General features: G+C 38.4%; 1 protein-coding gene across 2 annotated transcripts; it reads right to left on the bottom strand.

Moving 5' to 3' along the window:
• Positions 1-1238: 1238 nt before the first annotated feature.
• Positions 1239-50642, bottom strand: LOC145983939 (low density lipoprotein receptor adapter protein 1-B-like). Of its 2 annotated transcripts, XM_083117119.1 has the most exons (9): positions 50537-50642; positions 18766-18902; positions 16680-16772; positions 15240-15352; positions 11372-11483; positions 8272-8410; positions 7308-7426; positions 3905-3954; positions 1239-1627 (listed from the first exon to the last, which is right to left on the bottom strand). In XM_083117119.1, the coding sequence occupies exons 1-9, from the start codon at positions 50583-50585 to the stop codon at positions 1504-1506; spliced, it is 936 nt and encodes a 311-aa protein (XP_082973245.1). In that variant the 5' UTR covers positions 50586-50642; the 3' UTR covers positions 1239-1503. The 2 variants fall into 2 exon arrangements, with proteins under 2 accessions (XP_082973245.1, XP_082973255.1); XM_083117129.1 differs by lacking the exon at positions 16680-16772.
• Positions 50643-51001: the final 359 nt, after the last annotated feature.

Genomic DNA, 51001 nt, shown 5'->3' with positions numbered 1-51001 from the left:
AGTGGGGATTCCCCATTTCCTTTGGGGATTCCCCTTGCACATTACGAAAAGCGCCGCAATTTCAACGCCCTGATATTGTTTGGATACGACTTCCTCCACTTCCGCCAGAGCCGATCTTCGTATCTTTCGTGGTTCAGACGTTATTGCTCTTTGAAAGAGGTGTGAACCGATTTTCTCACGGCTCTGGCAGCCACACGGTGCCGTTTTCGTAATTTTGCCACATGGCACTTTCGGCTTGTTTTTCCTTCTAGATTCACCCCCCTAAGTTTGTAATGGGAGTTCGAAATCACCCTGTATATGCCTTACTTCTCTCCCCTTCTCCTCGCCAGAGGAAGAAAGTGATCATATCTCTCTCTCCTATTCCGAGAAGGAAAGAGGAAAAGAGGACTTTGCTTCTTTATCCTTCCATTCTTTCCTCCCCCCTCTTCCCTCTCCTTGGAGTGCCTTTTCAATGCTGAGGCAGATAACGGGAAAGTAGAGGAACAAGAGAAGCCGCTTGTAGAAGTTTCTCGCATGGTTGACAATGGCGCAGGCGCAGTAACTCAAAACAAAACCGGATTCGATTCCAGCTGACTTCCGGAATTGGAACGATTCATTCACTTGCTTGTTTTTCTTTCCTTTGGAACGATTCATTCCGGAATGACCCATCACTATTAGCCACATATCAAGAAAGACCAAAAAAGCAGAGCAGCTTTTATAATCAACACAAAAATTCATCTAGGTCTTTTGAGGGGCCACCCTTATGACGTAGTGGTAACATTGTTGCCTTGTAATCAAAGGGTCCTGGGTTCGATACCCAGTGGTTCGGATTCCACTTGAAACTCTATGTCCAGTATCACTTAGCCTATCTGTGCATAAAGTGGACTTAACAATTCAAGCAAATTCATCAATGTCTTTCAAATTTGCAATAGGTCAATTTTTTTAAATATTATTTTTCAGTAAGTACAACTCTGCCGTAGTCTCATTTTCAGTGAAAGGGACATCATAACCAGATTGGCAGCTGATTGGAAAAACTTATTAAAGCAATGCCAGTTGTAATGACTATTCTGCATGCAGCCTTTATCTTACAAGAACTATTTGGAATTAGACATATATATCGTGATGAATAGCTAATTGTCTTGAAAATACCTTAGAAATCTGTAGCCACAGTTCCAACTTGTGATGATATATGGATGATTTGAATAATAGAATACACTGCATTCAACATCCTCCACCAGATGAAGAAATAATACAAATAATAATAATTAACACACATATCATTTATTTATCTTATATAATTAAACATTTATATTTACAATAATTTATAGTGGTTTGTAACAGCTCTATCTTTTAAATATTTTTTTATGTAACCCACATATCTGTATAAAAAACACTTCTTATATTGACAATATAACAGGAAAAATTGTCATGTATTCTGCATCCAAAAAACTGTACACAGTCAAATTGCTCTCTTCTCTTGAGATTTCCTATCCAGATATAGGAAGGGCTCCCCTAAAGCGAGAGTCATGAACAGAGGAGATCGATTTTATGTGAGTCGCTCCACGAACAGTTAGCGGGCAACATGTTGAATCCCATGTGATGTTGAGATGTGCTGTTGGTTGGGTTTTGTTGTTGGGTTGCTGTCAACCTAATAAAACAAGAAATATGAAACATTTCTCATCAATAATCAACAACAAAACCATATATGCATTTGTGTCTTCTGGTTTTATTTTCAATTGGCATCCCACTTGGATGCTAGACTTAGGCATGATGTCCCATCCCTTACAAGACAGTCCCTTTTTTTGAGGCTCTCTTCTGATTTTTTAAACTTAAAATGGATACCTATATGACAATGGCATAGAATTACTGCAACAATACACCTTCTCTACTATTACTGTGAACTATGACATTGGGTAGAAATTATTTCACATTCCAGTGCCAACAATGTGCCATATTCCAATTTTCTTGAAATATTGGAGTTTCCTCTCTGTTTACCTGAAACTAATGCCCCACCGTACGTGTGTTTTCGTACATGAATGATTTGTGGACAAGTGAGAACACTCTTTCAGTACAAACTTTGAAGCTATGTTGATTAATAACATGAACTTGAATCACATGTGTGTAAACTTTAACAAAATGTTATTTGAAAAGGACGTACTGAAGAAGATTCATGACTTCTAATACTAAAGAACTGCTTCATTGCGGAGTACAGCGCATATCACCATGTTATGTGGTATTTATGCAGTATTTATATATTTATTTAATTAGTTTTCAAGCACAAGTAAGTGTTCATGAAGAAACAGTTTTTATATTAAAATGTGAACATTGTGCCTTCCTTTTTTGCCCGTTTTTCCTTCAGGATAATATTAGAAATGTCCCTTTTTGTTGTTTTCAAAACCTAGTCACCTTATGCTCGACATCACCTCATGTATCACTTGTTGCACCTCCCTGACAGTGTAATGGTAAAGCTGTCACCTTGTAATCAAGGAGTCCCAGGTTCGAGACCTAGAATAGGCACATAGTGGTTTGGATCCCACTTTAAAACTATTAGTCCAGTCCCAACAAAAGTGCATAAAAGTGGACTTAATACAACAACTCAAACAAACTCATGTCCCTTGTCTCTTTGATGTCAAATTTCCCAAATGTTTGATTAAGCAGTTGATTACTAAACAGTTTCAATTCTACAAGCTACTAGTTAACAATACTAAATGGCCAGAAAAACTTATTACAGTGTCACACTTGAATTTATCTTTATTCAGATACTGTCACACTACACATACACTGAAAGACAGTGTTTTCACACTTTTGAGAGAAAAGATAGTTGCTATGGCTTATGAAATAGGTCATAGCAACTGTAAGTTGACGCACAATTTCCAGTTGTCGAGTACTTTTATCCTTAACTTTTAATCTTGTTTTTAGTCGTGTGCATTTAATCCTCTTCCCTAATAAAGGATCAAGGTGTGTTCAAAAATTTAACCAATTCAAAGGTACATGTCTAGACAATAGTTCTTTTTAATATTTTTATGAAATACATCAAGTCAAACGTTGAGTTTTCAATAGTGTAATAATAATATTGAATTCATATTACTATGGTATAAAGTGGAACCTCAATTTTACGTTTTTCAGAGGTCCAAGCTGAAAAAAACTGAAAATGTAATATCGAGGAAAGTTTGGGACCATCACGATTGAATGTATAATGCGTGGAAAATGTAAAACTGGGGAATGTAATTCCACTATATTATTAGGCCCTTGAAAACTAAAGCCCTACTTTTTGTGGGATGTGGTTAGGAAATGTCTTACAAATATTGGCTTTAAGAATATTTAACTATTCATCTTTAATATCGGAATAAACTGAACTTCATCAGTATTTCTTTTCCTATCATTTTTTTTTCTTTCAATTTTTGAAACTTCGTAATTTTAATTGTGTTCCAATCAATCTACCCATTCGCTTCCTCCTGTTCAGGATCTAGCTTTTTAAATATCATCTAGATATTCTTTAAATCTCTTCCTAATAATCCTATTATTGTTTGTTCTAATGTGAATGTGATTGCATGGACATCTCCAGAGATGTGATTTCTCATGTCATGTATTTAATGTAAAATCAAATCATAAGTTAAAGTGGCATCTTGCATACCATTCTGCAGCATATGTAATCAATCATACTTTTTACTACCTCCCTGTTCTAGGCCCTAGAGTCTAGTCAGAAGCTGCCTAGATCAATCTTCCATCCAGAATCCTCCCTTATGATTACTGTACCGGTAGACAACACAAAGAAATATTTGATTGAACTACCCCAATGAACATATAGATATCAGTTTCTGGAGAAAGTTTAACAGGCTGCCATGATGTAAATAAAACTGTAATTATGTGGCAATAATTATAAAAGTTGTGAAATATATAATTCAAAATTGATAATTATACATACCTTGCAAATCCTGTGTTCAAATTATCTAATTCTTCATCATCAAAACACACCTTAAAAAAAAAAGAAATTATTTTAGACTGTCTTCATATTTATTTAATTCTATATATATTTTCTGATATTTCTGGCACATGCCTATTTTTTTACACTATATATCAACCACATCAGTACATCAACCAAAGAATACAAAAAAATAAGATGTAATTTCTCAGGCTATAACCTTTGACAAGTTAAAAGTTAATGTATTCTTTATTTGGACCTGACAGTCCATGATGTACATTTTTTCCTTTTCTATTGGGGTTTACGAACTTTAGTATTTTTCCCCCCCATAACATTTTTTGTATGTAATATGATCTATGTCTTCCATATTGTTACACATACAATTAGGATTTTATGTAAATGACTATTTGTAGTTGTATGTCCTGACCAGATGCGATAATGCTACCACATTCTTTCTACTTTTCACTTTTGTAAATCAGGGTCTGATTCTATTAAAATTAGTTATGCTCTTAGTAGCAGCAGTGGTCTAGTCGGTAGGGCATGTGACTGCCACATGGGAGACAGGTTTGATTCCTGGGGTGGGTGATTTAAGATCGGAATTTTTCTGGCCTTGTACCCACATAAAGTGTCTCTGGGGCTTGCCCAACCTCAAATCAATGTGTACTTTGGGTCAACCCTGGGGATAAAAGGTGGCCCGAGTGTGGTGCTGATCATTCACCTCCAAAATGGCCAAGATCGAGAATGTGTGGTGCCCTACCCCCACATCCCCTAAATGTGCATTCATGGCACAGTGTTATATGCATGTGGAACTTTAATTTACCTTACCTTATGTTCTTACAAAATCCACCAACATTTTGAAATTCGTTTTTACACCATTCCTTCCAACTGCCCTTCAATATAAAAGTGCAGGTTGTAAATGGACATGCACCGGACACACATGGCGCATTAAAAAGGTAAGGACACACTTTTTTGGAGAGAGTTGAAAATGCCCTCTCTTCTTACAAAGCTAAAAACATTAGTTAAAAATCTCCCAGCATGGATGCAGGCCCGTAGCCGGGCAGGGTCCAGGGAGGCTTAGTCCCCCCTGGCTTTGTCGTCAGCTCCCCTTTCATTGTTGTTAGCACCCGGTCATTAGATAAAACTATTGTATAATTTGTTTGTAGTGACAAGTGAAAATGTAGAACGCGGATATTATGTGCTCATAATTTGATGAAAGGACAAATTCACAGAACGAAGATCAGCTATCACATTTCTTCATCTTGTTTATGAACTGAAGTCTTAAGTAGCGGAAAGCACAGGTTGTCTACAAATGTTTGAAAGCTGTTTCATGATGTTACTGTACATGTATCATTGAACGTATCACGAAGTAACTTTGCAGTTTTGTAGAGAAACTCAACAAGTTTTGTGACACGTTACAAGTCATGGGAGTTTTCTGTTCACCATGGCACCGTTAAGCATATTCGTGACTTTCCGGAACTTGATGCTTTTTGTGCACTCTCAAAATTTAGAGTTTACGGCCACTTCATCTCCAGCGAACAACCATTACAGAATACGGGTATCTTGACATGTTAGAAAATTGGCTCATGCCACAGTTCGAGACAGACAGTGAGAACTTTATCCACCAGTTGGATGGTGCTCCGCCCCAGTTCCATCACGATGTCCAAAAATTCTTAACCACCAGAGTGTCAAACCGATGGGTCGGTCATTGTGGAAATGATCAACAACTGATGTCATTGCCTCACGGTGATTTTTTTGTGTGGGGGGTTATGTGAAGGATCTAGTGTTTGTGCCTCCATTACCGAGTGATCTAGGCAGAACTGCGGGCTCGTATCATCAGTGCTTTTGATCAAATTGATAGGTACATGATTCATCGCATTTGGGAATAATTTTATAAAGATTATGTCTGCAGAATCACGAAGAGGGGGGCATATCGACCACTTGTAATGTGTCACAAAAATTGTTGAGTTTCTCTATAAAACTGTAAAGTTACTTCACAATATGTTCAATAATACACGTACAGTAACATCGTGAAACAGCTTCAATCATTTGTAGACACCCTGTATTTAGTAGGTTGTATAGAGTTTAGAAAGTTCTTACATAGCAGGGCCGTAGCCAGGCTGACCTCCCCCTTGACATTAGATAAAACTATTTTGTATAATTTGCAGTGAAGAGTGAAAATAAAGACAGCAGATGTTATTTTGCTCATAGCTTGGTGAAGGATAAATTCACAGAACATAAACTTCATCTTGTTTATGAGCTGAAGTCGAAGTAGCGGCAAGTATTTAGAAGATTTTCTAGACTATAGAATGTTATTTCACAGAGGAGCTTATTTATTCCAAAAGGATGTGCCGAACATTTAAAATGACATTACAGGCACGGCACAGCAAAGGGTCCAGCCCTTGCAGCAAATGATGATGTGTGAGATGACTGTGTCCAATCTGAAGCGGAGTTAAAATGACCTCTTCTCAACATGAGGGGATGGTGCCAATGTGCCAGAGTTGCTCCGTACAGTCTCCCGTTTAGACAGAAATCTGTGCTGTGACTTTGACGTCATCATCCACATTCCTTCCATATCTGCATCAAAGGTCAACACTTCCTAAGGTTTGGGAACGAAGGGAAGTTTTGTTCCTTCAGCTGGGGGTGGAATGTATGGTAGGAACTATGATTGAATATTGTGCATTTTTTTGTATGATATAAATATCTGCATCATCAAAAGTAGTGTGTAGTATGTAATAAGGGATGATGTCAATAGCAATTAACACTTCAATGTATATTTTAGAAGATACCTATATAAAAATGTACTATTTGTGTGATATTTCTAAAACTTAATGACCTCATCCCCCCCCCACACACACACACACAAATAATTTACCTTAATTTAATACTGTAAAATTTTTGAAAAATGGACTTGGTTTACAAAGCCCCCCTGATAACCTGTGAGCCCCCCCCCCCCCCCTCTGGAGATCAATTCTAGCTACGGGCCTGCATGGATGATAAATCACTGGATAGGTTGAAACTGTTCCTGAGAAAATTAAAATTTGCACATTCAAAAAGGATGTGCCGAACATTTAAAATGACATTACAGGCACGGCACAGCAAAGGGTCCAACGCTTGCAGCAAATGATGATATGTGAGATAGCTGTGTCCAATCTGAAGTGGAGTTAAAATGACCTCTTCTCAATATGAGGGGATGGTACTAATGTGCCAGAGTTGCTCCATGCAGGGATGTCCACCTGAATTCACCCACTCTGAGAATTAAACCTGGGTCTCCTTTATGGCAGTCAGATCCTCTACTGATTGGACCACTATAGTTCAATAACCTTCCTTTAAAAATGCTATGATGCCGTATATGCATTTGGTAAGGTTGTGGAATGCAGTCGAGACAGCAAAGATAAAGGACACTCACCCATGGCTTGACATTGTCCGTGATGACATCTTTGTCTTGAGAGAGATCTATGAGCAAACTCCTACTGCTTCCTTTCAAGTTCCTTTTACTACTTGGCTCATTCACGTTGTTGTGATAAGCTACAAATAGAGCCAGAGGAAAGAATATTAGCAACAAATGAAATTATTTCAATACATGCAAATGTAATGAGCCTCATGTGTATTATATCCCACAAAGAGTTCATAAATTCTTCAGGGAGCTGGATTACTATCCTTTGTTGATCCTGACTCAGGATCTTGATGTTCTACTACGGACATACCGTACATATTTTGTTTTAGTGGAAGAAAGAAACTCAAGTTTCATAGTAATATGTTTATTTTATCCCAGGTTTGAAAACTGGTTAAATCATGGTTATTGTGTTTGTCCCATTTCCCATATCATCAGTTGATCATTTATCCTCATCGTAAAGTAACCAGAAGAGATAGAGAAAGACATAGGTATAACTTGGCGTGGGCACTTGCCCCCTCAAAATTTTCAGGTTTATTAAGATTTACAAGTTAGCAGTACATTTGTTAACCTCGTGGGACCTGCGGAACAAAGTAATAATTTACAAAATGAATTCACAAAGGTCACGATCATCTATTTATCATACAATTCGTGCAAGGAGAGGGAAGCAGTATGGATAACATCATCATGGCAGACTTGAATTTATTGTGTTGTCTTTATATTTATATATAACACATTATTTTATTAGTCGCATAGCTGTCAGTTTTCTTAAATTCGAAAGTAAGATGAGCTTCAACACATTCCTGTGAGAAATTTCCAACCTAAACAGCTCAAGTTGAGAATTTTTAGAAGTTCATTTAATTTCTAGGTTTTGTTGTCTTTTGAAGTGGTCTCCCTCCTGATAATTAGTTTACTTACATAAAAAATAGAACATCACATGACATTTTAGAAGCTAGTGTAAATATACAAGCATACTTACTGGAACTATTTCTCTCAATTTCATTTTTTGTGTCTGCGTCGTTTGACGTTATCCTTGCTATCTCATTTTCATGAGACATTTGCCAGACTTCATAAGCTGTATTGAAGGACTCTGCAATAGTGAGCGTTACTGCCTGTGCCTGCAAGAGAATTTAAATAATACAACATAAATACAGGGCTACCCTAAGTGATGTTTCCGATTTGAAACATAATATTATTCATGTTTAATGGAATTGATATGGATGGATGTAGGTAGGGATACATTATTACCCAGTGAGCTTTTTGAGAATCAGAGCTTTTAAGCGAATAAACTGTCCAGGTATCAAAACATAATTATCCTACCTATTGTTCAGCTCAACTTCATTCTCTTAGAATTCAATATATTTCTGAATTATGACATTTTTATATATTCCTTTCTTTTCATCTTTCATGCTTTCTTTCTAATTTATTCATAATTTGGTTAAAGAGAGACGCGGTAGTATATAAATACGGAGAAACTAGTACTCACTTTTATCCGCGAGGCTGTTTTTTCTTCTTTTTTGATTAATTTCAGTGGCCACTACCACCATCCTCGTTGGAACTTGCTGTGCTGTTGCTTGGCGTGCATCTTTTGTTTGTAGTTTTCTGGCTGCCGCTAGGTGCACTGTTGTTAACTGTGCATCTGGGTTAGTGTCGTCTGCTATTTCCGGGCGATAACTGTTTTAGTAGGGGAAGCCAAGTGTGGTGTGCTTGCCTGCTATCGATGTTTAGTTCGTGCGGGAAGTGCATTATGGCATGCGTTTCCTTGATTTTGGTGTCTACAAGCGTGTGGGCAGTGTGTTTGACTTGAACCTTTTGTATTTTATGGCTATTGTATTTGATATGTTTAGCCAGACCAGTGGTGGGTTGGGCTTTTTTCGCATCTGCTAGGTGCTGTTGGATTATTTCATTGACAGATCTGATGGACCTGCCGATGTAATGAGCCTTGCATTCACACTCTGCATGGTATACACCTGGGTTATCAAGGGGGGAGAGGAAGTACAGTTTGTGTTTGTTCAGTTTATCAGCTATTTTGGAATTGTTGCAGAACACATATGTCTAAAAGCTGACAAAACTAACCAGTTTGTAATCATGCACAAGGGCGATTACTCTACAAAATTAATAGACAAACTAAACAGTGACTCATACAGTGTCATCAAAAAGGACCCCACAGACAGGTACAATAGAATTGTGAAAAATGCAGTGAAATCTAGTGCCATACTTAGTGAAGAAGACCACAAATTCCTTCTCAACCCCCACCCTTCACCTGCCATTGACTATGGCATTCCTAAAACTCATAAACCTGGAATCCCCATGCACCTTATAATAGCTGGCTTCAATTACCCCACGGTCCACCTAACGAACTGGCTAATAAACAAAATATCTCAATTCAACCACAAACTAACATATGTGTTCCGCAACAGTGCCGATGCTAAAAATCTGATGACTTCAATAGTGCAAGCTGACAGTGCAAAATTAGCCAGCACTGACATAGTAGATATGTACAGTTCAATCCCCATAGACCTAGCGCTGTGTTCAGTTGAAAGACGGCTGATAACAAACAGAATCCCTGCTCTAGAGGTACAAGAGATAACCAGGCTATTGGAAGTTTGTCTAAAACACAATTACTTTCAGTTTGAGGATAAATTCTACAATCAATCCGAGGGCCTTGCGATGGGCAATCCGCTATCAGCTCCTTTAGCTAACATTGTCACGCACCTGGCTGAAAAAGAGATACTCCACACTCCAAAATTACAATACATCCGATATGGAAGGTACGCGGACGACACTATAGTCGTGAACAAGAATACAGAAGAACTCAACCTTCTAGTGAACAAGCTAAATAGCATCCACCCCAGGCTCAACTTCACCGTAGAACAAGAAAAACATGGTAAAATCAACTTCCTGGACATCACCATCAGCCATGCACTTAACAAATTCACAACCACTGTCTACAGAAAACCAGATGCATGCAACCAGTACATACATGCTCTCTTTAGCCATCCCACCAAACAAAAAGCTAATGTGTGGCTGAACTTTTTATCGAAGAGCCTTCTCCTACTGTTGCAGAGAAGAGGATCTACGAGAGGAGATAGCCACCATCACTGAAATAGCCCTGAAACATGGCTACACTGAAGCACAACTTTCCACTTGGTGCAGTAAAGTGAAAATACAGGTCAGACACCCTAACCAACCACAATCAACCCATCCACAAGCAACTCAGCCACAATCAACCCCCAGCGGCCAATATAAATGGTTTGCCTTCCCCTACCATCCCACCACTTCCAACCGCATATCGGCCAATATAAATGGTTTGCCTTCCCCTAACATCCCACCACTTCCAACCGCATATCCAAAGCCCTTCTCCCATATGGCATCAAAGTAGCGCACAAACCCAATTCCAAAATAGCTGATAAACTGAACGAACAAACGGTACTTCCTCTCCCCTCTTGATAACCCAGGTGTATACGATGCAGAGTGTGAGTGCAAGGCTCATTACATCGGCAGGTCCATCAGATCTGACAATGAAAGAATCCAACAGCACCTAGCAGATGCGAAAAAAGCCCAACCCACCACTGGTCTTGCTAAACATATCAAATACAATAGCCATAAAATTCAAAAGGTTCAAGTCAAACACACTGCCCACATGCTCATAGACACCAAAATCAAGGAAACGCACGCCATAATGCACTTCCCGCACGAACTAAACATCGATAGCGAGCAAGCGCACCATACTTGGATAACTACAACAGTTATCGCCCGGAAATAGCAGACGACACAAACCCAGATGCACAGTTAACAACAGCGCACCTAGCGGCAGCGAGAGAACTACAAACAAAAGATGCACGCCAAGCAACAGCACAGCAAGTTCCAACGAGGATGGTGGCAGTGGTCACTGAAATTAATCGAAAAAGAAGAAAAAACAGCTTTGCAGATAAAAGTGAGTATTAGTTTCTCCGTATTTCTAATTTACATTGGCATGTACATCATGTGCATTGGTTGCATGTACTACTACTGTAATACACTTGACTATTTAAGATAAGTTTGCCCCAAAATAAATTGAAACACAGTCTATAACTTACCATTTTCCTCTTTGGACAGAGAAATACATGGCACTCCATTGTTTCATTGGTGTTTGTTGCAATGAAAGCAAAAACATGGTCATGGGTGGAGTCGGTTGAGCAGTATGAGATTCTGTGGAAGAGAATGATTCATGGGAATAATTTTGAGCTAAAACATGGGCTGTTAAAAATTAAGATGTATCAACAATATCAAAATTAACTCTTTAGTGAATAACAGATTTTTGTTAATGACAGCTCAAGGCAAAATTCAACTACACTTTACAAGCTTTTGAACAGAAAAAAACACTCCTTGTTTTTAGCCAATTCATTACAAGTGTGCTCGATTTTTATTTCAGCAAAGTTCCAACGCTGAAAACCAAAGTTTAAGTCTATCTTGTCATAAATCTTTAAAATTATTCTTATACAGTGACAAATAATGAATACAATTTTCAGTTTTAAATCCAATGTGATAATTATGTATGTGTTACATCTGTCATTAAGAGTTCCTTACAATTTGGAATAATATATTATTATTATTATAAATACAATTAATAATTCCCTTTATTTTCTATAATTGTAAATTATTCCATCCTAACAATTACATTTCAGATAAGAACTTTCAAACCAGAGAATAGTTTTGTTTGCTGTAGGGAGGAGAATTTCTTGTTAACCAATGTTAAGCAGTGTGAATATTTAGTTCAAGCTCTTTTGATGACTTCAAGGTATCATGAATTTTCATGCTTGTAAACAGCGGCGGCTCTAAGGGGAGAGGCGCCGTGCTGTGGCTCTACCCTCAGAAAAAGAAAAGGCACTTGCTTTGCCAAAATATAGTTAAATTAATACATTTACGAACGAGGAGATTTGAATCTCGTAAGCGTTCGAGCTTACGGCCGCCTCAATTCCTGAGCCGCATCCCCAGCTGTTCTCTCACTTGCTCTGGGCCAGCATAGTCTGGCCTGTGCGCAGAGGCATGCACGAAGGCATGAAAAAGTCTCCGCAGTTTTAACGAGCGAGGAGGTGGTAGCCCAGTGGTAGCCATAAGACAACCAGCTGTGCCCCTTTTCATCTGGCACGACGTGAGAGTTTTTGCATTGTGTTGACATAGTTGCAAACTTTACAGAGAAGTGACTAATCCTGACCGATTTGTAATACTCGTTGGAGAAGTAATTCGCGAGAAAGATACTTTCCTGCATACTTGGCAAGAACGAACATAATATCTTCCCCAAATTTATATAACCATTTAGATAGATGCGTCTAAAGAGCCATCCAGACTTTTTTGTTATCGATTTCTTCCTTAAGAAAAGATATATCCCTTGCTCTCACGCACACAGACACTCACGAGTTGCAACTGACGTTGACAACATTGAAGACATTTTCTGTACAAAAGAATTGCCTAAATATCAAAGGGAATTCACATCACCAGGAGATTTTTTACTTTAATATTTGTAAAAAATCACACGGAAAAACTATCAGCATAAGAATTTCACTTGGAGATATAATTCAATTTCTTGCATTGAATTGTAAAAATTGTAGATCTACAGTTCATTTAGCAGATAATCATATTTCAGTTGTTAGTAACACCGATTGTTGATGTAACGTCTGCTGTGCTGGGGTTGCAAATTATAAACAAAGCAAGGCGAGCGTGATCGACTCGGTGTCTCTAATTGTTCAGTGTTTTTCTTTTTAGTGAAGTGAAAGTGTCCGATGGTGTGTGAAAGGAAGGGTAGTTAGTAAAGATGAATCAGGTTAGAGCATTATTACATACACCGTTTTCCAAGGTACTATACAATATTAAATTAAAAGTTAAACAACTTGGTTGTCCCACGCCAGATTTAAACATCAATTCTATTTAAAAATATAAAAAAAATGGTAAAGGTGACAGGCGTCGAAATTTTAATAGTCACATTTATTTCCTAGAAACTCTGGCCGACCTCCGCACAGCAGAATCTCGGCCTGGGCATCGGTGTTCTTTGTGAGTGTTCACTCATCTTTGTCTTCGCGATTAGCCAAAAGTAGTACAAATGTGAAGTAAAATAAACCAATCTTAGGAACTCTGAATTTTTGTCTGCAATTTTAGTAAATGAAGTTCCATTAAAATTACCTCTTTCATTAGATTTCTATGACATATGATAGCGAAAATTTTTCGATTTCTTGATCACGTTGGCACTACCCAACGTACTAGCTGCCAGCCACCACTGCTTGTAAATAATATTCTCCAAAAAGTAGTGGGGACTACCTACTGTAATTCAATTAGTCAATTAATGCCAAAATATTATTTGTATTTATATTTTGATTATTATATTCAATATTCGATGTAAGAATTACAAATAACCCACCAAAAGTATTATTTGTCAAAATAATTATTGTAGTATCTGACTTTGGGACTGACATAACCAATCAAAATGCATTGAAGCCAAGACAATATTGTAAGTATTTATGAAGAGCTCGGGTAAAAAAAATTTTAGGTTTATGCCAGTATTAATGGGCAAAGCTTGTGATTAGAATGGATATAGGAAGGTGGGGCAAGCCGGGGTATTGAGGTAAGATGGGGTACAGGGTGTTTTTGCCAAATAAATGGCACCATTCATCTGATGTTATTGGAACTTCATCAACACATAGTACTCTTTGTCTGGACAGCCACTGGTCTCAGTTTGAGATGACGTTCCAGGAAGAACAGTATGTACATACATTTTCCACCCTCCGTTGCAATAATTCGGCAAACTATATGCTGCTGTAAGTTACAATGGGGTTATTATTCTGAAGGCATGCTTATATTATCTGTCCAGCATGCTTGTCGGATATCATAAAACAGATTATGTAGTTATTTTCGATTCACACATTTTGTGTTAAGATCGTGCAACCTGATAATGTCATGTTGGGGCATGATGGGGTGGGGCATAACGGGGTACTACCCCAGTTGACAGTAATGTGTTTAGTGAAGCAGACTTTTTGCCTTCTGCAACAACCAACAATCAGCATTCAGCTCCCTCCCGGTGCTGCCACAACAGAAACAGCTTCAACCCTTTATGCTGAGTCTTCGACATTGTTGCTGAGGAACCAATGTCATCCTCCTTTAAAGTTGCCGGTCCTCTATTAATTGTGCCTATTCCAAATGCAGATCAATAGAACAAAAGAGGATCTTCAAATCGACGTGGAAAGACGGCTCTCTTAACAGAATCACCGTACAGAGCAGAACAAACTCATCAAATAATGAAAGCAGCACCCAAGCGCAAGTTGGTCTTTCCAAAGCCAAGAAACACCAACAAGGCTCTACTGTCAGGATTTTTCTGATGAATGTTGGACCAGGTGTCGTGTTTGTGCACGATGCGATTTGCTTTGCGCATAATTCTTGTACAGGTGTGTCAAACTAAGACGAAAACACTGTTCATGTTTGTGGTTTGTGTGAAACTTAATTGTTTGAGTAAGTTTACACAATTTAAACGTCCACTATGTTTCTATGATTATTCTAACTTAATAATGTTACAATTATGTCGTACGTAGAGCAAACAGTTAAGGTGAGGCAAGACTGGGCAAAAGTTATTTTTTTCTAAATCACAATATATTCCAAATATTAGGCATGTCTTTTCAGTTTTCACATTTTTATAATATTAACAAAGAACCAATAAAACTATTTGTGGCAATAAAATTCATATCTGATTTCATTTTGTACTTCAAATAGTGGTCAAACATTAGTCAACCCGTCTTGCCCCACCTTCCCCTACATGTTGCTGAGTTGATAACTTTATTTGAATTGCAAATATACTTACACATATTTTCTCATATACTATTTATACGAAACTTTGTTTTTGGTGTAAGAGTGAGTAGGTATGAACACAGAAAAAGGACTATTTATAATATGAATTCGTTATTGATATTGAAAGTCCCTCACCTGTAAATGGACACTTCCAGATGGATCTCCTCTGTCGCCATGTCCACCATTTTGATGCCTTCCAGGCTGACTGTTAGTTCCACTTGTTGAACCTTCTTTCCACTGGCTTTTGCCTGCATTCGCCATAGAAGAAAACAAAGAATTAACTCTCAGTGCATCTCTAAACTATGCACTCAGTGTATGCAATTGTTTATTTCACACAATGGACTCATTACAGTATATTAGAATGACTATATAACAAATGGATGACAGAGAATAAAGGGGTGTGCAATATCTAGTTGTTTTTTTTTATTATTTTTTTTTTGCTTATACTAGCACTACGTTTCGTGAGAGTTCCTCTTCTGTTGTCTTCAGGTTGACACTTTTTTTTTATGGGGATTCAACTCACAGTGGACCTATTATTTACTACAGATCTGTTGCGCTCACCAATTTAGACACCAAAGGAGGGTGATAGCTTCTTTGGACGTTTAGGGGGTGCTAACTGACGATTTAAGACAATTAATTCTAGGCATATTGGGGCGATCTCTTAATTTTAGATGTCAAGGTTGAGATTGCCATTTTAAAATGTAAAATGAGATATGATCGTCATTCATTCTTCCCGGATTTTATTTCTGGGCAGGGGACCGCATGTTAGCCCACATCTCATTTTAATTTAAAGGTCCAGTCCTGATTAGTCTAACTGCAAATAAAGCGGACTTTAAAAACTTTACCAAGCTTTTATCGTTGTTTTTTTTTTTTTTTAGAGACTTCGGGGGAGCAATCTCTTCCCTCCCATTACTCGGCCCAGGAATGGACATTTCCACTAAAATTTATATGCAGCAATTTTAAAAATTACAACATAGAAAAATGACGACACACGTCCGTTCGGACGTTTTTTGGTTGTTGGACGCCTCGTTTCGACACTACGAACTCTGAAAAACGTGTTGTTATCCTGATTATATATACCAACCATGCAGCAGATTCACAATTACCACGAATGGACTGACTGCAATTATTATAGACCAAAAACATGACTTATCTATTAAATCAGATATCTGGAATGCCTGAAGAAGTTAAATTCTGTTTATACGAATATTTTCAATATCGTATCAAAGTCTCGAACGAGATCGAGAGTCTCGGACATTAAGTTTCGGTCTCGACTCGATTTTCCAGAGGCCTGTTTCGATGAATCTGTTGTCTTGTAGGGTTGGATTCTTGAAGCCTGGGATCCTAAGTTCGAATTATCGGTAAGACATGACTTTCCATTATTTTTCCTCGCCAGTTCTGGATATGTCCAGCTGTACGGGATCGAACAGCATCGCAAGAACGTATCTACTGTATAACTATACACGTGTGTGTTTATGAGCATGGAAATTTATCAATTTCCTGATTATAACTGTTAGTTGAGGTTTTGTTTGTCAGATGGTTAGTTTTTTCTCACATATCATAACAGTATCTCACTTTTCTTATATTGCCGCCTTTTTCAAAGCCTTTCTTCTTCCCAGTGGAGGCTCCTTTGTAGATGGAGGCCCGGGAATGGTCCTCGCGATTAACCTAGAGAGGTAGAAAAGCGACGTAAAATAACCAATATATGCTATATTTAGATTGCAAACATAAAATTATAATTTGCCTTAAATCGTATACATTTCAAACTTAACATTATTATTATTTACTTTTTATAACATCTTGTATAATTTTATATCTCAAGTATCCCTCGAACCTTATTTGGATCGGGGTCTGACGTTGGGAACCACTGGCTTGAATCCTAGTTTCAAATGACCGTTGGATTTGTGGAAAGCAGAAAATATATACCACTGATAAACCATAATATACGTATGTATGTATGTATATATATACACACACACACGGTGTGTGTAATACATCAGTAAATTTGCCCCCTACCTGCAGAAACACCTTCTGCCGCCTCTGCTCTTGCGTTAATTAATGTTTATTTTTTAAATGTACAAGTCCCAGCCCTTACCTTTAATACGCGCTTTAATTGATTTGCTTTATTTTACTTCGCTTTTCTGCCACTTTCAACTAGTCGCGACGATGAGGATGCGTGATATGATGCTATTGATGAAGAGACACTCCCAAAGAACACCCATGTCCAGGCCACGATCCGCACTCGGGGACCTCTGGCGTCGTAGCGCTGTGATAACCCGCCACGGAGGTCGGCCTTAATCCGCGCGTTTTCTGTTAAAAGTACTGTACTGTAGGTCAGTCTCTCTGCAAGTGCATATTTTGCAGATTTATTGGACATCGCAGACTTGGCTCAGGAAGTATTCATTTCCTTTCGCTGGAGGGAGTTGTTATTTTTTGCACTACCAGATTTCTGAGGTCGGTACGATCCAACTGGCAACGAAATCTGAGAATATAAATGTATCTGCTTGTACAAAGGAAGTTTTTGTGATTGTGCAACGTAATGAGCTTCATCATGACAAGCGAAACAAGGCCGGATACACTCATTTAAATCTTGAGAGCTGACTGGAACAGAGTTTTTTTAAGCAGATCTCTTGTACTTTTACAGTGCATGATCTGCTCATGCTGGTTAAATATGCGACACCTTGCGGTAAAGAAGCTATAAATCGTTTAAACCAGATTCTGATCTACGTAACGTAAGGAACACTGCTTTTTTTGTTTTTGACATAACTCTTCTTACATCTCGTATTGTTTTAAAACCAGTTTATTAGCGCAGTTGTTCATTATGTATTCCTTTCGAGTACTTTCTTGGAATGGCGTTTTGGTACAAATGCTGGTGCCTTAGTTTCAACATGGTGAAGAAGATTAAGAACCAATGCATGTTAGTGTTTCTATGAGGACAGCTTATTTTTAGACATTTATTTCTAGAAAAGGGATGTGTAAACGGGAACAGGAGGCAGGAACCAAAGGTATGTAATTAACAAATATTTACTGATTTTTATTGTTACAATCTCGATTGTCTATATTTTCACACACACACAAATGCTTATAGGTGCTTTAGCAGCAGTTGATGTATAGGCCATACATAGTGACGGCAATTAGAGAGGCAGTTGCCCCCCGCTTTTTGCCAGTTTCCCCCCCCGCACTATGCTAAACTTTATCTACCAAGGGGAAAGTAAACTCCTTGCCCACCAGTTTTGGCACCTTACCCCCTCTCAGTTTTGAAACCCAATCGCCGCCACTGGCCATATATATTGTAATAACAATTACTTTCAAAATGCATTTGCCTTAATAGAAAAATAACTAGTGTGGTTCCCTAAAAATATATTAATTTTCCAATAGGAAAGAAACGAAACGTTCATTGTTACAACCCAATAAAAAAAACGTAACACACTACATGAATAAAGCACTTCAACGATTTATACAATTGCAAACGTTTTAAAAGTGCATTGTATCATAAAAGTATATCGCCATTTGTCTTGAACTTTCATCAACTTCATCACTCTAGTGGCAGTTAACTTAGTAAAATATGTGACGTAAGATTAACAGAACGAAATCTATATCTCTTGCTGCAGGATTATTGATTTTGATTATAAAATGAGAGAAAATTATTTAATGCACATACCATTGATATTACCGTCTTGATGGCCTCCGACGTCGCTTCCTCGCCGCTAGGCGTCTCCACCAGGCTGCTCCCCAAGTACTTGACATGAAATGTGACACCATCAACTACAGGATCTTTCACCCAGTCTTCTGATAGTTCTGTAATGAAGGAGGAAATTGACATGTAGAATGTGTGTTATTGACATGTGCAGATGAAGTTAAGGACCAGCAAATTATATAGTTTTTCAAGTTAATCAATAAAACACTAAATAAATGTTTATATAGTCAGTGAATTTGCAATGTTGGGTTGCGTACTTGCAGGATTCAAATATTATTTTCCTTTCTGTAAGAGAGAAACTTGTAACACCATAATGAGTAGTATAAAAGGCCATATTATAAACCCAAGAAAGTATGAACCCCCCTCAAGCAGATTTGGCTACACTTAAAACAGGCTCAACATGCCTACATGAGCTTTTTGCTCAAGTGTGGAACCCTGTCTAATCCAAGATTTTTGTAAAAAATGCCCTCGGGAATTTCTCGGAAAGTATGAACCCCCTCAGATTGATTTGCCTATACTTATAAAAGGCACTTCTGTGAGATTGTTGTCCATACATTTGTTAAAAATATGCCCCTCTTGTTGCCCACACTTAAAACTAGGCCACCCACACCCATACACACCCACCCACACCCACCCACACCCACCTATATACACCCACACCCACCCACACATTTACTTCCGGTCCACTTCCGGTCTACTTCCGGTCCACTTCCGGTCCACTTCCGGTTTGCCTACTTCAGGTCCCCATGTGGCCAAGTTGTGGCCTATTTCTGTTTTTTTTTTATCCAGCATAGAGTTTTGATTTGAATCCCAAGAAATTGTATATAAATACCAAAGCCAAAAATATTAAGTGTATACACACATACACACATACACACACACACAAAGCACAGTGTTGAACCCAGCTGATATTTTTTATCCAGCATAGAGTTTTGATTTGAATCCCAAGAAATTGTATATAAATACCAAAGCCAAAAATATTAAGTGTATACACACATACACACATACACACACACAAAGCACAGTGTTGAACCCAGCTGATATTTTTTATCCAGCATAGAGTTTTGATTTGAATCCCAAGAAATTGTATATAAATACCAAAGCCAAAAATATTAAGTGTATACACACATACACACATACACACACATACAAAGCACAGTGCTGAACCCAGCTGATATTTTTTATCCAGCATAGAGTTTTGATTTGAATCCCAAGAAATTGTCTATAAATACCAAAGCCAAAAATATTAAGTGTATACACACATACACACATACACACACATACAAAGCACAGTGCTGAACCCAGCTGATATTTTTATCCAGCATAGAGTTTTGATTTGAATCCCAAGAAATTGTATATAATAAACAACAACAAAAATGCCGAATCAAAAACATTGTAATCAATGCAATAAGAATATATCCAGCCCCAATTGGGCTAAGCACCAAAAGATTTGTGACCCAGACAAATACAGAACTCCCACAAAAATTTGCCCCAAATGCAATAGAAAATACAGCATGCAATACTTCACATATACACATAAAGATACTTGCTCTGCACAGTCATCAACATTGCCCTCACAACCATCTACATCTGGTCTGAAAAGAAAGCACGAAGCACCTGTTAATGCTGGACCTGCAAAGCAGCCACGCCATGCACCCATCCATAGCAGTTTTAATGCCCAACTTAGGGATTACCGGTTTGTATCAGAGCCAAGATGTGATATTAAGAATTTTTTGAACAGTATAAATTCTGATCTGCAGGCAATTCTTAATGCACAAAATGGCTCTTATAAACTGTCTCTTAAATTGTTTGCACAATATAAGAAACCAAATAGCACAAAATTTACACAGCCCCACATAACAGAAACTGTACCGGTATATTCAAACGCAAATTCAGACACAATAATAAGCAGTTTGATAGAACAATTGAATATTAAACACTCTGAATTTGCAGCAAAAGAGTCTGGATGGAGCCTATGCGGCTCTCCACACAAGTTATATGTTAATATTTCTGAATTCAGCCCATTACAAGGATCTACATATTTGCCATTACCTGCCAATATTAAAAACAAAAGAGCCGTGGTCAATATTGAAAATACCGACCAGAAATGCTTTTTGTGGTGTATTTTAGCTGCTTTGTTTCCAGTTTCAAGGCATCCTGAGAGAATAACTTATTATAAACAACATGAAAATGATTTTGATGATGCAATGGAGGGTTTAGAATATCCAATGTCTGTTCAGAATATTGATAAATTTGAAAAAAAGGCCAGGGATATCAACGGTAAACAATTATCTATTAATGTATTTATTTGTTCCACTGGCAATTGCTCGATAGAACCTCTCAGAATCAGTACATTTGATGATGATTCTGCTGTTCCGATTGATCTGCTCTTAATTGAAGGGGATGGCAAATATCATTACACTCTGATACATAATCTTGAAGCTTTAGTGAGAACACAACTAGACAAATCCAATACAATATTCAAGTTGTTCAGAAGATGTTTAAGTGTATTTGATGGTAAAAAAATAATAAATGGGGTTCGTGAAAGGAATGCAGAAATTGCTAAAAACAAGTTAATTGAGCATCTGAAATACTGTGCGAACCATAAACCTGTTCATATGGTGATGCCTAATCCAAGTGAAAATTGCAAATTCAAAAAGTTTGAAGCCTTGTTGGAACACCCAGCATATATTGTCTGTGATTTTGAATCGAACCTCAAGCCTCTTGCATTCTGCAATCCAGATCCTGAAGAATCTTCAATTACACCATACCAGCTACATGAACCTTCCAGTTTTTGTTATATAGTTATACGGGATGGTGTAGCTAGTGAGCCGTGCTTATACATGGGACCAAATGCCATCAAAATATTTGCACATAGAATAGAAAATGAGTGCCATGACAGAGCATCTAACATCTTATTAAAATCAAAACCTATGTTGCCTTTAACAGAGAAACAGATTGAGGATTTCAACAATGCAGAAAAATGTCCGGTATGTGATTCTGAATTTTCAGATACAAATATCAAGGTTCATCACTATTCTCATACAGATGGTAAATTCTTAATGGCCCTGTGTAATAGCTGTAATATTAAGATCAAGAGACCAAGATTTGTCCCCATATTTTGCCATGGAGCATCCAATTATGATTTCCATCATCTGATCAGATATGAGGGGTTTGAGAAGCAGAATTTAAATATTTTAGCTGAAAATGATGAGAAATATATATCTATTAGCAAGATAATTAAAGTTAATGGTGTTTCTATTCACATAAGATTTCTTGATTCCTACAGAATTTTATCTGCTAGCCTGGCTACACTGGCAAATCAATTATCTGATGATCAATTCAAAATCACATGTGCCTTGTTTCCAAATCAGGAGCTGAAATTAATTAGGCGAAAGGGTGTATATCCATATGATTATGTTACAGATTTTTCTAAATTTGATGAGTGTTCTCTGCCACCACAAGAAGAGTTTTACAGCAAAATCAGAGGATCTGGAATCACTGATGATGATTATCACCATGCCCAATTGATGTGGAACAATTTAAAATGCCAGACATTTGGTGATTATCACAAGGCATATTTGAAACTTGATGTGACCCTCTTAGCTGATATATTGCAGGCATTCAGAAAATCTTCTATGCAAAATTATAAACTGGACCCAGTGTATTTTTTCAGTGCCCCGGGCCTAGCATGGTCTGCAACGTTTTTGAACACCAAAAAGCCATTGGATCTGATCCAAGATCAAGATACATATCTGTTTATGGAGAAAGGTATAAGAGGAGGGATGGTGCAATGTTCCCAGAGATATGCCAGAGCAAATAACAAAGATATTCCCAATTATGATCCAGCACGGCCATCAAATTATATAGTGTATGTAGATGCAAACAGCCTCTATGGTCATGCCATGATGCAAAAACTGCCATATGCAGGGCTTGAATGGGTTGAAGATTTCAATATTGAGGATCTTCAGGACTTTGATGACAGTGACTATGGCCTCTTCTTAGAGGTTGATCTGACAATTCCTGATGATTTGCACAACAAATTTTCTGATCTGCCCCCAATTCCCGAGGTTCAGTGCTCACCTGGCTCTAAACAGAAGAAGCTCATGATGACTCTGGAGCCGAAACAGGGTTATGTCATATATTACAAAAACCTCCAGTTCCTGATGAAAGATGGTGTTCAAGTGACCAAAGTTGGCAAAGTCTTAAGGTTCAGGCACTCAGAATGGTTGAAACCATACATTGATACAAATACAGAGCTTCGAACATCTGCAAAGAGCCAATTTGATAAGGGCTTGTTTAAATTGATGGTGAATTCAGTGTATGGCAAAACAATTGAAAATGTCAGAAAACATACCGATGTTAAAATAATTACTGACCCCAGCCTGAGCAAAAAATTGGTTGCAAAGCCTAATTTCAATTATAGAAGAATTTATGATGAGCACATGGCACTTTTCAACATGAAAAAAACAAAGATTAAGTTTGATAAACCTATTTATGTAGGGGCTGCGATATTGGAATTGGCCAAATTACATATGTTAACATTGTATTATGATGTGCTGAAACCTTTTTATGGTGATAATGTAAAATTGATGTACATGGATACGGATAGTTTTATTCTTGATATTAAGACAGAAAATGTTTATCAAGATATGTCCCAGCCTGAATTGTTTAAATATTTTGATACCAGTGAACATACAAAGATTCAACACCACCACAACAAAAAGGTGCCTGGCAAGTTAAAAGATGAGACACTTGGTGATGTTATTGTGGAATTTGCTGGGTTAAGTGCCAAGATGTACACTTTTGAAACACGTAGTGGTGCTGTTGCCAAAAAGGCCAAGGGCATTGGCAAAGTAACTGTGGAAAAAGATCTCCAATTTGAAGATTATAAAAATTGCATCAAATCCCAGAATTTAATCAAAACATCAGAATCCAGAATCCAGAGTGTGGATCACTTGCTGACCAGCAATATTGTAAGAAAAGTGGCTCTGGACCCACATGATGATAAGAGATGCATTTTATCATGTGGCATACATACTCTACCATGGGGTCATTGTGATTTGAAAAATGGGAATCAATGCCCAATTACAGAGCATGATTTGAAATAAATAAACATGCCTATGAACTTATTTGGGTTCAAAAAACAGGCTATTATGGAGCTGCCAACACCACAACCCTCTCCTGATATGCTGTCTAAACTGAGTGGCTTGTTAATTATTCATCTGAACAGCATACTTACAGATGTTGATGATGAAACAGGTAAAACATTGTACATATTTAACAATAATTTAAATTATTACCAATTACCTGTAGGTGGTCAATTGCAATTTATTACAACCCCTGAGGGTGATGTCAAGATTTCAGTAGGGAGAAATATTTACAGAATTAAGCACTCAAACATGGTTTCTGGCACTGTTTATACTGTTTCTGCTGGTGACTGCTTATATATTGAGGTCCCTGGATCATATGACAAGCTTATACCTTTTTTTATAGAATTAAGAATCAGATACTCTATAATAAATAACCACTAAAACAAAAATGCCTAATGATATATTTGGCCATACAAGACATGAAGATCACAGTGATGAGATTCTGATGCTTGATGTCAGAGTCAAGAAATTAAGAAGTGATTTACAAGCTTTACAAACCACACTCAATGCCAGTCTTCAATTAGAAATTACAAATTTGCAATCACAATGCATGGACCCTCTTCTTAAAATTGATTCTGAACTTAAATTATTGCTTCAGAAATATACTGACCTGGCCACATTGGATAATTTTCAAAGTTTAGAAGAAGCTGTAGCAGCTCTTCAAGCCAAATTTAAGACCCAGGCCACCAATTCTGAGCAATTGAAACAGCAATTGGAAGAGCAGATAAATAATGTCCAGGCACAGCTCCAAACAATTGTCAAAAGCATAAAATCACAAGAAGATTTTGATCTAGTGATTTCCACTCTAAAAGAGCAGATTCAATCACTCCAAATACCTAATCTGGACCCTCTGAACAATGCCATAGCCGAGGTTAAAGAAAAAATTGAGACACTTGAAAATTTTATGAACAACTTGCCATCTTCTGATGCTTTGAGTGCAATAACTCGGAGTGTTGCAAATATCAAGCTGCAACTTGAAACATATGAAGATTTTGGAAAAATTCAAAGTTCCATAACCCATCTTGAAGGTACAATAGCAGCAGTACAAAGTGATTTGGCAAATGTACTAGAATCCCGCTTGCCTGGGATTGTAGACACACTTGTCAGTGTGCAGCAACAAATCACAAAGCTTGAAAACCTCAACACTGAATCTGAACTATCTCATTTTCATCACTTGATAGATGATATCCAAACAAAGCTTGAAATTTTACAACAATCAACACCCTCTCAGGCAGATATAGCCCTGCTCCAAAATGCTATGCAAAATGTGGCTGATGCTTCTGAATTAAACAATGTGAAATTGGCACTTGAATTTTTACAAAATACTGTATCAAATTTGCCCACATCACAGGAACTTAAAAATATTAAGAGGGCAGTGAATCGCATATTGAAATCAGAAGATATCAAGAATATCCATACAGAGATCAAACAACTCACTCAGACAGTGGCCACTCTACCAACCAATCAACATATTAATGAATTGCATGCCCTGTTTGAGGATATCAGAAGACAGGTCCATGATCTTACTGCTCAAAATTCAAAATTGGCAATTGTTGAAAATTTGCAACAAATTGTAGCTAATATCAAGCAACAGCTAGGGACCATGGAATCCAATCAAGCAAATGCTCTGTCTGTTTTTGCCACCCAGCTTCAAGAGATTGTGCAACAATACAAGAAACTTGTTGTGGACATAAAAATCAAGCCAGGCCATGATGATGTTGTTAGGACCATCAATGAGCACCTTGAATCTGTAACAAGCAGATTGCTCACAGCAGAAAAGGAAATAACAGGCATAATCGACAATCCAAAACATTCAGTAATTCTTGAATTGTACAGCATCCCCAACAAAGAATATGATTCACCATTTACACCAGGTGGCAAAATATATATGCTGTCCCCTGCACAGTTTTATTATCAATTTTTTGTTGGGGGCACATTGAGACCAATCAAGATCAAATATTGGCTTCAACCACAGGCACACCACTACCCCACATTATCAATAACAAATGCTGATAACAAAGCAAAAATCACCAGTGTGGAGTTAGAGGATTTTACAGATCCCAATACATTAGAAACAGCTTATGCTGAAGATGATGGCTCTCTGGAATTTCATATACAAATAGGAGACAAATTATATTTAGAAAATCCTGCAGTATCAGCTGCTGAACACCCCATAGTTGCAATATTCTTGTTTTCATATTATGTCTAGACAAATTATTGTTGATGAATTACACAGACAAGCCCGACATAATTTTAAGAGACTCCCAGTAGTCACAAAGGGCATAGATGATTTATGGCAGAGCGACTTGATTGAAATGGCAAGTGGACAGCTGAAAAACTTAGACAAAATCAACAAGGGCTACAAGTATCTACTCACTGTCATAGACACATTTTCAAAATTTGCCTGGGCTGTGCCACTCAAATCCAAGACTGGAGCATGTGTTACAGAAGCCATCAGGACAATTATCAATCAGAGTGGAAGATCACCGCGCTATTTGCAAACAGATAATGGCAAAGAATTTTATAATTCAGTGTTTCAACAATTTATTAAAAGCCAGGCAATAAAACATTATTCGAGTTACAGTGATCTCAAAGCCTCAATTGTAGAGAGATTCAACAGAACCTTAAAAAATCTTATGTATAAACAATTTACCCTCCAAGGTAATTATAAATGGATTAATATTCTTCCAGAACTTCTACATAAATATAACAACTCGGTCCATTCCACAATCAACATGAAACCCTCTGAAGTAACTCCATCTGATGAGCAAAAATTGATCAGGACTGTTTATTATCCTAGATACCAGCCAACAACAAGAAAGGCCAAATACAGGGTGGGTGATCAAGTAAGAATCAGCAAATATAAGCACTTATTCAAAAGAGGCTTTACAAGAAACTGGAGTACAGAATTATTTACAGTGGTCCAAATTAAACCTGGGACCCTTAACACATATATAATAAAAGACCACCGAGGAGAAATTCTCAAAGGCCGGTTCTATGAACAAGAGCTCAGCAAAACTAAACAGCCTGACACATATCTCATAGAAAAAATCATCCGCAGAAAAGGCAACAAGTTATTTGTCAAATGGCTAGGACTCCCAGAACACAGCTGGATCGATGCAAACAAAATAATAATATGAGCACCTGGGATGTTATAAAAAGGCTGCCAGAACCTGAACAGCAGAATAAGAGAAATGGCAACTTGCTGCCTGATAATATTAGATGTCTTATTGTTGGGCCATCTGCTTGTGGTAAAACTACACTAATGGTTGATAATTTTTTATTGGCACCCAACTGGTTAGACTGGAAAAACAGGCACTTGTATATCTTCTCTAAGAGCTTGGAACAATTAAAATATCAGCAGCTGATGAAGCTATATGATGGATTGGATATTGCCACTTTTGAACCAGATGTTAAGCCACTTCATGAATGTCTCGATAATTCTGTTGTTGTGTTTGATGACATTATACTGGATAATCAAAACAAGGTTAGAAATTTCTTTACACAGGGCCGACACAAAAACATTGATTGTTTCTACCTGGCACAGACTTTTTCAAAAATACCGAAGCAACTGATCCGAGACAACAGCAATTTTATATGTGTGTTTCATCAAGACCATACCAACCTCAAACACATACATGATGAATATGTAGGTGGGGACTTGAGCTACAATGATTTTTCTAAGTTTTGCAGTAGGTGCTGGAACCAGGACAGTTATGGGTTTGTCACAATTGATATGACAAGAACACCTAATACTGGCAAATACAGAAATAAAATCAACAATTTTCTAGACATTGAAATATAAATAAATAACCATGAAAAGGCCAATCATTGATGATCTTAAATTAAGAGATTATCTTGTAAAAAGATTTAAGGGATGGAAATCACAGAACCGAGGAATTTATGAAAAACACAAACAAGCAGAACAGCCTGTAATTGATGCTATTAGTGAATTAGGTAAAAATATCAAAACTGTTACAGAGCAAAATCAAAATTTGATCACGGAGCTTGTACCTGTAGCTGCAAGGAACATATTAGATTATCCATTCACCCCACTTTCCAGTATTCATACACCTAGTCCTATTGCTCCTCGAAGAATGGAAGCTACTCAGGATCCTATTGAATTGGGTCTTCTTGCTCAAAAATATTTAACCACACCTAAAGACAATAAAGATGAGGTTTTTGGCTTATATGCTGACACAGAGCTTGATGGTAGCATCATACATAGAATTGGCAATTTCAGAGTAACATTTATGGGGGATGATCTGATTGTATATTCAGAATCTCGTCTTGGAGAAAAAGGTGCTTTTGTTAAGTACCCCGGCACACCTGGATTGTGGGAACTGATGACTAGGAAAAGGCCTGGCAGCTATACAGATCAAGATTATGAATATTACAAAGAAATATTAATAAAATCAGATGCTCTATACCAGAACAATGATCCCACACAAAAAAGAGTCAAGTCTAGCAGTGGAGCAAAATACAACAATTTAATCAAGCCCATATGGTCACAGATCAAGACTGGCAGTGGAATCAAACAATACAACACCCTGCCTAAAGAATTTGTGTGGGTTGATGATGTCAGGAAACTTGTAGACAGGTTATTGGTGATAGCTGGGGAGGAAAATGCTGGGAACCACAATTTTTACAATGAAAAAGTTGGAATTATGGACATGATAAGCACCAAATTGTCTAATTTTATAGTGAATGACACTAAGGGGATTGGATATCTTATAAAAATTATTAATACTCTACCCCCCAAATTTTGGAATATTTCTGAGGGCCGGGGTTTGGTTAATGACATTATAAACAAGCTGCCATTTGAACTACATATTCCAGGCTATCAGTATTGTGGTCCAGGCACAAAACTGGACCATAGATTAAACAGAGGTGATCCTGGTGTTAATCCCCTCGATGCTGCTTGTAGAGACCATGACAAAGCATACAACGCACATTCTGATCTTGACAAGAGACATGTTGCAGACAAAAAATTAGAAGAGGCTGCATTTGGCAGATTTGTAAGCAAAGATGCACCTTTGAGTGAAAAAATAGCAGCATTGGGAACCACCATAGCTATGAGCACCTAACAAAAATTGGGGTGGGGGCTGTGAATATGTATATAATAAACCTACAATGAAGGCCAAGGGTGTTATGTATCAAATACCTTATGCAGGTCTCAAATCTCTTGGGCCTATTGATAGCCTTTTGACCAAAAAGCAGCGCAAGAAAAAAAATTCTTGTATTGCAAAAGGGCATGGTATGAAATTGTTGCTTAGTACCCCCAATTAAAAAAATTACAGCAATCAAGAAAAAAATCACATGTGGGGGGTTTCATATTTACCATCCCTGCCATCTTAGCTGCTCTCGGGGCTGTTGGGAGCTTGGCTGGGGGATCAGCTGCCATAGCAAAAACAGTAATAGATGCCAAGAAAAATAGGGCAGAATTAGATGAGCAGAGGCGCCATAACCTGGCCATTGAGAAACAAGGCAAAGGTGTTAAGAGAGCCATGAATAAGTTTAAAAAAAACAAGAGCCGCTTACAAACCAAGATATTGAAGCTTTAATCAAGCCTCTGGGCATCAAACATTTTAGAGGTGTGTACATGTCTGATTCTTTACCAGAACAACCACTCAACAAAGAGTGTGGCATTGTTAATTTGGATAAGTACAAAAATCAGGGCACTCACTGGATTTGTTATCTTAAATATTTAAAAGATGAGGCATTTGTGTTTGATTCATTTGGAGGTGTTCCACCTGAAAATTTAATAAAATATCTAAAATCAACTAATCTTTATTACAATAATGCCCGTGTTCAAAACTTCAAAGATGTTAATTGCGGACATTTGTGTTTATCTGTTCTTAGATATATGTCTCAAATAAATAAACCATCAATTGAAAATTTTCAAAAAGCCTTGTGGTATTTAAAACATCATGGGGGTATTCCATCTCACCAGCCAAAATTCAATATTGAAACTCAAATTACATGATGACATAGTGTATCCCAAAACAATAGCTCTCAGAGCATTTTATGGCATGTACTTGATCCCTAATATTACACACCACAACAACAAAATTGCAGTAGGGGATCAAAACATTGTCATCACTCCAGGGCAATATAATCTGTCCACTCTAAATGCTCAATTACCCAGAGGTGTAGTGTTAAGTCAAAATTCTGTCACTCACAGAGTAGAGATTGTATCTGCCACAGAAACAGTGGAACTGGGTACTATAGGAGAGCTGTTAGGCTTTGAGAACAACACAAAACTTGAACCGGCCATCAAACACACTGCTATGAATATACCTAAATTCTTAGCCATAGAGACTCTGAATATTCACTGTAATATGGCCGAGGGTATGATCACCAAATCAAATGGCATAGGCACTCACAAACAAACCGGCATCATTGCAACATTCAAACCTAATTCTGAATTCATGGAGCCAATCATCTACAATCCATCCCCAACATTATATTTTCCTGTGTGCCATAATAGAATAGATTATATTGAATTGATGGTCACTAATGAAAAAGAAGAATTAGTTGATTTTGCTGGAGCCACAACAACTGCTATCATAGAGATTAACATTTAAATAAAAATACATACAATGGAAAATATTGAGAGTTATGAGCTACAATCATTCCCCCCAAACAGGAGGACATTTGCAAATTTAAATCAACCCAACACAGAAATTGAGGTTGATCTTGATGTAGGGGATGGCTTTATACACCCGCACAGAGCAGATCTATACATCAAATTTGATGTTGTAAAGCTCGATGGAACAGATTATCCGGCAAATTCAAATATAAGATTGGTGGACAATTTTGTGCCCCATCTATTCTCTGAAATTGAGATCAGAAAGCATGGTGTTGTTATAAACAGAGTAGATTATCCCGGCATTACCTCCACAGCTTTGGCCACACTAAAATTATCCAAAACCGAGGCTTCATACTACAAAATAGGTGGATTTGAGGCTGGTGAGAAAATATTATCTAAAAATCACACAGTGCTGTTCCCTATGCGCCTGTTGCCAGGATTCTTCTCAGATTTCAAAGATATTATGTGGAAGGGTGGGTTAAGAATCACATTTAGAAGAGCTGCCAATGATAATAATGCCTTGATGAGGTACAGCACATTAAACTCTACAGGGGAAGCTCTGCCTAATACCCTACCTGATGAAGGCAAATGCATTATTCAGACTATGGAGCTAAGAATCCCAGTTGTTGAATATGAAGCCAGTTATGCTCTTAAATACAAAGCAGATATAATAAAAAATCCACAGATTCCTTTACAATTTTATACATATCAATGTGTACAGAAGCCCGCAACTGGTACTTATTATGAGTTTGATGCTACAAATTCATTCTCCAGTATACAATATGACATGCCGGATTTTGTAGTGGTATTGTTTCAGACTGGAAGACACAATAATCAGGAAAAAAATTCAAGTAGATTTGATAACTGCAACATCAAGAACATATATCTTAAAAATGGCAGAAATGAGGTATTCCCTAGAGAAAATTATAATTTAGACATTTCCAAGGATGATTTCCTCAAATTATATGAGGCATTTACAGCATACAAAAGGGTCACTACTGGCAATACTGACATGTATTACACACCAGATGAATTCAAAGCACAGAGACCCATGTTTGTCATCAACACTTCAAAAAGAAAACAAGTTGTGGTGAATAACAGGACAAACATTAAAATTATCTGTGAATTCCATGAGGCTTTACCTGATGACACCATATGTAGTGTTATTCTTATAGGTGAAAAATCATATGTTTATGATGTAAGAAATGAGAGAGTCACGGAGCAATTCTAGAGGGTCTCTGCATATTGCATTGTCTTAGTACTAGATATGCAAGATGGGCCTGGTGTCCAATTGAACTTAAACCGGAAGTGGACCGGAAGTGGGCCGGAAGTGGACCGGAAGTAGGCAAACCGGAAGTGGACCGGAAGTAGACCGGAAGTGGACCGGAAGTGAACCGGAAGTGAACCGGAAGTGGACCGGAAGTGGACCGGAAGTAAATATGTGTGGGTGGGTGTGTATGGGTGTGGGTGGCCTAGTTTTAAGTGTGGGCAACAAGAGGGGCATATTTTTAACAAATTTATGGACAACAATCTCACAGAAGTGCCTTTTATAAGTATAGGCAAATCAATCTGAGGGGGTTCATACTTTCCGAGAAATTCCCGAGGGCATTTTTTACAAAAATCTTGGATTAGACAGGGTTCCACACTTGAGCAAAAAGCTCATATGGGCATGTTGAGCTTGTTTTAAGTGTAGCCAAATCTGCTTGAGGGGGGTTCATACTTTCTTGGGTTTATAATATGGCCTTTATACTACTATAATGCTATTGAATATTGTTCAAAGAACATAAATTTTTAACAGAAGAAAATAAAATTTAAGTATCCTGGTTGATAAGTAAACAAATAATGTATAGTTTCTCAGAGTGTACTTCGTGGACAACCAGTGGTCTACAACATGGTTAAAAGTGATCAGATAAAAAAAAAATGAAAGTAAGGTTACTTTTAACGTATTATATATTTTAATAAATATTATAGTGTAATGACTGAGTTTACAGGCTGCGCATACATAGCTCTTATTTGCTAATCACGAATTGGTGGAGTCAAATTTCCCGCAAAAATCGACTTTATGCGGAAAATTCGACTTCACTAATTCATGATTAGCAATTAAAAGAGCGCATCCTGTAAATTTATCACTTTTGCTATGCGTTCGGGTGCTCTGCAACCCCAGAAGTGGTATGGGGAAATGGAGAAACGCCGGTGTCGTGAGAATTAAAGATACGAATAATTTATTTATTGATTTGCTTTTTTTTACTTCGATTTTTGTCCACTTTTGGCTAATCTGCTAAGATGGGGATGAGTGATGATATGATGAAATTGATGAATGGACACTCACAAACATCCATACCCGGCTGGGATTCGAACCCGGGACTCCTGGCGTCGTAGCGCTATGTGCTAACCACTCCGTCACGGGGGTCGAAAGATACGAATAACAACTGGGAATTGAACATATTACACACATAATATTCTACTTGATAGTAAAGTAATATCCAAAAGTTCTTAAACTAAAAGTGTAAATACTAACGTCTTTGTTCCAGTTTATATTACATTCTGCATTGCATAACATTTTGAAATCTTCTTGTAACATATTTCGTATTGCAGTTTCTCCTACGTATAAGGGATTTAATTTTCTACTAATCCTTTACATAACGTTGGAAGATTTATGAGGCAACGTATGTAACGCCTGTTAGCCCGGAAGCTCACCTTGACAAGCCCATTCTCTCGTCCGAAGTTTCTCCAGATATGTAGGTCGTACTCAACATAAGTTTTTCATAATTTGTACGGTCTTACACCGAAGTAATAATGGCACGGAATTCACACTAAAGAATACACCACCGAAAATATTAAGCCATCTCAAACATGATGTCTAGCAGTATCGTATATACTATATTTCTTTCTGAGGGGGCTTGCATTTTGGTGTCAACTAATGATAACCATAATGGTTTGGGATTCCAAGAGAGTTCTAGGGGCTCAAGCCTCATAGCTTCCTCCTTAAATACGCCATTGGTGTCCATTGAAATGTTACAAGTATCGCGTTTATTCTCTATCGATTGCGTTAAATAAAGAGCGTCCACTACACTTTATATTGTAGATATTTGTGATAGTATCGTTGGACCGTAAGCCTATTTTCTATCAGATATATCTAGACAATAGAGAAAACACACGAAGATTCGCTTGAATGATCTAGAAGGAATTCTAAAACGATGGAATTTTTGAGAATTTGGAATATCATGGCGGTTTTTCGAAAGGACAGGAATTTTCGTACACGTATTTTTGTTGGCACAAGCGAAATGTCCAGTGGCATCTTAGCTGGCCTTAAACAAGTTATTTAGTATAAACAACTGAACATCTGATCATCAGGGGCGCCAACTTTTGAAAAACATTGGGTGGGCTCAAACTCGAGTTATAAGTTCACAAAAATATCTCATAAATCCTTTATTTCATGTATCATATTAATGCACGCCAACAATGCGTCCTTACTTATTTTTTAAATCTGTTATTTTCTGATTTCAATAAGCAATCTATCAGAAATGATAACTAATATAAAAATAATACACGACAAATTATTGTGTCGGCTCGGGCCCCACGGCTGATCTTAATTATTATCTTCGAATGTCGACTCCATATAACTACGCGTGATTGTCTTACCTTATTAGAACTAAAAGACACAAGATTTTATGGGCCGTACGCCTTGTCAACACTTTTGACATATAGTAGTCTATTATATTAAAAGAGAAAATATTGTATTATAAAAGTATGATATTGTAGTAACAAATGTAAAAACGTAACTGCTGCATAGCTTAATAGCTGAACCAACCCGGGTTCGATCCCCGGCCGGTTCAAATCCGGGAACTTTTCTAACGATGGAAGCGGCCCCGACGCCCACCCAGCGTCGAATAACATGGGTACCTGGGGTAAACCCTGGGGAGTAAAGGCGGTCAGGGGCGTGATGCTGATCACATCACCCCCACTCACGACCGGATCAAGAAAGTGTTGGGCGTTACCCCCACACCCCCTATACGCCTTCATGGCGTGGTGCTATGCACAGGGGAGCACTTTTTAAATTTGGAATTGGATATAGACACTGGATATTAGAATTACGTAATTATGATGATTCGTTTATCGATTGACCTGCCACCTGGTGGAGTGTTCCAAGTGAAATACTTTTTCTACGGCCAGGAGATTCTAGTTGTGCATCCATAGTAATTCACGAGATAGCCAAATTGTGGTGTTGCCCGAGCAAAAGGAGCAAATATGGGGAACCTGTACAGACGTTGGGCTCCATAAAAACATATCGATCTGCAGCGTAAACAGAAGGGGGAGCACATTGTGGCTCCATAAACAGGACTTGAAGAGCCCGTTGTCATCGTCCTGCGGCGACCTTTTCTCCAGCTGCTTGCATGGGAAACGGATGCTTTCGGGTTGCCATGGCGACCGGAGGACCGGATCGAACAAACCAATAGAGGAACGCACCTCGTTATGAATTCGCGCTAAAATCCCATTGCCACGGAAGCAAGTGGAAGTTGCTGGAACATGGAAACGATGCCAAGACAAGACTGGGCACAATATGTATTTCTTATTCTATGTCGCTTCTCTACTAATTGGTTAATCGCGATTATGAGGATGAACGATAAACTGGCGATGTAAATGAAAGGGAAAAGCCAAAGGATACATTCGTGCCTTAAGCAAGAGTCGAACCTAGGATCTCTGACTTCACAGCATGTTACGCTAAACATTCTTCGCACCGATAAAAGGACACAGACGAAGACCGGAACTAGAACTCGGGAAAATGAAACCACAAAAAGTAATCACCCTTTATAGAAGCAAAAGTGAACAGAATAGATAACGCATTCAGTCCCGAAACAGGGAGAAGAAATGGAAGAAGGAACGATAGAGAGGTAAAGAGAAGAAGGAAAGATATAGAGATAAACAAGATACGATAGAGAAAAGGAGAGGAAAAGGGGAGATAGAGAGATGAAGAGGAAAATAGAGATAAAGAAGGGACAATAGAGAGACAGAGATATATAGATAAAAAGGCAAAGTAGAGAGATAAGGGGAAGAGAGAGAAAGGGGGGACGATAAATAGATAATGAGAAGAACAAGGGGAAATAGAGATATAAATAGAGGGATAAGAGAAGATAGAGAAAGAATAGACGATAGTTAGATAATGAGAAGAAGGGCAAATAGATAAAGGGTGGAAGAAGGGAAGGTTGAGAGAAAGAGGGGAAGAGAGAGAGAGTAAGATGGAAAATAGGTGAAAAGGGATAATAGAGATAAAGAGAGGAAGAGGGGAGAGATAGATAGATATAAAGAAAGGACGATAGAGAGTTCAAGAGATAAAGAAGAATAGATAGAGAGAAGAGTTGAAAACTTGAACAAGACCAACAAAGGGAACCCGTGGGAAGCTTAGCCCCCTTTGGCACTACCTACCTAATCCATGCGCCTTGTCCCCAGATGCTGCAGCACGGCACGTCCTGCTGTGATGCCCCTGCGATTTCCTTCTTCTGGGGAACACGGCATTTCGCCTGCTACGCATTTCGAAGTTATGTAACGCCACGCTTGATGAGCGTTACGCGATAAAGGACTACGATCCCACAATGAGCTGCGCCATGCACAAAGACTGGCTGCTTATTTTTTTCGTCACTTTTAAACGTCGCTTTGCGTGTCATGTTATGCGGAGACTTTCATGATGAGATCTCATCTTAGCCCTGAACTGTACTTTACACAACGACCTCGTGGTGTCACACAAACAGATATATATATATATATATCCACATATTCACGATCTCGGCCATCATGGAGGTGATTTGATCAAAGGGTTCTACCAGTCAAGAAATTATACTTGTCAAGAATTTTTGATACCACAATGAGATTGACTGATTTAATTTATTTTACTTCACTTTTCTGCCCCTTTGGCTAATCACGCAGATGAGGATGAATGGTGGTAAGATAAGATGGATGAAGAGACAATCACAAATATGTAGGAATGACAACACGAGCCCCACACGTCAGAGCCATGCTAGTGTGCCAAATGCAGTCCAGGATGCATTAATAAATAAAGTTAGTCTAATTCCTTTGTTAAATACAGCTCCGGTTTTCATTTTAACTGACCTTTTGGTAGAAGTTTAAATGGGGTTGTATAAATAAAGGTTAAGAAAAACGAAAAAAGGAAAACTCGAAGAATTTTGGATTTGTTATTTTGGTAGACACTCTGGATCACGCTCCGGTCGTCATTACCCCCCCCCCCCCTCGGCAAGGGGCTGGTGAGTCCCAAATCCACTTTATTTATTTATTTCAAATAGTATTTATTATATGCAAGAACATAATCTGAAAAATCCCCACATTAAATCACCTAGCCTGGGAATCGAACCCGGGTCTTCCGCTTGGCAGTCAGACGCCCTACCGACCACCGCGGTTTCCATATTACATACACCGTATTTCTTCGAATCCAAGACGACATCGAAAACAAGGCACACCTTATTAATTGCTTCAGCTTTTGAGGGAGAAAATACAATTTAACGCACGCAGATGTACAGTCACTGGACATGAAAACGACACACTTAGATCCTGAAATACTTTCTTCCCTGCAAGGCGTTATGTGTGTTGCCTAACTCTACGGCGGTGGTAGAAGTTGCCATTGAAAATTTGCTATGAAAATCCACTTGTCGCCGTACAGTTAGGCAACACACATAACGGCTTACACGGAAAAGAGAATTTCAGGATGTGCGTGTCCTATTTTTATTGTCGGTGACTGTACATAATACTGGTACGTTATTAGGGCAATACCGTGTCGTTACACTTACCATTAACGATACTACCACTGGCAGTGCCATCAGCATTTACATTTAATATTTAGCTTTTTAACAATAACAGCACAGTCTTTTCTTCAATGCCACTTCGGCTACTTTCATCATCTCTAGAAATATTTGATGTCGGGAAAAGATAGACCAGCTTCACGGTTTCCACTTTCCTCAGCACAAAAAATAATTTTACGTTTAAATGCTGCATTATATGAGTGACGTTTCCGTTTCTCCATTTTTTTTAATGTCCTTTTAATGTGCACTTTACAGAAGCTGACTCAGTGACCTCCTCTTTAGTGCAAAGAGCACAATAATAAACCTTCCGTTGTTTCCTTTGCACTTCACTGCTAAAAATAGACTGACTGCTTGTTGTGAAATGTTGATTGCTGTAACACAACTAATTGAAACGGAAATAAATTTCGTTAAGGGCGATTTTTATCAATACCGGTAGTTTCCACGGTCTCTGAGGAAGCTTTTAGTGTATCCTTGCCTTTCTAATGTGTTGTGTTTGTCCATTTACAACTTTGCACTTTTTAAATCTTTCTCAATAGGCTTTTTTACACCCTCTTTTTAACTCTCAGGTAAGGATTTTAGATAAGGGGATATTTTCCCGTGTACATTAAAGGGGACAAAATTAGTGTTGCCCACGAGACGAGACTTTGGCCTGTCTCGTCTCGTGGAAATGCTGTCTCGTCTCGAAAATATTCGTTTGTCTCGGGACATGATCAATCTCGTCTCGTCTCAAATTTTTAAAAGCCTGTCTCGTCTCGTCCCGTGGGCAACGCTAGGCAAAATGGCCATATGTCCCGACGCACCTAACATTTTTAATTCGTTCAGCTACCAGACGGAAAATTTTGAACAAATCTCTACTTGTTTTGGAGAAAGATCGAAATTAGGGATGGCCACAAATGGCGTCTGACTATCACACGGGAGAGCCGCGTTCGATTCCCGGGGTGGGTGAGCTAAGGTCGGAATTTTTCTGGCCTTGTCCCCGCATAAAGCGGCTTTGGGGCTCACCCAGCCTCAAATCAATGGCTACCTGGACGTAATGGTGGCCGGAGCGTGGTGCTGATCACATCACCTCCAAAATGGCAGAGATCGAGAATATGTATGGCCATACCCCCACAACCCCTAAATGTGTATTCATGGTACGGCGCTGTATGCACGGGGAACGTAACTTTACCTTACCGTTTCGGATGCAACGGATAACCCAGATAATAATAATTTTCGGATAATTCTGATATCGGGATAATCCGAATATCTGGATAATCCAGATATCCGGATAGAACAGATTTGATGAAAGATTTGTGGAAAATACGTACAAAATAACGAATAAAAGAATATGTGGATAGCCCGTAAAACGAATAAACAATAAAGCTGTCCGGACAATGTATAGATTCGGATAATCCGATTATCTGAATAATTCGAATATCCGGACAATTCGGATATCCAGATACAGGATATCCGATATTCGGATATTTGAAATCTGGATAGAAAATTATCCGATATCCGGATAAAATGTTATCCGCATTTGGCCGTCCCTAGTCGAAATGTATGCTCGAAATACTTATTCGTGCTCTACATCTCAAGATGGATGCATAAAACATACTTCGGAGGTCAGGTTCCACCCCGAGAGACAATGTAATAGTGTACTGCCCTTCAGAACATCAAGGCCTGCCGCGGTCTCTGCGTCGAACCCCCTCCCTGCCGCTTCCCTGGCTTTCCAGATCGAAGTCTGCTCCTTGCCATTCAAGGAGCTTCCGCGAGAAACTGGCTTAACATCAAGACCCTTCGTCCCTACAGAGAATCAAATTATCGACCTGGACTTTTGGTGTTAAGCCAACACTGTAGGTTTTTTTTTAATTTTTTTTACGTCTCTAGCGTTGAACTATTGGGTAGGAGGAACCTAGTCTACTGCTGTCTTAATTGATATATCCACAAATAATTATCATTTTCGTGTTATTATTAATTATATCACCTCAGTACTCCGGCACTTTGTTTCTGTAGGTATACAGCGTCTTTTGCACAAAAGATAGAATTCAACCTACATGATTGGATTGCGATAAAGACATCATTTCTATATTTTACTGTAATATAATTTTCATTCTCATTAATGAAGATGAAAAGGCTCACAGTGAAAAAAGTGTATCATTTTACACTATAAAACATACCGTATTACTAATTTCGTTGACCTGTGCAATTAAAGCTTAATGTTTTTGTATAGAAAAATGTAAATATTGTAGCGAAACGCCGTAAGGTAGTTAAGCACAGGAAAGTCTGTAATTTGTTTTGGAGTTTGACGATGATAGTTAATTTTATGGTAAAAATGTGTATTTAGGTTACGTTAAACTGTTCGAATTTCTTTCATGCATAGTATATGTTTATTAAAAAAACAGGAACAAGTATGTCACAAAAATTCATTTTTTGTGTTCATAAATATAAAATATACTCCATATATTGTGTGTGGTAAGTAATAATAATAATGCAAGGTATAGTGGAATGCATAAGTAGTGCTTGGTAAATTATCCATGGCTATTTTCATTAATTTTTCCCTTGCATCCTACGTGGTTTTAAGGAATTGATTTTTACGTATCCAACAGCTTGTTTGGCGTTTTGGTAAAATAAAATGAATAAACATGATGACGCACGATTTGCATTTCAAAACCGAGACGAGAACGATATCAAACTTTCGAGACGAGACCGAGACTTTGGTAAGGCATTTGAAAAATTTACATGAACCAAATTTACTTCCTATGCGACTCCTTCAGATATAGCAAGCAGATATCTACATTATTATTCATAGATATGCCGTATTTTATTCATAGTAAATTCACAGTGCTGCGTGGTTGCATACGCATTCAGTGTGAAATTCCGTAATTTGAGGGCTCGTAATGGTTTGTGCGGCGACACGTCGTAATGTTGTTTGTGCTACAGCCATATTTCGAGGCTCGAGACGACGAGAGCGAGCCATGGTCAAGTCTCGTGTCGTGTCTCGACTAGAAATGACCATAAAATGCGGATAACATATATCCGGATTTCAAATTATCCGATATCCGTTTCTGATGCAACGGAGAATACGGATATCCCGATATTTATCCGTGTGTTCAGATCACTATTTACTTCATCAAGTTCAATAAGTTATTCTGGTAAGAATGGTTTCTGAAATTAAAGAAATAATTACCAAATAAAAGTTTGAGATTAACCTTGCACAAATGACCCACATGAAAAAATTAGCAAACAAACGTGAAAAATACTGAAGTTAGTAGTGCAGAGATCTGTTTTGGAAAAGAAAGGTGGGCCTAAGGGTTTAAAAGAATATGCTGAGAATCCGGAAAAGGATAAACAAACCAATTGGATGACGGATTTGTTGAGAATCCGTACAGAAGGAATATGAACATGACGAATAAAATATTATGATAAACGATAAAACTGTCCGGATAATGCACAAATTTGGATATTTCGAATATTTAAGATATCCAGATAATTCGAACATCCTGATATTTCGGATAATCCGAATATCTGGATAATTCAGATATCAGAATTTCCTATATCCGAATAGAAAATTATCTGATATCCGGATAAATTTTATCTGCATTTGGCCATCCCTACTCTCGACACCGGTAGCGGTGATTGGGAAGGGGGCGGGGGACAACACAATTTACTTTCTCTTAGTAGACAAGGCTTAGCATTAAGAAGCCATAGTGCGGGTGCAAATGTGGGTGGGTAACTCCCCACAACGCCCACCCCTTCCATAACTACCGCCACTGCTCGGCACCATCCCCACTCACAAGATCATCTCCAAGTAGTGCCACTTCATGTCTCCTGTGTAAGTTCGGTAACAACAACTTGAGGACATCCTGTTTAGTAGTTTTCCCTGTATTCTCTATTTATCAACATCAACCTCGTGCTGTGCCTGAGCCCCCTCTTTCCAAAGCTAGCGACGCTTATGTATTTTACATACGAGTGATTGAATTTTGAAACCATTTGAATTTATTGTCCCTTTTGCCTGAATTCCGTCGCCAAATGTTCTGAGTTATGGCCAATTCGTTGAGATTATGGCTATTGGATTTGATGGAGGGCGGGTGCTTCGTTGTGAGGGGTAAAATCGACAAAGCTTGGATTCGGAATATTTTCAGTTGCCAGACAGATCACCACTTTCCAGAGATTTTTATGTCTCTTTAATGTTGCGATAAGAAGAAAAAATTCTTGTGATATGCGATACTTTCCCCTGTATGCGCTAAAAAGCGCCCGAAAATAAAACTTTCTGAAATTTCTGTAGTGTATGTATAGTATGTAGAAATGTGGATCTTTTTGAGTATTAAAGCATTTTTCAAGAACACAGGATTTCAGCTGGCAATGTTTATTTTAGGTTCACTTTAAGCTCAAGTAAGCTGATTTTGATTGGTCTACGGTTTAGAGCGGAATTTGAATCAGTGTCTGTCTGAACTGGAAACTGAATCCGGCACTAAATGATTAAAAGCAGTGTTTGGAAGTAATAGTTTCTTTCTTTGAGGAATTCTAACTTTCTAATTCTAATTTTTAAATGTAAGTTGCTGTAACTATAACAAGAGTTACTTTTTTGCGATGGAACTAGCGTTGTCGACAGTAACAACACTTATATTGTTCAATTGAAAATTTGTAACGCGGGGGAAGACTTAAATTTGGCAACATTGTTTCTAATAAAACACTAAAAATGCTGACCAAGGAAGTATTTATTGTAAAATAACACACTATAAACGTAGACAAAGATTTTTTTAGGGTCTGAAGAAGATCCTGTAAGAGAGTGGAGACACTACGTTTATAGTGTGTTACTTTACAATAAATACTGCCTTGGTCAGCATTTTTAGTGTTTTATTAAATACGAAAACAAAGTTTAACTTGTTTCTAACTATGTGTCTTCTCTGGATGCTAAGGTGAAGGAATTTTCGTGGAATCACCTAAGTCAAGGAAGCTAGGCTTCGTTGCATGATCAATTTAGAACATCCATGCTTTATTGCAATTCGTCATTTCAAGCTACCGACCTCCGTGGTGGAGTGGTTAGCTCAGCGCGCTATGACGTCAGAGGTCCACGGTTCTAATACCGGCCTGGACATGGATATTATTTGATCAATTTCATCATATCATCACACATTCTCAACTTCGTGATTAGCCAATATGGCAAATCAATAACAATCCTCCTATGATTATGATAAGGTAGCACTGTTAGCCACCACGCTATCATCGGGAAGGCAAAATAATGATAGGTTTGGAGCGGGCACATCCAGGTTGTAACACTAAAACTAATTCCTAAGAGCTCTAAATTTGACGCGCCTAACCTAACAATTCCTAATCTACAATTCCGTTTAGTTCTAATAATGCATATGCGGTTAGGTTAGAAGCTTTAGAGCTCTTAGCAATTAGTTTTAGCGACTGTTAGAGCTGGATGTGCCCCGCACCGGATCCAAATAATGGTAGGGACACGTAATGATTTGGAAGTCATGCTTCACTGCGGGAAAAAAGCAATAGAAATGCTATTTTTTAAGACAAATAAGTGGTGGAACATGGTTGTAGCGGGAAGCCTCCCAGGTGAGAGTTGCGATCGCGAGGGAGTCTGCATCCCGTCCGACGGCTAATCGATAATTCCGACCCAGGACGGAGCATCGCGGGTGGGGCTCCCAAAAATCTCCCTCCCAGAGCAGGAGCCGCTGACAGATATGGCGCTGGGGAGAGCAATTAATACGAGATATTGACATCCGACCCGGTCGCTGGAGACACGCCGCTTGTTTATAGCCGATGCTTCATTGGGCGATGCGCTTCGTTGAGCACTTCATTTGCCGTACGCTCGCGAGCAGAAGTGGGTTGAAGTTTTGAATAAACCCCTATAAAAGAGCGGATCCGGCTTTAATCCCTTCGATGTAGGCAACCGAAAGCACACGACGAATTGGTCTCTGGCTAGGATTTATTCCACGTATGGACCGTGCCTGAGTAAGGTTAGCGGGATTATAATTTCCATTTTTGCCCCAACGTATTGTATTGTGAGTTCTTGTTTTAAGTTCACTTTGGGCACAGAAGGTTAATCGGAACTGGACCTACAATTTAAAGTGGGATACGAACCACTATATGCCTCCATCGGCTATCGAACCCGTGGCCCTTTGATTTCGATAACACCACGCCATCGGGGAAACACCATGGTGTATTATGAATTTATCTTATCGAGCGTCGCTATTTTCTGGAACTTTCTGTTAATCGCGACGATGAATATGGGTGATGATTAGATGAAAATTTATGCTCTCAAAGAAAACCATGGCGAAAGCGTGACTCGAACCCAGGAACGTTCGTGGTGAGATCGAAACGCGCACGCCCAGCTAAGCGTCGATTAATGATATTTCAATCAGAGAAATGTGATCCGAAAGGCTTGATTGAGCTCAAAAAGCCGTGCCACATGCAGAAACCAGATCAAAGTTGAGATTTGGATAGTACAATTACATTTTTTTAAATTTAAAATACCGAGGTTTTTGCTTTAGAAGTCATAGCACGGTATAACTTCGTGAGTTAACTTTTTCTTTGGCTTGATTGATCTGATTTAAAGTTTAACAAAGCGAGAATCACCATTTCTTTCAGTGTAAAGTTCTTCCTTTCTTTCTGACCGCAACTCCTTTCACTGCTTATGATACATTCCAGATATCTGAAGCTATCAAGTGATTCAATTCTTTCATCTCGAGTTCTCACCTTGATTTTCCTTATTTTTTTCTGATAACCATTAGAGGAGAAGGTCTAAATATGGGCGAAGGTTTAAATATGGGTTTTGGGGTTATCAGCGCTCCCGGGTGCTGCAGCCTGGCAGAGGCTATTAGAACTGGTTATCTGTCAAGGACAAAGGTTGCGGCGCCAATTCGCAAGAGAAAGTGGTGGTTAGTTTTGGCCTTGGACTCTGTTATAGAATTGCGACGTCCCAAAACTTTTTGCAGGTATGTTTTAACTCAGCGTTTGCTGAATTGTCATCTGCTTTATATAGATTATGATATTAGCGGTACATAAAACAAATGTCAGCTTTTATAATGTCATGATTTGTTTGTGAAATATGTACCACAGAGAGCGAAAATAAATTGAAGAAGAAAAATAGCGTGATGGTCTAAATATGGTCTATGACATGAGGTCTAATGTTGAGATCACATTTCCAACAAATATTTGGATGTTTTTCTTAATTTCGATTTTTCCCATTCCGCGTGATTTTCAAAACAACAGATTATTCATAAATATGAATTTTATAACGTTTTAGCGATAAATGACTGTTTTTAAAATTTTAATTGCTTTTTGTGATATTGCCACTAGTAGCCCATATTTAGACCACAATTTTGAAATACATCATTTTACCATTTTTTGGAAATTGCTTTTTTTTTAAAAAAAAAAATGGAGACCTTCTATACTTTAGCATGCTATTACATTTAAGTATGTATTTCATAGATATGCATTTTAAAGGCAGGTGCTTGATATTTTAATTTTTTCCTCCGAAAATGACAAAATAAAAAGGGGGGGGGCATATTTAGACCTTTCCCTCTAACTTGTCTTGTTCACATTTGATTTCATGCTGTTCTGCTCACGGTAGGTATTTAACTTTTCACCGTCCTTTCTTCTTCCGCTAACAAGGGCTTGTCGTCCGGAAATCTTGAACATTTTAGTCTTCTTCCGCTTATCATTACCCCTCCTTTATTCTGGAAACCGTTTCCTACTAATTCTTCTAAGTATATGTTGAATAACATAAGTGTCCTACTCCTCTCCCAATTTTACTTCTCTTTATTTTCCTATACTCACTTTAACTCGTTTCATGTGCTGGGTAAATTGCTTAAGAGCCTCCTCTCTTTCCAGTCTACACCAGTTTTATTGAGTATCTCTGTGCGTTTCATCCACTTTACTTTATCAAATGCTTTCTCCAGATTCACAAGTAGCTGCCATAAACGCTTAATTTTCTTTCTGTAGGTATCTTTCACCAGTTGTCCGCATTAATCTAGTTGCATCTCTTGGACTGTTTCCCATCCTGAAACCAGACTGTTATAACTTTCCATTAATCTTAAAACATAATCATCTATTGGGTACTGGCAGTAGAATTTTCGCCAAGTGTGATACCAGGATGATTGTTCTGTATTCACTTCTTCAATACATTTTCTGGCGTTAACTTCTTCTGTAGAGTAATTAGAACTGCCGTGAAGTCTTCAAGCCAATCACCTTTTTCATACGTCTGAATATGAGTTATTATATAATATACATATTTATTATGTTATTACATATAAAAGTCATATATTTAAAGAATCAATTTGTAACTTTTCTGTACATCAGATATTTATAAAGTTGCAAACTAATTTCTTTACCAACTGGTTTATAATGTTAACAAATTACAATATAGTTGGAATGGTTTTATTATGTTGGCTATAAGTTTTTATTTTATTTAGTTTTTGCTTTCTATTTCTATAATCAATGAGAGTTCATACTTATATCTGTGTAGATCTGTTATCTTGAAAGAGAGAGGGGGGAGCATGCAACACTCAGAAACACATACAGACACAGACATTATCCTAATTTCTTTTGTGTTTTCGATGTTATGCGTAGTAAAATATAAAAGTTTAAAGTATGAAGTCAAAACTAATTGCTTATCTTTGTTGTTATAACAAACACCTCCCCCCAGGAAATGTTTGGTGTGAGGGTATTTTTAGGACAAAATTGTTGGTGAGGGGAAATCCCTGTCCCCCACGATTTCGCACCCTGTTTGTTTCCCTTTAGTGTAATCCTTTATGATGGAAAGCCCTTTCTAATCAGATACATATCAATTAGCTGTAGGTAGGTAGGAATATCCCGGATTAGATAGCTATATTACCTTAACCAACACATTAAAATCTGTGTACATGATATGTCTCAAATAAGTCATTTAGTAAATAAATTTTGATTTAGCCGACATTTTCATATAATTTGTATGCTAATTAACAATGGTTTCAAACGAAACGAGACTTTCAGACGTAAGTCTGAGTTTCATCTTCTTACAGAAGCTCATTCTCATTCTCAACTCGACAGGTCTTGAGGGCGGCCCACGAATGCGCAATAAATTATGAGCTTCACAATGTAATTCCTCCTTCTGGTACAACTGTTGCGTCACCAGCATAAGAGGATATTGAAGGAGAGAGGTTGAGGGGTTGGTGCACTCTCGCCGGCAATCCCTGGAGAATATGTTGCCATGCGTAACAGCCGAGCATCCCTGTCGTCTTGTTACCCGGCAACTCCCGGCAGATAAGACGTTCGGCTTTTCCAGTGTCGTTTTCCCATTCCGCGTAAGCGACAGATAACTGCGTCTCGATTCTTGATCGGCGAGGGTCATCGTTCACGGGTCACAACCTCGTGACCTTTGTCGGCGCCGACTAGTGGCAGTGTGCAAAAGGCCAGCTTCTGCAAGAAACTGGATGGCCAAAGTTCGCATCTCCCGTTTGAGAGGGGAAAATATCGGCAGAAATTAGAAAAATGACTTCCTCTTGAATGAAGATCATCAGACGTTGAGACAAGTCAATTAGAGATAAAAGAAACTTGTTTGTTTTAAGTCCACTTTATGCTCAGACAGGCTAGTCGGCACTGGATTTAAAGTGGAATCAAAACTGATGTGCAATGTGCCTCCATCGCGAAACGAACCCTGAATCTCTTGATTACAAGACTACAGGCCATGGATGTCCGCAGGATTTTTTCCAGGGAAGGACAAACAAGGTAATTTTTCCAGTGGGGATGGCAAACGAAATATATTTTCCTCTACAATAGCCTTACCCTCACAAAAATGCTCCTTCTGTTTGAAGCTATCAAGTTTCTGCAACGACCTTACGGTAATTAACAAAAAATACTGTGACTGAAATGAAATATATACGTGTGACATATGTGATATTAGTTTGACATTTATTTTCCAGGGGTGCTCCCATGCGACAGTGTTACCAATACCCCCCAGGGTATAACTTGTTAATAATTGAAGTTATATAATAGTACAGTATATCGTATTCGACGGTTGGAAAAGTCTAATAATGATTCAAATTTAATTGTTATGGGCTGAAACAACCAGTTGTTGATAAACAACTGAAGTATTGTAATCAAGGGGGCCCGGGTTCGAAACCCGGTGGAGGCTTACAGTGGTTCGGACCCGACTTTAAACTGTAGGTCCAGTCCACTTTATGCACAGTGGACTTAAAACAACAATTCAATCAATCAACGTAAAAGGTAAAGTGTTCCCCTGTGCTTAGCACCACGCCATGAAGGCGTATAGGGGGTGTGGAGGTAACGCCCCACAATTTCTTGATCCGGTCGTGAGTGGGGGTGATGTGATCAGCATCACGCCCCTGACCGCCTTTACCCCCAGGGTTTCCCCCAGGTACCCATGTTATTCGACGCTGGGTAGGCGCCGGGGCCGCTTCCACCGTTAGAAAAGTTCCCGGATTTGAACCGGCCGGGGATCGAACCCGGGACCTTTAGCATGGTAGTCAGACGCGTTACCGACTGAGCCACCGCGGCTGTAATCAATCAACGTACGTGTTCTAATGTTGCTGTTGCAGGGCTTAACTGCTTCTAGCATTTAATTTCAATGGTAAACCAACAATTTCATTTCGTTCATCGTTTGCTGGCTGAAATTGCAGTGGGAGCAATTTTGCTATGGATTACATTGTAGAACCACTAAGAAAAACTGTGGAGAGGTCACTAGACTCCAGAGTTTCCCGCCATGCAGTTTCCGAAGAACGGAAGGAGAAAATTTCAAGTTGGATAGGAAGAAAAAGAGAAATAAAGAGACTAATTACAGCCTTTGAAACGGAAGCTTAGAAATAATCAACTCTTCCACGTCAAACAAGAACTGTAAACGCATGTCCTTGCAGCGAGGGAAAGTTCGTGCAGATCTGCTCATTACCTGTCATTAAAGATTTCGTCCTTTCCATAATTCCTTCTAGTTGAGGGAAAATATGTCCATGCAGGAAGTTATCCTGTATGCGTCAGCAACGCGGTTATGTGCACCACTTAAAACCTACAACATGGCGCTTTCAAATAAGTTGTATAAATTCTCAGCGCGAATATTATTAGAGGCTAATTCGTCAAGATTAAAATGCTTTACTTCGTGTGTGTGTGTGTGTGATTATTTGAAATAAAAAAATACTGTCATTTTACTGTGGCCATTCCCTAACTTTTAACTTCTAACTGCTTCCCCGTAATGTCATGTGTACATTGCAATAATTTCAAATAATGCAAGCAACACAGAATCTAGAATTTATGTTACAGAGTATAAATGTTATAGAGTAGCTATTGAAGGCAAAGACTGGCTGAACGGAAAATCGACCCGGTCTCAGACAAATAGAGGTCACTTTCTGCCGAAGGATGACTTGTTTCACAGCCTACACGGTTAAGAAAAAAATATTATTTTCATCATTATTTATTATGTTCGGGATGTATTAGGGATGCAGAATACAAAAACAGACATAATAATTTAACACAGTCTTCCTTACCTTTACCCACTTGATTATGTATTTATAGCGCAGCGTAGTAAAAATATTAATGATGGCTGTGTTGGTACCTACTAAGCAGATTCAAACTTCTGTTGGGGATTTAATTTTGCCTCAGAGACAAATAATCGTGTTTCAGATCAAGAAACAGACGTTTTAGTCCAGATATGAGTGAAGGAAATCATTGTAGTGACGACGAATTGAATAAGACACTGCATTCGTTCCACAGACGAAATGTTGGAGTTGGTGAGTAGCAAATAATCCAGTAAAATGTGGGTCTCCCCGATGGCGTAGCGGTAACGTTGTTGCCTTATAATCAAGGGACCCCGGGTTCGATACCCGGTGGAGGCACTTTAAACTGTACGTTCAGTCCGGATTAGCCTTTTGTGCATAAAGTAAACTTAAAACATAAACTCAGAACTCAAACTCCAGTAAAATGTATTATCTACATGCAAGATATGTGACATCGACAAACTACCGACACACTGTATGTTTACTCTTTCTATTGTGGGTGGGCCACTGATGACTGTCAAATATTTCAGTGGGCCACCTCTTCAAATGAACATATATTCTGATATACTCATGTTATTATTTTATTATACAAAAAAGTTTCAATCGTATTCATCACAATTTACATACTTTTAATTTTATTGTTATAATTATTATCTTTTGACATAGTGGGTCGACGGGTGGAACATCCCCCTCCCCTGGCGCCGCCTCTGTTAAAATTAAGCATGAAAATAATCCGATACATACAGTACTTTCGTCCGTGGTGTAGTGGTTAGCCTGTCGCGCAGCAACGTCAACGATTTTAGGTTCACATTTCGGGGGGGGGGGGGTTGTATGGGGTCACCCTTTGCGAAGACACCCAAAGGTTAACTAACCTTTATTTCACGTAGTACACCCTTGGCTGCATTATTGCAGGCTAATAAGGCTCTAGCGTCTGAACTCACAGCTCTTGTCAATGTGTGTTTGTGATTGTTCCTTCATCCACCTCTTCTTGCCACCATTCTTCCCCGTCGTCGGGATTAGCCCAAGTGGCAGAAAAGCGACGTAAAATAAAATCAATCTAATTCCGGGCATGATATTAACGTTCTTTAGTATTTTATTTGTATTATTAGTTATATCATTGCTTTGATACATCCCTAAGTTACACGTGACGGTGAAGATGAATGATCATTACAGGGAATCGATGACGGAATGCAATGAGACCCATACCTTTTCCAGGAGCCGAACCTAGGACCTGGCATCATAGCGTGCCACACTACGTTAGTGTGATTGTTCTTGCATCACTGTCATCAAATCATTATTCACTTTCGCGATTGACCTAACGAGGTAGAAAATCGACGTAGGATAACTCAAATGCGATACAACAGTTCTTCATGGACATAAGTTGTAGTTGTGATTCCGCTCGAACATAGAGAATGTCATTCCGGTAGTTCTAAATAACAAATAATACATCTGCAAATTTTCCGCGAAATGTTTCTGTAGGGCTTGTCATGTCTGTATACGTGCCTATCTTATCTTCATTGCAAAGACATTCCTACCGCACGCATAACAATAGGTAGGACCTCGGCAGAGCTCCTTCCCATATCCTTGAACGCGAAGTCACAGCAACCAAAAAAAAAGAAGACATTGCAACACACCGTGTTTCAGCTTGCGAATTTAAACCGTTAACATGCGACATCAAATTAAAATATGAACTGTACTCACTTTTGTGCTTGGAGTTTCCCTTCCAAATGGATTTCAGGAACGATGACATTTTGGATGTCACCTGCGCGAAGTTCGGACACCATCTGCACTGGCCGCCTCTAGCTTCTGCTGGTGTTGGCTCGAAAACCCGGAGAAGCGGAACGATCTGCTTCCGCAGTGGTGCCAACTTTCTCCTTTGTCACTAAAACTAGATAATCCTATGTTGTTCTTAATCGTCACGATAAGGATGAATGACAGTTAGATGAGGGCTGACCGATGACGACCAGAATTTTCTTTAAAGTTGGTCGATCAATGTCACGTTATGCCGGTGACCCGGGTTCGAGTACTGGTCGAACCTGCCTTTTTGACTTAAATTTCTACGTAGTAGAGTATTACCGTGCAAATTGTCCATGACTATTTTCATAAATTTTTCTCTTATATCCTACGTGTTTTTAAGCGATGGATTTTTATGTATGCTGGTGCAGA

Source organism: Lepisma saccharinum, chromosome 1, assembly GCF_977018435.1.
Source record: "Lepisma saccharinum chromosome 1, izLepSacc3.1, whole genome shotgun sequence".
NCBI classification, from domain to species: domain Eukaryota; kingdom Metazoa; phylum Arthropoda; class Insecta; order Zygentoma; family Lepismatidae; genus Lepisma; species Lepisma saccharinum.
Note: the sequence above shows the minus strand (reverse complement) of the source record. Positions and strands in the feature narration are given on the sequence as shown.

Excerpts from the sequence above, each read along its gene's own strand:
- LOC145983939 (XM_083117119.1), bottom strand. The coding sequence starts at position 50,585 with ATGTCATCGTTCCTGAAATCCATTTGGAAGGGAAACTCCAAGCACAAA. Across the intron at positions 15,353-16,679 it reads AAGGCGGCAATATAAGAAAA|GCAAAAGCCAGTGGAAAGAA; the intron begins GTGAGATACTGT and ends TGGCGAATGCAG. Across the intron at positions 8,411-11,371 it reads TCTGTCCAAAGAGGAAAATG|GCACAGGCAGTAACGCTCAC; the intron begins GTAAGTTATAGA and ends ATTCTCTTGCAG.